Source organism: Cynocephalus volans, chromosome 11 (assembly GCF_027409185.1).
Source record: "Cynocephalus volans isolate mCynVol1 chromosome 11, mCynVol1.pri, whole genome shotgun sequence".
NCBI classification, from domain to species: domain Eukaryota; kingdom Metazoa; phylum Chordata; class Mammalia; order Dermoptera; family Cynocephalidae; genus Cynocephalus; species Cynocephalus volans.
The window spans coordinates 53,449,983-53,510,930 of record NC_084470.1 but is presented as its reverse complement, the minus strand read 5'-3'; the positions used below and the strand labels follow the sequence as shown (position 1 = coordinate 53,510,930).

Sequence of the window (60,948 nt, the reverse complement as noted above, 5' to 3'; positions counted from 1 at the left end):
CCCACGTCCTCCCAGCTCTCCTGCTTGCATAGAAACGCTCCAGGCAGGTGCGCGGGCTGCGTTCTCGATGAGTGTCCGGACAGTGGCCTGGGAGCCCGGGCAGCCTCCCAGCCCAGGGCTGGGGCTGGCCGCGCCCGGGTAGGCTTCTGCCGCCGGTACTGGCCGGGGTGGGTGGAAGGGGGTGGGAGGGGCCCCCTTCTGCCTCTGAGCACCTGGCGGTCAGACCAGGGAGACTTCGGCCTGGAAGCTGGAGGAGCGGCGCGCACCCGGGCTGACGCGAGTCAGCATGGAGACCTGCGTGCTGCACGTGGCGCTGTTGCTGACTCCCGACGGGTGCTGGTATTTGGGGTTCCAGCCCAGGATGCCCTGCAGGTGCCAGCGCCGCCACTTCCGCCGCAGCTCCGCCTGCACCTAGGAGAGGGGAGGGTGGTCAGAAGCCTCCTCCACTGCGGATTGAGCTGCTGTCCAAGCAGAGACTAAGACAGCCAATCATATCCTCTTGCGGAAGTCTAACTTGAGAGACCCAGATGCTGCCCTGGGCAGTGGAGAATTGGGACCTTGTTGGGGCCGGGTTCAAATCAAGACCTTGGAGGTGGGGATGAGGTGGGGGGGCGCGGAAAGATGGGAGGCAGAGAGGAGCAGAGAATGAAGTCCAGGGAGGATGAAGGATGCTGCCTGGGAATGACTGTACCCCGATTCTTCCTCTCCTGGCCCTCCAGCTCACTTGAGCTCATCCAGGTGGACTTTTGTGCTTTTTAACCAGGGTTCCACAGCAACTCAGCTTTCACTCGCTTCCCCCACCTCTCCCCTCTCACTCTGCACACAGCAATTTAAGTAGATGCTTCTCAAAGTCTGATGTGCATGCATCCCCCTCCCTCTAGGGTTTTGTTAAAATGCAGATTCTAGGTCAGCATGTCTGGGGTGGTCCCAGAGATCTGCATTTTTAACAAAGTCCTAGGTGACACCATTGCTGCTAGTCTGAGGACCATACTTGGAGTAGCGAGGTTTAACCTATCCTTGCTCTGCACATATCCCATCAGTGTTTCAGGACTCTGGGCCTGGGGGTTCTGTTTCCTGACCCCCAAGGTCTGGGAGGGGCTTACCTCACCATTGAGGAAGCAGTAGAGGATGGCCACCACAAATCCCTGGGGAGGAAGGGGACAGGAGAGGTGAGGTAGACAGACCCCAGAAGCTCCCAGCTCCACCCCACCCCTGGCCCCAGCCCCTGTGCTCCCCTGGTTAAAGAAAGGGCTAAGCATGAAGTAGGTGCTTAACCAATACTTAACAATATCAATGAAAAGATTAGAATCCAGTGGCAAATGGCCAGGGTCCCAGGCTGAATTATCTTAAAGACCAGAGAAGAATGTAGCTTTAACTCAACAGTTTATACCTGGAAAGAGCCCACGACGAGCTCAAAGATCATTTTCACTTCAGTTTTAAAGTTGTCAGGGAAGAAGGCGAACATGATGTAGTGCACTCCAAACAGAGGGATCAGCAGGAGCGTGGACTTGGCCAGCCTCCTGGGGACAGGGGAGGGGCATCCCATGAGTATGTGTGTTCACAAGTGTGGATACAATAGGCCTGGCATGGGGGCAGCTGGGGGCACAGAAGACGGAGACAATGACCAGGATGTGTGAAGATGGACTGTTGGCTCCCCTAAATATTGTGCCGATATCTGCAGGGTTTCTGCCCTCATGCCCCCAGCCCTCCTAGCCTAGAGGGAAGCCCAAGAGAGAAAGAAACCCCCTCCAATTTCACCCTTCTGTGGAAGAGAGTACAAAGGAGAGGCCAGTGAGGATGATGGGTAATAGTGGGATTTCAGCTAATGGGGAGGCAACAAGAGAGCCTGGTTCCCTTTCTCCTTGTCTCAGTTTCCCCAGTCTGTATAATGGGGTAAATATATGTTCAACATAGTCAAATTATAGAAATGGGGACCCACTGCAAACTTGGAAGTGGCTTTGGGTGCTATAAAGTTTAGTGCATCCATGACAGACCAATTTCCTACTGGGAATGAGGACCCTGGGAAGGAAATCCTTTTAACTGGGATTCTGATCACATATGCCCAAGGCCACTTGGGAGGACGGTGGGTGCCCATTTGTGCTTGGTCACCAGGGAAGACCCAGGGTTAATCAGTAGAGCCCTGTGTCTTTGGCTTTTCTACTGTATCCACTTCTCCAGGAGCTGCCATCTTCTCTGAGATTGCATCCTTCTGCTGCCAATGCGCACACTCTCAGAATGCTCTCAAGGACCAGCCCTTCCTCCACCAGCCTTGTGCTCTGAGTAGGATCAGCATTTACTCTAAATGCTTGCCTCTCTCCTGTGGCACAGGGCTCAACCTTGTTCAGGCCTCCCAGCCACCTGACCTCATAGCTGGTCCAGGCAGTGTGAGCCCATGGTTCCCTGGCTGAGAGAGGTGGTCGTGGTGGGGACGGGGGGCGGGGGAGGGGTGTTCCTGCCCCAATTTCTCCTGCTTTGGCAGTCAGTTCAGGGAGGCCTAGCCTGGGGCCTGAGACCCCACAGTAAGCTGGGGGCAGAGGAGCTGGTCTTGCCTCTCCCACTTCCTTCCTGGACCTGGTTCCTAGACATGCCAGGATCCTGAGCACTGCCCACCCCTCCTTGGCTGCAAACTTATCCCACATGCCTGAGGCTGACAGATGGAAGCTTTCTTTAAACTGAAGACTTATGGGGAGGTGAAGAGTGGGAGCTGACAGCCCCTCTATGGGGAGCTCCATCTCCAACTCCCCCCACCCCTCTGCCTGCTGCCAGCTGTTCCCTTTCCATCTCACCCACACAGACCTGGCCATGACCAGCTATCCTTGCCACAGCTTCAAGCTCTTTGGAGCCATTATATACTGGGGGAAATAAGGCCCCTCAGGTAAAGAAGAGGATGAGGGTGCATAGGCCCAAAGTGCTGCCCCTCAACAGACTGCAGACTCCCCAGGGCCTTCCTTTCTCAAACAGCAAGGGAAGCTCCACCTACACACCCAGCAGGAGAGAATGCTGTCACACCAGGAATGCAAGTCAGTCTCATCAGAGAGAATCACAGGGTTCCAGAATAGAATCGTAAATCCAGCAGCTCGTGACATTCTAGTCGGGAATCTTAGAACCACAGCACAGACTTCCCAAGGAGAAGCCAGGCAAAGAACACTCTACAATCCCAGGACTGGAAAGGCCCTTGTGGGACATCCCAGGTTTGTCTTGTCTGCACAGCACTGATGTTCAATCTCTTGTTTCCATCTGCAGACATGCAGACCCTACTCCCCTTCTCACAGCATCCCTTTCCACAATTTCAGGTTTCTTTAGTTCTTCCTTCAAGCCTTTTTGCTTGTGTGAAATCTGCCTCTTTCTCCAGTCCTCCCAGGCACAGGAATCAGCCCTCATATCTTTCTAAGCAAGGGGCACGACCACTGTCCCCTTCTCCCCACTCACCATGTGGCAATATGTTCCCAAACCCTTGAGAGGGGAGGGTGTGTCAGTTTCCTCTCTGTAAAATGGGGACAATTTAAAAGGGAACTGTGTGGATAAAATGGAAACCCCTTAGCACATGCCTGGTATGTAAACTGCAGGTGTCATTATTATTGGGAATACTGAGTCCTGAACGTGGCTGTCTCACTGGCAGAGTGGGGCTGCCCCAGGGCACTCATCTGCTATGCATGTGTTGCACCCCTTTTCTGCCCCAGGCACATACTGCCTCATACACAGTATGAGCAAGACAGAGGTTATCTCTGTCTTCTCAAGCTCCCTGGCTTGGCAGCAGATGTGCACTGCGGAAGGCTGTTAGGTAAGTGAGTGCAGGAGGAGCAGACATGGGACACTGAGGATAGCCCGGTGAGGGTGAGGCTGGGGCAGGGGACTGAGCTGGGGCATGGGGTAGAGGTGGGCAAGAGCAATGTGGTTTTCTGGTGACTCCAGAAGTTCAGGATGGGGGGACTTCAAGGGGAGGTGGGATGATTTGGGGAGAGGAGATGGAGGTACTGGGGGACCATAGCACCGGGCCCACACTCACGAGTATGGGCTGCTGTCACTTTTCCCGATATCTGGGGGCCGCAGTTTCTGAACCAGGATTCGGATAATGCAAATAAACAGGATGAAGTTCACCTAGGGGGAGGGGGCCCGAGGTCAGGCAGTCAGAGAAGGGAGGCTGGGTGTCCAGTCCCCTGGGCTAATGGCCTGTCTTCTTCCCCACGGTCCTGCTGCCCCTCCATCTTATCTCTTTCCCAGCTCCTCCCCCTTTGGGCAGGTCAACCAGGAACTCTACTTCACATCCCTAAGGACCGAGTCTCCCAATGCATTTACTCTAGAGGAGGACTGGTGGGATGGGAGGGGGGACGGTCCTGCACTAGGCATTGGGAAGCCTGGGTTTCAGTTCTGACCTAGACACTAATTTCCTGAGTGACCTGAGGCAAATTGCCTACACAATCTGGGCTTCAGTTTCCCCATCTTCAAGAGGTGGGAGGAGGCCTTACCAAGATGGAGGTGAGGATGGGGGCCTTTATGATCCACCACAATGGGGAGTTGATGGTGTCCCAGCATCTGAGCAGAGTATGGTGGAGAAAAATGAGAGAAGTTGTCCTCAGCCAAAGTGAGAGTCAGCAGTCCTCTCAGTTGTCCCCAGCTCTGCCCCCGAGATCTTTAGAGACCAAGGGCCCAGAGTCACTTGCTGCCCAGGTCCCCTCCCATCCTCCCCCTCTGGACCACATGCTGTGGTTTGTCCCCCTGTCAAGTCTGGATGGCATCATCATCCCACCCAGGGGACCTGCCCCAAGTGATGGAAGCCAGGGGGAGGGGGTGGGTGACAGCTCACCCATAGTCCTCAAAATGGATCCTGATGATGGTCCATACCATGGTGAATGTGCTGGGCACCCCTGTCAGGACAAAGGAAGAGCAAAAGAGAGGAGAGGCAGAGGGAGCAGGGGTAGAGAGCATGAGGGAGAGATTTAGGAGAAAGAATCAGAAAGAGGGAGGAAGAAAAAAAAGGGTAGGTTTCCAGGGCTGCTTTCTATGCTTCCACAGGTTGTTCACTGTGCAAAGATGCTCCACTGAGGGTGTGAGGCTGTATGCCTGAGGGGTTGTGTCCACCTAGAGGGACAGTCTTTTTCAAATTTTGATAGAGGCACCCTATAGATTAGCAGTGGCCCTGTGTGTATCAGGGATACAGGGGAAAAGGAAGGACATTCACAGAATCTTTCCAACAGATCAGTCCTAGGTGCAGCTGCCATCCCAGGGTCAGACGTTTGGGAGACTTTTACCAACGCTTGACTGAGATCCTGGCAAGGAGGACCTGCAGCCTTGCAACAAGACCTAATACAGCATTCTGGATTGGCACCCTCCCCCTAGTGAGCTCCCCAGGCCCTGTCCCCTCTGTTCCCAGCCTGGCAGCCCTCCCTGGTACCATACCCCAGCCGATGAGTATGTACCCCCAGAAGTACTTCCGCTCAGAGAAGAAGGAGACGGCAAGCAGGGTGTGCAGGTAGAGGCCTTCTACCAGTAGCCAGAAGAAGTTGGCCATGACACAGTACTGGAATAAGACCACAGCTGCCTTACAGCCCACCTGCAGGGGGAGGAGCAAAGAAGGGGCTCAATGGGACTAGCACACCTCTCTCTGGGAGGACAAACACACTTGCAGTACATCCAACTTAATTTCTTTGTTGTTTTGCATTATCCCCTTAAAAACATACTCAGTGGTTTCCACATTTTTCCTTATTTTAGATCATCTGATGCATTAGGGATAAGCTGGTGACGTTAATTATCCACTGATCAACTCATCATCTATCCATCTTCCCATCTACATCCACCCACCACCTATCCATTCATCCATTTATTTACCCACCCACCCATTAGACATCCACTACCCACTCACCCATCTATCCATCTAACATCCACGCATCCATTCTTCATCTTTTCATCTTCCCATCTATTGATCCATCTTCCCACTCACCTATCTATCTCTCCGTTCACATACCAGCCTGCCCACCTAGCCATCTATCCATTTATCTATCCACCCCCCCAAAACCACTCATGAGTCCATCCACCTGTCTACCTTCCTATCCCTCTACCCATCATCTGTCCAATCTTCCTTACTTTATCCATCTATCCTTTTGCCTACTTAGCCATCCATGCACCTGTTTACTCTGCCACCCACCAAGCTGCTCATCCACTTAAACCCGTCCCCATCTACTCATTCATCTTGTTCCAATTAGGATGGAAGGTAGCTGGAGGAGGTAGGAGGGAGAATTCCTGCTTGAGTTGGCAGGAGTCTGCTGAATGTGTGGAGGAGTGGGCTGGGGACTGTGGAGTGGGGCCCAGATGGAAGTGAGGGAGAGAAACTGGGCTAGGAAGAGGGTAGAGGAAGGGGAAGTAGAAATGAAGAAAAGGAAAAGAGGAGAGGAGTCACCATTCCTCCTGGGGGCCAGAGGAGCTAGTGGAAGAATGGGTTCCCCAAGCAGGTGAGGACAACGGAGGAGTCGGGGAGACCCCTGAGTAGAAACCGAGAGGCTCTGGGTGGCCCACCCGGCATAGTTGGAAGGTCTTCTGGGTCCTCTGTCCCCTGCCAGAAATGGTCTCCCATTTCAGATCAAGCCTGGATGCCTGTGAGCCAGAGTTTACAGCCACCCTCCTCCAGGAAGCCTTCTAGCTTCCACTTCCCCCGGGACCCAGAATACAGATTCCCACCATTCCTTCCTTTGCCCTTGGCTTTGAGACATTCGCAGAGAGTGGCCTCCCCTCCGTGGTTGGAAAGTCCTTCCTCAAGTTGCTCTTCAGTCCCTCCAGCTGCAGGTGTGTTTGCTTCCACCACCTTACCCCATTTGCTTTACAACAAGAATAACTCAGCTCTTTAACAGGACAGTTATCTGTGTTTTCTCCTTGCCTTAGTATAGCTTCACAGAGCTGCTAATGGATCAGGAAGCCAGTCTCCACAGTTGTCCTTAACAAGGGCCCCAGAGGCTGCAGGCTGCTCCCCAGGCTCTGTGGCTCATACTGCAAGGGTCAGACTTGGCCCCCACCTCCTGGGATGGATTCTCTGAAGAACTCTGAGAAAGGCCATGGTGGGTTCCCTGGGTTTTCTCTCCCCCTTGTTGAGATGCCTGAGATTCCACCATCATAGGTTCATTCTTTGGGGAGAAGATACTGCTGACCCCTGCTGTAATGCACTGTCACTCATGAAGCAAGAAGCCACTGACCATAAGGAATGAGCTGGAGCCAGGGCTAGTCTCAATCTCTCTGTCCTAGCTGGAGGGCACTCAGTGAGGGGGCCCTAGCTCAGGATTACTTGGAAATGGACTCCATAGTGAATGGTGACAAATTCCTTAGACACTGCCTTAACTTCTCTTTTCTAGGAAGGCCCAGAACCAGTCTGGTGGCAGGGGAAGAACAGCAGAGGAAGGCTGCATGTGTTTGGACCAACTCCAGCTGTCAAGGGAAGGGGGTGGGGAGTAGGATGGGTAGCATGGTGAGCAGAGCCCTGGGTATACAGATGGCAGAGGGCAGAGTTAGAAGGAAACTTGGAAGTCCCTGCACAGATGGGGAAACTGGGGCAGGGAGTTTCCCCAAGCTCACATAGGAAGTTAGCAACAGAGGTGGGACAGGGGTTCTGGGCTGTGGTCATGAAATGTCCCATTTCCACCTGTATTTCTCATTGGTGGGGCAGATCTGTGAGCTCCCAGATGGCCAAGCAACATCTCCTGTTGCTGGAAGGGGAGTGAGATTTGAGGAGCTGCCAGGTAGGCTCAGGTGGGGGTTTGGCCATCCTTGGACTGAGAGAGAGAGAGAGAGAGAGAGAGAGGAGGGGAAGGGGGAGGCAGGAGGAGGAGGAGCAAGAGGGAGAGAAGGGGAAAAGAGGAGATTCAGGTGATTAAAGATGAAGGTGAGACTGAGGTCCTCACCGAGCCCTCGGAGCATTGGTCCAACTCCCTGCTGTCGAAGAGGGCCAGGTCTTTGATGAAGACAGCGGCAGCCCTCAGGATGAAGGATATGAAGAGGTGCATGTGGATGTAGTTCCGCGTGCAGTGGAGCTTCCTGCATTGGGGGTGCAGATCTGGGAGGCTGAAGGGGCCTTGGACCCGCACCCCAGCCAATACTGTTCTGTGCTCTAAGCAAGAGGGGATGAGGGAGCACATGGCCTCCAGAGTGCAGGCCCCTCATCGAGGGGGGTCCCATCCCAAAGTGTGGGTCCCACCCCAGCTACCGCATCCTCCTGTGTGGCTAGGCATCCACGTGGCTCTGCCCAGCCCCAGGTGCCTCATTCCAGGATGCAGGCCCCACCCTCTGCTGCTCTGTCCCCACGTGCAGGACCATCCTCTGGGCGACTAGACTGCAACTGATGGCACACCTTGGCTACCTGCCATCTCCAGGGGAGGCTGGCCTGGCTGAGGGGCTGGGTGGGGACAGTGTGCTGCCTGGGGGGCAACCATGGAAGGGGGCAGGGATGCCTGGGCCAGGCTGGGTTCGACCATGGGCATGGCACTTGCCAGGTCTGCTTTGAGGCCTGTTGCCCGGGCTGGGCCTCACCTGAACAGGCTCAAGATAGCCGTGGCGACCAGAAGGGTGGCGAGGGACAGGCTGTAGCCGATGGTGTAGCCGGTCTTCACAGAATTGTAGAACATTGTCTGCTGCTGCTAGAGGGAGGTGGGCAAGGATCTTGGGTGGGGATGGCGTGCGCTCACCTGGCGGGTATTGGTGGGGGCGGGGTGCCCTATGCACTCTGCCTGACCATCCCTGCCTTGGCAGATGAGGAGGCTGAGGTCCAGCCTTCCAAGAGCAGCTGAGCAGCGCCCTTCAATTCCCTGACCCACAAGTACACCAGTTTCCATGGACAGCACAGGACTGTGTCCCAGGGTGGGGGCAGTGTTGAATTCACTCCCTCTCTGCTGCTTCATGATGGACACGTCAGTGAGGGAAAAATTGGGACCTCACACATTCCAGTGGTTCATATGTTCATTCTTCAGCCATGTGTCCAGCACCCCTTCTGTGCTTCTAGACTTAGCCCGCTAGGGGACTGAGACTGCTTGCCCTTCAGACTCACCCCGCACCATGAATGAGGCCCTCTCTCTGTGTGGAGAGGGGAGGCCCATGGGCAATGCAGAATGTTAAAGAAGACACTGGGCTACCTTCCCTTTTTGGGCTGTCCTAGGCTGGGGCCGGCAGGATGAGGGCACTCTGGCCTTTCTGGGGAGCTAGGACAAAACTGGGTGCCAAGGGCTTCTTGCTTGGCCCCCTCTCCCAATGGACACACATGCAGAGTGACAGTCACTGGGCAAGTCCCTCCTTCCTCTCCACTGTCTGCACCCTACCCGAGTAGGGACAAGTCGTTAAGAGGGATTTAGGGCAACTAGGGCCTGAGGCTCTAGTGGGCTTTGAAGGCCTCTGAGGGAATTGCTACCCCCTTGGAGGAGTGAAAGCCCTGTCTGAGAAGGGTGTTTGGAGGCAGGTGTCATCACAGACAGACACACACACGTGTCTGTACTCCAAAGCAGTGAGGGGCCCTAGTGGAGGACTCCAGTTATACTCCAGCCTCCCCATAAATGTCCCTACCTGGATCCCCAAATCCTTATAGAGACGACCTATGCTTTACCCGCTCCGTGGGCAGATCCCTGTCCTGGGACTGAGAACAACATGTCCTGTTCTTGTCCCTGTCCCTGACTGGCTGTTGGGTATCTGAGACAGGATGCTTCCAGGAGCCGCACCTCAGTTTTCACTCTGGATGTGACAGGGCCACCTCCAGGCCTGGAGCAAGGCTCCCATGAAGCAGTAGGGAGGCCCAGCCTTGGGGTGCTGCTTCAACTTTTGCTGCTCTGGGGACCCCCTCCTGTGTGTCATCCTCATGAAAGCCCCCTCCTGCACCTTGTCAGGGGGAGTCAGGGGATGAGTCCCCAGAAATGCAGGCCTGGAGAGGGAGGCTTGGGGAGGGCAGACCCCAGTAGTCCTGGCCTCTACACAGATGGCAACCTCCCCACTTGGTGGAAGAGGGTGAACAGAGCCTAGGTAGGCCCAGGGGCTCTGCGGGTGGGGTGGGGGTACATTGAGGCCCACCTCATCCAAACTCGATTCCTTGTCATCCAAGCCACAGGCAACAGGGTAGGGGCCAGGCTCCAGGTGTGTCCAGCCCTCGTCGGTGCAGCTGCGGCTCACGTTGCGGCCTGGGTGGAGGGCAGGGGCAGGGAGGAGAGAGGCTGAGGCTGGGAGCAGAGCTGGCCTGAGTAGGCCATGGGGGCGTGGCTGTCTCTGTGCTTGGTACAGGGCAGAGAACTCAGCCCTATTCCCACCAACCCCTGATGCTCTCAGGCTCCAGCTGCCCTGACCCAGACACCTAGAGCACCATGGGGGCACCTGGGGTAGGGAAAGCCCCTTCAAGGTGCAGGGGAAACTCCTGTACAGGTGGCAGAATCAGAGCAGACATTCCTGTGCTCAGCCCTATCCCTGGTCACGAACCTGACCTCAGGTACAATGTAAACTCTGATCCTTGTCACAGACTCAGCCTGGATCCTTGTATCAGAAGGATCTCTGACCCTTGCCATGAGCTGAGTGCTAACCTTTGTCATGAGGCCACAGCTGGGGCAGGGGCCCTACCTGCCCAGTCCTCCTCGGTCAGCCTGCTTGGGCAGGTGGGGCTGGGTTTCCTCCCACACCTGGTGGGGCTCAGGTGTGTTGCTGGAGAGGGGCCAAAGGTGTGAGGGTGGGGGTGGGGTGGGGGTTGGAGGACACTTGATAAGAGCTTAGATCTGAGATGCTCATAAATGGAGAAGCAGGGAGTTCCCAGCAGGGGAACCTGCCTGGGCAAAGGCGTGGGAGAGGGGAATGAAGTAGCGCAGCACTGTGGGATGGGGGTGCTGGAGCGAGGTGAGGCTGCGGCTCCAGGGCAGCTGTATTCTCCACTGTCCTGGGAGGCTCAAGGTTGCAGCAAAGGGACAGGACTGCTAAGGGGGCATGTGAAGTGAGGGTACCACCAAGGCTTCCCACTCTCCAGTCCTTGGGGAGGTAGCCTCTCCCCCAAGAGGGAGGGGAGGGGATGAATGGACAATGGGTCCCCCACATTCCAGGACACATTCATCACTAGTACCGTCACTACCATCATCAGCTTCATCACAATGACAAGTTCTGAGAATGTACCATGGGTTGGTGCTGTGCACAAATCATCCGATGAGGAAAGTAACCCCATTTCAAAGCTGAGAAGTGGAGGCCCCAAGAGATTGTCCACTTGCCCACAAACACACAGAGAGGACAGGGTAGAGCTGGTCTGGTCTGCAGAGTCTTCCCAGGTAAGCTTTGCCCTCATCTGCACTGAGGTGACTCGGGGCCTTGTTTTGGTGTCCAGGTGCAGAGCTGCAAGAGGGGTCAAGCTGTCCTGTGAGCTCAGAGAGGGTCACTGTGCATGTGTGTTTAATATTTCCAAATGTCGCTGTATGCCCGGAATATACCAGGTGATTCCGTATTCACTGTTTCTGTAAATCCTCCTGGCAACCCTTTGAAAGAGGTCTTATCACCCTACTTTATGGATAAGGAGCTGAGGGACAGCTGGGGTGGGGGAGAGACAGCCAGGATGGAGCGGCCGTGGGCTGGGTCTATATCTACTGTGAGGCCTGGAGAGGACAGGAAGGACTTTGCTGAGGAAGGCGCATTGGGCTAGGCCAGTTTCCTGCCTTGGCAGCCACTTTCCTGCCCAGGCCTTCCAACTCCACTGTTGCAAGAAGCTCCTAGTACAAGAGGAAAGTCTTGTACTGCCCCTATTCAACCCTCTCAGCTTTCCACCATTGCAGCCAGAGGTCGGCCTGGCCAGAAGGAGCCTTCAACCCCACCCCTCGTCAAACTACAGGGCCTGCCTCAGCCCTAGTTCTAAAGAGCTCACTGCGGACCCTGGGGCTGGGCCTTCCACCCACAATCTAATTCTTTTGGGGATTTCCTCCCACCAGGCTTGGGCAAGTAGAAAAGAGGGATAAGGCCAAAATCAACCAGCCTTGAAGCTGGGACACTAAAGCTTTGGGCTCCCTATTGCCAGAGGGACCAGGACTAGATAAGGCTAGGCCCAGTGACAAAGTGGACACCTGGTATCATCACGAATTATGCTCGCAAGCTGGGTGACTCATCGGCATCTACACAGCAGCTCATGCGTGTGTGAGTGTGTGGTGGGGGGGCAAACATTCATGTGTTAAGGCTAGGGTTCAGGAGTTATCATTAGTCCCACTAGAAGACGGGGATCCCCAGACTCAGAGAGTTTAAGTGACTTGCCCGTGGTCACACAGCAAGGAAGCTGCAGGCCTGGGATGCACACCAGATCAACCTGACTCCAGATCTTTCTGGGCTCCCACCAGTGGCTAAAGGGCACCCTGTCCCCCAGAGCCCTGCCTGCCCTAGATGGTGAGGGGGAAGAGGGGATAGTGGGTCATCTTCAAGGCTCGGCGGCCTCTTTGAAAGCCCTGGGACTGTGGCCCAGACCTCAAAGAGAGCTGCTCTTGAGGAGATCCCAAAGGCAGTCACCATGGGACCCCAGGAAGCAGCCAAGAGTCTGGGCCTGGGAACCAGCAGGCTCTGTGTCTGTAGATGGGTATATGAAGGGCAGGAGGGAGGGGCAAGGGACTTTAACCCTGTGCTGGGAGGGACACCTTATATTCTCCCTATCTCCTCCCACTCCCCACATCTTAAAAAGCAGTCACAGCCCCTGCTCCCCACCGGGGTTCTCCATCTTCTGAAAAGCACCACTCAGTGACTGGAGCCAGAAACTGGGGAATCATTCTCTCCCCACTCTCCTCTCTCCTCTCCCCCATCAGTCACCAGTCCTTTCCCAGCCTCTCTTTCCTCAACACCACCACCATCTTATCTCCCCTGGGTCAGGGAGGAGACTCCTGATGGGTGTCCCTGCTTTCCTGCCCCCTCCAACTGGCTTCCCGCACTGAGACAGCTGGAGGTATTGTTCTAACACCCAGCCTGTCCATGGCTCTCTCCTGATGAAATCCCTTCCATGGAGCCCTATCCCAGCCAGCAAGGGCAAATGTTTTAGGTTGGCACCAAGACTTTCTTATTTGTGTAGTCATGCTGCAGGTGTTGGGGGAGAGGGGCTATCCCACTGATCCCACAGACACAGTTAATACAGGCTGTATGTGGAGTTCTCGCAACGAAAATAACTATCCCATTTTTTATTCTAAAAAACTGTCTTCAAATATTTGAAGATAAAACACCACAGGTGAAAGATATGAATTAAAGAAATAGGCCACCGTGTACTTTTGGTACCTTAATGAACATTCCCTTTCCTGGCCGACCCTCCTCTTCCACGTATTTTAACCAGCCAGGGTAGATGACTTTTTTCTACTCCTCCACAATTTGTATCTTCTACAAGTTTTCTTCAGCTTTCTCTGTAGAACCAGGGTCCTTCCTGGGAGACACTCCTTCCCCAGTCCTGTTACCCAAAGGGGCAGGAGTGGGGTGGCATCATCTCTACCCTGCACTTGCAAACTTCCGTCTTTGGAATTTAAGGTCAGTTGCTCACACCTACTTCAACCAGTGCTCAGGAAAACACCCTCTTTCCATGTTTCAGCCCCTAACCACAGTCTTCTATTTCTCTCCATCATTTTTAGAGACTAGGCCCGCTGAGTGAGTATAGCTGTGCGGGTCGTTCACTGCACAAGGGCCTCTGCTGATGGATGATGAGGGCTCCAGCTGACCATTTTCAGCTTGCCTCTAGGAGGGGGATCTGGTGAGAGGTCCGCTCCGCCTGAGGAAGGGCTGCCTTTTTCTCACCTGCACAGAGGCACCCTATGGGCCCCATTGAGGCCAGCAGCCTCAGTGTTAGCCAGATGGTGGGCCGAAGTCCAGGTTCTCAAGTGAAGGGGTTGCCTTGACACATTCCAACAGGCACAGAAGGAAGAGCCATGGGGAAGAATGCAATTAGCAGAGTACCAGGCAGGAAGGCAATTAGCAGGCTTGTCCAGGGATCTGAGGGGAGGCTGGCTGCCAGCTCTGCTGAGGGAAGGTGCTGAGACCTTGGGAGGAGCGTGTCTCCAACCTGCCGGGGCGCTGGGGGGTGGGGAGGGGGTGGGTGAGGTGGGCGCGGGCAGGCTAACTGCTCCCACATTCCTCAGGAGGGCTTCAAGGGCAGTCCTTCACCACTGAGGTCACAACCCTGAGCACTGGGGGCAAAGCTGGCCCACCCCGAAGAGACCATTTGGTCTACCTCCCACTCCCACTTAACAAACAGGGAAAGTGGGGTCCAGGGAGGGAAAAGTCACCTGGAGTGGGGACGGCCAAGTGTCTTTCTGTTCACCTCTGAATACTTATCTAGGTCCTGCTTCTGCCTTGATCCTCCTACTCCAGCCCAGCTCTTTTCTCTCCCCAGCTCATTAAGCCTCCAGCTGGGGGAACATGCTTGATTCCCCCCTCCCACTCCCTCCATAAACAAGTCCCCCACTTCCTCCTCCACCACTCTGTCTACCTGAATTCAAGCCACCATCGTCTCTCACCTGCCTTGTGACTAAGTCTTCCCATGTATGCTTCTAGAATCCTTCCTTCTCACAGGAACAGAGTTATCCGTTAAAAACCTAAATCGGACTGTGTCAGTCCCCTGCTTAAACCCCCAATGGCTTCTCACTGGACTTGGGAAAAACCCAAGTTCTCACCTCAGTCCTGCACACACCCGTCTCTTTCCTCATCACCCTCCCCGCGCTTTCTCTGCTCCAGCCACACGGGCCCTCACTGAGTTTCCTTATGCTTATTCCACGGGCTGTTGATTTTCTCCCTCAATTATCCCCTGACTCAGGATCTCCTCCCAGTGGCTCCTTCTCACCTCCCAGTTCTCAGAGCGTGGTAAGTACCACCTCTTCAGGGGGACATTTGTGAGCACCTGCGTTATTCTCTCTCCCAGCGCTTCTTATCACTAACGATGCATGTGTTTGTTTCCTTACTAAATGTCTCTCCATCTGGAACGCTAGCTTCCGGGAGCAGACAGGGTGGCTCTTTTGTCCCCCTCCCTGCAATGCTCATCTGGCCTGGTGCCTGGCATACTAGTAGGTGCTTCATTCACTGAGAGAATGACCAAGTATACCTCGTAAGCCTTTTTAATGACTCAATAACAAGAAAGCCCCCTTCCTAAAGGGGCTCCCCCTTTTCTTTTCTACCTCATATGTGCACACTCATTTAAGCAGAACATGTCAAGTGTGTAAGCAAAGCCGTGTGGTGATTTCGCGAAGCCCGAAAGGTCATTGGCACCAGGCAGCAAAGGACTGAATCACGACCAGCCCATGACAACAGGAACACGGGAGTCATAATTTAATCAGGCACCTGTCAGTCAATCGGTTATCAATTGTTGAGCTAATATTTAGTGAGCCCTTCCCACATGCTTATCTTATGTGAAGAGCTAATCAAATCCCACGAGTCTTTCAAAGACCCAGCGCCATCGCCTCCTCTGCCGGGGAACCCCCAGATTGCTCCAGCCCCTCTGACCACCTTCCTCTGTCTTCTCACTTCCTTGAGAGGTGAGTCCCCACTCTAGCCAGCCCCATGCACACCACCCCAGCTCCCTCTGTTCAACCCAGAGCTCTTACCTTGAATGGGGGAGAAGAGCTTAAAGATGAGGGGGCATGCCAAGACGACCACCTGGCCCCGAGGGGTGGCTGGCCAGCAGGTGAGGTTGTCCCACATCTTGCTGCAGCCTGTCCGGTGAAGACAGAGGACACATGGTCAGCATGGTAACCAGGCGCCTCCAGCGTGGGGCTGGACCTTACAGGCACCCACTCTCTTTCTCCTCCTGCCAGGCTCCCACCTAGAGGAGCCTCCAGTCTGAGAGGGGAGGCACAGCCCTGCCCAGGCTGTAGGGGTCCTGTCCTGACAGGGAGGGGGAAGAAGGCATGAGTATAGCTCCATAGTCCTCAGTGAGGGATGGAGCTCCCCCTGGAGGTGTTTCAAGCACGGGTAGGGGTTTTGTTTATTATTGTGATTGGGGGACCTCACGTGGCATTTGATGGGCAGGCACTAGGGATGCCAGGCAGGCCACCTGGATGGTCCTGTACACTTATGATTGTCTCACGTTCCGCATGGTTTTCAGATGAGCCACTGGGCATTTGTGTAGATGAAACCTTTTGTAATGACCAGAGCCTAGACTCTTACACCAGTTTACATATATTCACAAGGTACTTATTGAGCAGGTTTAACGTACATGGAATTTCCCAGGAATGCAACCACTGAGTAAGGAAGAGAGAAGACTGTACTTTGTTTTGTTCTGAACTTTACTAAGAGTTGTTCAACGTTTTGGAAAATCATATTACCTACAGAAATGCTGCCCGTGATGTTTGAGTCATGGATACAACCACCCGTATATAACAATCTGCATTTATAACTCTCACATTCCCAGAATTTATATTTATAGGTGCAACCTTCAGACTACATCTTATCTTTCAGTGTGATCATGACTGAACATGTACACAGTATTTTATTATAAATTACTTTCTTTTTTATTTTCCTTTTACATTACAGCAAGAACGTCATTTTTTACAAAAATGAATACATGTGTGTCCTGAATTTCATTTTATGATAGTAAAGGAGGCAATAGGAAATGTTTGTTATAAAAAGGAGGTATTGGGTACAATGGGATGGTGAGCATATTAGGGTACAGTTGGTTCTTGAGGAGTCTTTACAAAATTAACAAAAAAACACAAATACCCCCAACTCAGTCAAATTGTGAATTGTGATGGGAGTGTGTGTATCAGGGAGTGATTTCAGAGAAAATCCTGCATTACAGACTGTGTGCCCCACCATATAGCCCTAGCTTTGCAGGGCCTGCTGGTGAAGGGTGCACAGTGCTCTCTAGGGGTCTGCTTTAACAGGCAGATTCAAATTCCATGGTTTTGCCTGTTCAGGAGCTGTGCGCTCCTGAAGGACTAGGACTACTCTGGACCCCCTCCCCCGAGGGAGGCTTAATTGTCTCTTTGCAATCCTGCCAGTCTCATAGATTTGTTCAGGAAACCCAACCCCTGAGCCAAAGTCAACGCCAGCTGGGCCAAGCCCAGCCCAGCCCAGGTCCGAAGGTTCATGAGTTCCCAAGAAGGGGGCCTGGGAAGAGGAGGTGGAGGAATGTCCCCACCTGGAGAAGAGCCTTGGGACTCTGCTGGTGTGGGTGGCAGCAGGTGTAGAGGTACTGCTGGGGCTGTAGCAGTCAGGTGGCACCTGCTGCTGAAGGCCAAGGAGGACACCTGAATCCACAGGGCGTGGCCAGAGAGTACAGCCTCCCTTTCTCAGGGACCCCAACCGCTTTCACCCCAATTTATCCTGGGGGCTCCTGTGGCCTCACTCTGGCTGTTGATCCTTCTTCTATTCCTGTACCAGCCTCTCTGGAGGCCACATAGAAGCCCTTCAGGCCAGTCAAATCCTGCTTGTGGTTTAAGACTTGGTTAATAATATCAGCAAACACTTAGTAGCCTTCGTATGTGCCAGACACTGTTCTAACCTCTTTAAATGAATAACTTATTTAATCCTTCCATTTCACAGATGAGGACACTGAGGCACAGAGTCACTCGGCAGCTAGCCCAAGGTCACATTGCTGGTGAGTGGTGCAGTCTAGTCATTTCTCCTCGTGCTCTCCTCGTGATCTGATGGGCTCGATGTTGATTCTCTGGGAATTTTGCTGGTGCTGGACTTTGTTTACTCCTCTCTGACAGAGCTAGACACTACCTGTTTTGTAGGCCAACTATTGTGTCTGGGTCCCTGCCAGACTTTGGGCTCTCCGAATCTCTAGCTGCCAGCACAGGTCAGGGAGTAGATTTGGAGCTGGGTCTCTATACCTGAGTTCAGCCTCACCAGAGGTGGGACAGGAGAGGGAGAATGGCCCTGCCCTTGAGGAGGCCACACTTGGCCTCAAGGAATCTCAGCACAGCCAAGGCTGGGCTGTGAACTGGTGATGGGCCAGAGGGCAGGGGAGCCAGGGAAGAGAGGCCAGTCTGGGGAACATGGTCAGGGAAGCTTCCTGCAGGAGGCAGGATAGAGCTGGTTTGCTGAGGCAGCAGGGTTGGGGAAGCAGTGGAGGGGGTGGCAGCCATGAAAATACTTGGTACCTGGAATGGCTTGTTGTCCTGGAACAGCTTGTTGTCCTGGGCTGGGCCCTGGGAGATTCTCTGTGTGCCTGCCCCAGGGAGGCCCCATAGGCCCCATTGCATGTGTCGCCAGGCCCATAGAGACACAGGGCCCAGTCTGGCTGTGTGTGCCCATCAGGGGCTGTGACCTCAAAAAGGAAGCCCAACTCAGCCTGGGATGAGGGATGGTGAAGCAGGGTGGGTGGGACCCCTGCCATATCATTTTATAGAACTTGTTTGCACACAGAGACACATACACTGACATGAACTCCCAGGCACACGGAACACCAGACACACATGCAAACATACATACGGGTATTTACATGGAAGCAGAAAGACCACAGACACAGCAAACACAGGCACAGAGAGACACACAATTCACAGAGACATATGTGCATAGAGACAGAAATGTCTGGGCATACCATAGACATTCACACTGATAGACACTCTTACAAAGTGACACACACAGAGACACAGAACACCTGGAACACTATGTGTGTCCAGGCTTAAATAGACATGTGCCCCTGGCTCACAAAGACACTCAGAGTCAGACACAGACTTACAGACCCCAGAAGCTCAGACATAGACATGGGCCAGGAGCGCACACCTGGATGTGCACAAACACGCACAGAGCCCCACACAAGGTCATGGGCAGACCCATGGCCCACGATCCATGCCCGTCCTCCTCTGGATCCCAGGCCAGCTACCTGGTGACAGGGCATTGGCACCCAACAGACACCCTGTGCCAGCAATGAGCTCATCTGGATCACGAGGGTGGCCTGCCCCTGGGGCCTAGGAGGCGCTGCAGTGAGTCCTCTGGGACTCTTGGGGCTGCCCATGATCCTGCCGTTGGGGCCTGCCAAGGCCTGTCTGCAGCCTGGTCCTGCCTCTCTGCCCTGGCAGGGTGGGGTAGGACACATAGGTAGTGGGCAAGTCCAGCCATCCCTTGACCCAGACTCAGTCTCGGGGCCCTAGGAGACAGGGGGCTGTCCTGCCTTGAGATCCAGGGGAGGCCTAGCCCATGCTGAGGCTACACATTTTCACTCATGGTTCTGCAGGGGGCAGAACACCTGGCCACCAGGGCCAAGAAGGAAAGACCCAGGATGGATTACATAACTGCAGCCTCAGAGAGGAGGCAGGGGAGCCAGGGAGCCAGGAAGATGTGAAGATGCTCCCTGCTCCCAAGCAAGGCTGTTACATAACCGTAAGCTCAGCCTGGGGAGATGACCTCGGATGGCGGCCAGAGCAGGCACAGCAACCTCACTACCTCCAGCCCTGACGTGCCCACCCTCCATACCCCTCCATGAGCCTTGAGCCTGACACTACCTCCAACTCCCTGCAGGCAATCTGCCTCAGTGCCTCCCACCTTCCCAGCCTCTCTGCTTCTCCAAACCCGCACACCCAAGTCTAGCTCAAGTGGCAGCTTTCCAAGGAATTTCTCCCATTCTCACCCTGGGCTGCTGAGCCAAGTAGAGGGTGCTCTTATCCTGAGGGCCTGCCATCAGGTCTGGGCCACTGGGTTTCACCCTTTGCACTGCCAGGCTGGAGTCCTCCCAGACCCCCCGAGGAGGAGCAGGGGGTCCCCCAATGTGCTCAGCCTCTGGGGCTGCCCTTTACTTGTCTAATCAGCTGGAAATGAGCTGACGGTTCCTCTGGTCTGCTAAGGGTGGGTTGGGGTGGGGAGGCCAGTGTGTGTACCCATGTGTGCCTAGGGGCCTGTCTGGGGGGGGGTTACTATCGGTCCACTAGGTGTCATGGTGGCAGAGCCTAGCGTTGGGAAGAAGGAGCTTGGCCTCAGTTTCTTCCTCCCATCCTGGGAGCCATGGACATCATCTCCACTTTTCCTGGAGAAGAAGGATAGGGACCCCCAAAGGCAGAGTTGGCTCCGCAGGTGTCTGCAACACCTCTCTTCCCAGGGAAGCCTCACCTGTGGTCTCATTCTCCAGCTGGGCCTCCTCCAGGCACTGCTGGTGCTGCACCTCAATCATCTGCAGATAGTCACACTCCTGCTGCAGCTGGGCTGCTCGGCCACCCTGTGTGACAGAGACAGAAAGGGGCCCATTAGCCTCGTCCACAACCCGCCTCTCATCCACTGACTCCAGGAGCATGGGGCCAAGCAGGGCCCAGTCCCTGGGCTGAACCTGCTTTCACCCTGGAGGAGATCCAAGTTCCACACTGATCAGCAATCCCAAGCACAGACTGAATCCCAATCCTAGCCCCAGGCTGAGCCCTGTCCCTGACCTAGATCTGATCCCAAACTGTTGTCCATTGTCCCCAAAGCTGGGTCTGTCTTAAGGACCCTGCAATGGCTTCTTGGTGGCTCCTCCAATGGTGCTGCAGCTGTAATAACTTTGTTTCTTTATAGACAGAGGTGAGAGGGCCTCTCTTTAGAGCCCTGAGCTGGCTCACTGGACTCTACCACTCTGCAGTGTGGCTTGGGAGTCCTCTGTCCCTGCCTCAGTCTCCCTGGATGAGTGGGGACCAGCTAGTGCTACCTTGTCATGGGGCATTAGATTCTGGCCTCTGGTTCCTGGGGGCAGTCCTGGAAGGAATCCAGGAGTCTGGCTGCATTTTCCAGCCTCTGTCTGCATCCCAGATAGCAGTGAGCACTCCACTGCTGTGGAAGGAGAGGCATCTGAGCTGAGGCTGGACAACTCAGTGACTAATAGGACACACAGTTGAGTCCCTTCCATTCAACAGCTCTTTCATTCTTTGTTGAAGTCTTGGTGGAGCTTCACTGTTTCAGAGGTCACATGTAGTCCTACTTTCCCATATGCAGCTAGCACCATGGCTGACCTAGCCCAAGTCCAAGGGAAGGCCTCCTTGTCTAGAACACCTCTCAGACCTCCCTGGCTTCCAGACCCTACCTGTCCATGTGCCATTATCCTGGAAGCCGCACAGTGAACATGGGTTCCATCTTGGACCTTTAACTTTACCAGCCAATTGTAGTAAAGACATTAGCTGGTAAGTCATTTAAAACTTGGCATATTGGGCCAGCCCGTGGCTCACTCGGTAGAGTGCGGTGCTGATAACACCAAGGCCACGGGTTCGGATCCTATATAGGGATGGCCGGTTTGCTCACTGGCTGAGCGTGGTGCTGACAACACCAAGCCAAGGGTTGAGATCCCCTTACCGGTCATCTTTTAAAAAAAAAAAAAAAAAAAAAAAAAAAACTTTGGCATATTGAAAGTAACAGAGATCCATTATGGAACAGGATGTAGTTATTTGTATAACTGTTAAAAGAAAAGATATGAGATCTCAAAGGAAACTTTGTGCTTGTGCTTCCTTTCTGGGGTCATGTGCTTCCCCTTTTTCACATAAGGGTTACTCAAGCTGAAACGCTCAAGACACTCTGTCTTAAGGGATATGTGTCTGGCTCATCCTCAGGTATGGAGGGAAGGGTGGCCAGATGGATCTCAGAGGTGACCTCTGAAAGAGGAACCTAGGGACTGGACAACCCAACTTGTGTCCTGCCACTGTTCTATCTTGCTTCTCGCCAAGGTACCTTTCCAGCTTTGTTGTCCCAGCAACAGGGTTCTTTCTGCTTTCTGTACCCTTCCCAGCCTCTCCTGATTCTCCTGCCCATTTTCAACTCCCATCACAACATGAAATCAGGATGCATGGTAGTAGACATCTGTTGTTTCTGCCTTCCAACCGTCCTTTACTCTCCCCTGGTGCCTTGTCCTCATCTCTGTCTGGGACACCATCTTCTTTCCTACTCCTAGTTCATAGGGTTCTGATGAATCCTCTTCCAGAGGATTGACATGTGACCAAGACTTAAGTCATTCAGAGCATTCCTGGCCACAGTGCCTGGCACATGGCCCAGGTCAGGATACTCAGAGCCAGGAGGCTCACTCCTGGGACTTTTGATTAAGCTATTAGGCAAGTGGATTTGCTTTTTTCCACTGGACTGGAAAGCTCAAAGGATGCAGGGGTTGGAGCCTTTGCTGTCTTCTTGTTGATAACTGGAACACAATGATGAAGTCCACACAGCTGAAGCCAGAATGGAGAGATGGAGAAAAACCAGGTCCTCTTATCATTGAGCCCCTGAATGCAGCCATGCCTGAAACCAGCCCTGCTTCCAGCTCCAGGAGCCAAGACCTTTCTTTACGACTTGAGCCTGTTGAGTTTTCTGTTCCTGTGACCAAAAGTGTCCAGCCTTGTGGTCTGAGGACAGGACAATGTATGAACTCACTTTCTGGGCTCTCTTAAGCCAGGGCTATGGCCATGCAGTTTGCCAAGAGATATTTCTTTTCCAATCACCATGGGCACCTAGGGTTCCTGGCAGCTTCTGCCTGCCACTCTCCGAGGTAGAAGTATGTTGGGTCACTTATCTAGCCATCCCTGCTCTTCCAGCAGCATAGCCACAGAGCCCTTCCTGAAAGACAGTTTTGAGAGGAGGGATGGGTGGGTACAGGAGCCTCCGGGGTAACCCAGGATCCTGGGGTTATCTCTGAATAAAGTGGGGGTAGTCTGAAAGATGAGCTCCATCTCTGTCACAATTTAATTTGACGCTGGGCCCCATCTGGAAAGGAATAAAGGAAATAGAGATCCAAAGAGGGACCTGAGGTCACCCAGCAAATGCACATTCCCAGATGGGACCTAAGTCTCTGACCACTGGTCTGGACTGCATCAATCTTTTTCCTCAGTCTTGCCCTGGACCATCTGGTCAACCTTGCCCTTTGAGGGCCAGGGCCAGGGCAGCTCCCTCCAGCTCTTATCACTGAGGAATGCAGGAGGACTTTGGACTTCCTCTTCCACTTATTTCCCTATTCTAAACATCCTCAGTGTTCCTCTGGACTCCAGGCACACAGAGAGAGTTGAAAAATTCCCTGGCTAAACACATCCAAGTCTACCAATCCTGGGGAAGGGTTCCAGGGTGGGATATAGCTGGAGTGTGGGCTTTATGTAGAGTGGGTAGTAGATGTAGATCTTGGAGGATGTGTAAGAGTAGGACAATTAGAGGCGGAATGAGAGAGCAGGAGCAGTGTGTGCACAAGCATGGATGCATGAAAATGCCTAACACATTCAGGGTTGTAAGAAGCCTGGTATGACTACAGCAAGGAGTTCTGGGGCATCAGGAGATGAGTTGGGAGATGTAGGCAGAAGTAGGATTGAGAAGGGCCTTGAATGACAGTTTTGAAGTGCGAGTTTTGACGCCTAGGCCATGGGGGGCCATCAAAGACTTGAAGCAGGAGAGAGAGGATGGAGGAATACACATTTTACAAAGATCCCTCTGGTTGCAGTTGGCGGGGCTGAAAGCTGCTGCACCAGTCCTGGCAGGAACTGATTGAGGCCTGGGTTAGGGGCAGTGAGCATAGACAGGAGGGAGGCCAACTGAGCAGGTGGAATTAACAAGACTTGGTTAATCCCTGTCCCCAACCATACCAGGGATTCCCCTGCTAACTCCCTGTCAGTCACCTCCCACATTCATCAAACACCATGGCAGGGGACAAAACAAGACCAGAATTGAGGAGATGCTATAGACTTCCTCACTCTTGCCTGGGTCCCTTCTTCTGGGCTCAGAAACTCCTGTCCTACAGAAGGGGTTAGGGGCCAAGTCTGGCCCTAAACTCTCTAGTTAGCTCAACTGCAGGATCAGGCTGACTTTAAGCTCACTTCTTGGAGCTCATCCCAGCATGGGAATTGGCGAGGTGCTTGGGCGAAAGTCCTGCTTTCTCTTCTCCATGTGAAGCTCCCTGAAATCTGGGGCAAAGCCTGGGGGTGGTGTCCGGGGTAGGGGTGAAGATGCTGGAAGTTGTAACTGTTAGATGCTAGGGGCTCTGAAAGACAGGGTAGGCCCAGCTTAGGTTTGCAGGCCATAAACATCCAATCCCCTCAACAGAAGCCTGAGACCAAAGCCTCTTACCTAAAATCAGAACCCCCAGCCTCATCCGGGTTCAGAGACTTATGGCAGGAGGAGCCCAGGCAGGCAGAAGCAGCATAGCAGGGGAACATGAGTCCTCTGAGGAGCAGCTGGTCTCCTGGATGAGTATGAAATGCAGCAGGCTGGATTCAGTGAGACAGGAGAAAGAATTTCCTGCCTGCAAATTGCCAAGCACTGGGAGCCACCATGGATGACTGGCGCTTCTGAGGTTTATCAAGGAGGGCTCTTTTTTCCTGCCTCGGGCTGTTAGAGGAGGCAGGGGAATGGGGATTTAGGGGGCAGGGGACCAATTACCACCTCCCCCGTGACTCCAGCTCTTTACAGAAACCATCGCACATCTCACTGTTTATTTAACTACCCCCCAACCCCCCTGCCTCACCAAACTGAAATCATGGGGTAACAGAGACACAGGGGCCCATGTTTGAATCAGTAAGGAGATGGAGACCTTGTAGTCAGCAAGGGGGAGAGGTGAGGGGAAGCGAGAGGAGAAAGGGCAGGAAGGGAGGGGCGAAGGACACAGCAAGGTGAGAGATATCTTGGAATGCTCCAGTCATAGAAGAGAGGAGAAACATGCCCCAGCTTTGTAGAGGGCACTAAAGGAAGTTGAAATAAGACCTCATCTTATTGTGAAGGGAGCCTGCTGAGGTGATGGGAATGTGTAAATGCTTGACCTGGGCAGTTGCTACACAGGTGTACCCGTGTGTGACAATTCACTGAGCTGTGAGATGTACTTCAGAATTGAGCATTTTACTAATTGAAAAGTATCTTTAAAGTCCCAGGGCAGCATGTGGCATGCCATAGCCCCTCTGGAAGAAGTCACTCCTTTTAGTGAGGCTGTACAGTAGAACCTAGTTAAGACCACAGGTTCCAGAATCAGACTGTCAGTTCCTGACTGGGTGACCTTGGGCAATTTAACCTCATCTGTAAAATGGGGACAATCACAGCATCACCTATTCTAGGGTTGTGTAGAGGGTCACATGGAAAGCACACCAGCCTGGCACTAGGTGACTGCCAACAAGTTATTGCCAAAGCCTCAGTCCAGCCCCAGCCTAGCCCCTGCCTAATGCCTTGTGGAACCCCAGGCAGCCTGAACGTCCTGCTCAGTGACAAGTGGCAGCCATACCCACCCGAGGAATGGCCTCAAATCAGCCAGTTCCCCTCGCCCCTACTGCAGTCTGATTTCTCTCCCCTTCCCGTATTTTTATATCCCTTTACCATTAGCCCAAAGCCTCCCCTCTCTGCATATCCAAATTTTGCCAACCATACCTCCTCCTGGGGAAGGCTGAGCTCGGGGTGGTAGAAGATGAGAATGAGAACTGATGTGTGTGTGTGTGTGTGGTGGGAGGTGGGGAGAGGTGAGAGAGAGGGGGAGACATAGGGACACAGGTTTGGGCTTGGGGCAAGGAAGAACTTTCCCTAGCTTTTTTCCTGTACCAAGACAAGAGCTTTTATAATTAGCAGAGTCCAAGCAGAGACGTTCAACCTGTTCCTGTCTAAGGGTTCTTCTTGGAAGGTTTCCTTCAGAGCAGGAAGTGTTTCAGGGTTTCTTTGTAGAGGATCACTGTGGTGATGGACAGTGGGGTAGAGGTCACAGGGACCCAGGCTAAGCATTCAGTTTAAATCCTCAGCCCCCTGAAAGTCATCCCAGGCACCTCTGTTTGCAAACACAGTGTCTGTGGGTGATGCTGGTTTTGGGGCCACCTACAGAGGGTTGGGCACCAGCACAGGGAGCCACAAGGCTTCGAGTCCTTCATTATACAGTCAGTTGGTGACCTGTTCCTCTCTTCTGGTGACTGTGTGGAAAGAATTTGTTTTTAAGTTAGATAGTAGGAGGCACTTCCTGAGAGATATGGATCCTCCTGTCATGAGGCACATGAGAGGGAATGCTTGTGAACACGGGACCCTGCTCAGTGGAGCCCACTCAAGGCTCCATGCCAAGGCCCCCTGCTCTCTCCTCACCCGCCCTGCCAGCTCGACATACAGTCCCCTCAGACAGGGACTTGAAAGCTCCTGCAAGAAGATCAAACCCCCAGCATGTCACCACTCATCTTGTGGTGCTAGAGCAAATGCTGGTTGGAGATATTTGAATATTAGCTATTAAGGAATCCCTGTTAATTTTGTCAAGTGTGATGATGGTGTATCATAGTTAAATAGTAAAATGTCCACTGGTTTTAGAGATGCATCTTGAAATGATTTGGAGTAAAAGGTCAGGATGTCTATAATTTACTTTAAAATACTTGCGTCCAAAAAGGACATGATGAAAATATTAATTGTTAAAGGTTAACAACGGGCAAACCTAGGAATTGGGTATTTGCATGTTCATCATACTATTCACTCTACTTGTTTATATGTTTGAAAATTTTCACAATAGAAGTAAAAAGAAGAAACATACTTGTGGTGGAGAGATTAAATTGTTTCTTTTTCTTCTTTAGAAATATTTCTAAGGTATGAGAGAGATTGTACATGTTATAATTTTCCTGGGTGCAGTGAGAACTGTTTTGTGTTGGAAAGTCAAACACAAAAGGTGTTTGGAGGGTGGAGTCTGGGAGGTTGAGCAGAAGGGGCCCGGTCGCCAGGCCCCATTCCTCATCCATAGCCAGAGGGGCTGCTGTGAGGGGTCCAGCAATAGCAGGAGGGTGGCAGGTGAGGGGCTCTACCCTGCCGTCGTGGCCTGGATTGGATTTCCACTGAGGCTGCCTGTAGGGTTAGAAGGCCCACACTCACCACCCAGCCCTGTCTGAGAGGACCCATCGCCTACCTGGGCCTGGAGCCTCACCCCCAAACTGGCCACCTCATGAGAACACCTCCCCCACCCCCAGGACTCCTGCCTGCCATGGGGACCCCTGGGCTAGTGGAGGCAAGAGATGGCTGTATAGGGGCCCACAGGGCTCCCACGCTGGGGACCAAGGGGAAGAACGACCTGTCACACAGTTCACACAGCACTTTCACCGCCTTTACCTCCTTGAGAGCTCACAGAAGACCTGCCTGGAAGACCAAGCCCGTCACAGAAAGGATTATAACAGTCAAGAGGTGGAGCTGGCTCCCGCCCAGCACTCTCTTCCCATTTCTCCTGTACACTGGGCCAAAGACTCTCACCCTCCCTTCTGTGATGAGGTAACTAAGGCCCTTCTACAGAGATTAAAGGTGTTCCCTGGTCAACTGGCCATGCCATGGAGTGGTGTGAGGACCAGTTCTCCTACCCCCAGATTGGACTCCCCTTGGAAGCTCCAGAAACTTCAGGGAAGGCTGAGTCTCTGGACCCCAGAATAGAAGGGTGGAAACTTCCAAAGGGAGCTCCCCTTTTCAACTCATTCCCTCAGGAGCCCTAGCTAGGCCTAACTGAGGTTGTCACTTCACTTGAGGAGAACCCGGATGCAGCCATGCTTCCTAAAGCCCACAGCGTGGCCTACTGGGGGCTAAGAAGGCCTAGGCAGCTGTGAACAGCCTTCAGAGAGGCTGGGAGCAGGTGGCAATGTCAGGGTGCCCACGGCAAGGTAAGGCCTTCAGGAACAGGTGGCCAGTAACCTGCCTCAGAGAGGATCTGGAGAAGCCAAGCCTCCCCCAACCCCTGGGCCATACCAGAGTCTGCGGGGAGCTGGGAGCTTCCTCCTCTTTCTGGGGTCAGGCCCATTGGTCCTGCCAACAGAGGCTATTTTGTGGCCTGGGATGGAAGGTTGGCCCATTTGGCAAAACTCTATGGCACTCTCCTGCCTCCTCCAGGAAGCCTTCCCTGACTATTCCTCTAAGCATCCCCTGTCCTCAGTTCTGGGAGGTGTACCCAACACTCACCTAGGCTCTTCCTCCTGGGTCATTGGGTCTGGTCTCCCCCACCAGCCTGAGAATCTTCCCAGGGCAGAGCCTGGGTCTGCTCCTCCTCTGTGCCTCCTCCCCTGGTCTTGTGCTAGGTAGGCATTGCCCCCGAGCAGCTCTGCTACCCTGTCCAGGAGGCAGGGACTCTGGAAGGCCCAACAGGTGGCCTTGGGGCAGACTTCCTCCTCTGAGACACTGGAGGTTTTCTTTCCTTTTTTTGCTTCCCTGTTCAGAGATTTCCCCTTCCCAGGCTGAGGTCAGGGCACCATAAACAGGAGTGACAAGGCCTTGGGCCTTCAACCTGAACTTTGCAGCTGCCATTTTATGACTCTGATAACATTCCCCCCCCACCCCCCCAGTCCTGCTGGAGCAGGATTGCCTGGTATCCATTCCAAGGAGCAAGTGGTAGTTGGTGGGGAGGAGGGAGAAGCACAGAGGGAAATGGGGGCCCCTCACTCAGTCCCTTCTTACCCCATGGGCCCAGCCCCACATTAGGCTGTGAGGAACGGGAGGGTTAGAGACCTCAGCCCCTGACCACATGGGATGGCCAGAACAGCCCAGGCTGGGAGGTAAGTAGGGCCAGAGGGTGGGGCCAGAGGGTGGGGAGAGGGCTGGGTGTCCCGGAGCAATCATGGAAGGCTGCCTGGAGGAGGAGATAGAATTGGGCACTAAATGAATAAGATGTAGAAAGGCAAGGGAGGGTAGGCACTGCAGAAGCCAGGCTTGGGCTGACTCAGGAGGTGGGAGGCAGAAGTGGCCTGGTATGAGAGGATACCCCACTGAAACCACTCTGCTCCTGGGCTCAGAAGCCTCCAGGGATGGGGGAATGGAGTGCCAGCAGTGGTCCCAAGATCCTTGATTCACCCAAGAAGAGTTTGAATGGCTGGGGCCTGGGTTGGGAAGAGCAAGAGGGTTGTCAGTGAGGTCTGGAGGCTCCAAGACACTGAGGGGCTTCAGGTAGTGCCAGAGCTGTGGCCTCAAGGCCAGAGGTTGGTGAGGCTTTGAGTGCTCAGGAGGTGGGTTTCACGGCTATCAATGGGACAGTTGGCTCCTGCCAATTGTTAAGAGGTCTGCTCCTAGGACAGGTAATGAGCCTTCTGTCCCCAGGGTGAGCAAGACATAAACTAGATGGAAACAGAGACATTCCTGACCTCGTGAAGATGATGGTAAGGGAGGTGACAATGGGATAAAAAGAACTAGATGATCAAGATCCCCACCTCCCCCAGCCAACCTGGAGCTGGTTCCAGACCTGGAACCTGCTTGCGTTTTAGGCCCTGCCCAAGCAGCTACTCTTTGAAGCCTGGGGTAGAGGTAAGAAGTTCAGGTCTGACTGGTGGGGGACAGGTGTGGTTCTGGTGTCGCTGGGCCTCGTCTTGCCCATCTGTAAAATGGGCTTGTGTAGACTCAGTGGGTCTTGAGGTCTTCCCTGCTCTTAGGGGAAGATGACCCATGCATCTCCTGCCTCAAACAGGGTCTGCACTGCAGCCCAGGTGAGCCATCCACAGACACACAGGAGGCGACCCAGGACACACAGGTACACACATTGGGGGCATACACAGACCCATGGGGAGAAAGAGGGAGGCCACTACTTGTTGGCTGTTGGCTCCCTGCTCAGCTTTCTCCAGGCACCTGCCTGGCCCCTCCTGTTAAACACCGCCCCAGCCCCTCACTTCCCACCCCGTTCCACCTTGGGCTCCAGTACCTTTCTGTCCCGCTCAGTGGGAGGGCACAGGACAGGGTCTGCCAGTCACCCACCTGATCTCATGAGCCCTTTCCCAGGTCCGGGGCACCAACGCTGGGTCTGCTGCTGAGATCTCACTTCCATACGTACACTCAACGCCCCACAGACACCTCTAAATGAGCACAGCACACAACGACCACTCTCGCAGCCTCCCTTCCACCCACGGTCTACCAGACCTTCCATCTCAATCGAACCACTGGCACCCCACGCACACCCACAGCCACTACACAGAGGCAAGCCTGGAGCCCGCTCTTTCCCCCCATCCCTCCACCGATGCCCCCCATCTCCTCACTGTGCTGTGCCGGCTCCGGGCTGCGCCGGGAGGTACTGGGAGCGATCTAGACCCCACCCCTCAGGTCTAGATCCGGTCCGGGAGGAGGAAAGAGGCGAGACCCGGTGCTCGGTATCCCTTATTTTCCTCACACAGACGCGCACAGACGGCTGGGCTCCCGCCGCTCCCAACCCACCCCCAGCTGCCGGGACTCTGGGCGGCCGGGCGGACACTCACTGCGGGGCCGAGGGCGCAGGCGAGGGCGCCTGCCAGCACGCACAGCCAGCGGACGGGCGGAGGGCTGGGCGGGCGCATGGTCCGCCCTGAGCCCGCGGCGGGAGGCCCCACGCGGGTAACGGGCTGACGAGCGGCGCACAGCGCGGGCGATGGCCGGGAGCCTGGCAGAGTGGCGCGGGCGCCGCGGCCCCAGCGCTGAGACGCGCCGCTCCGGGCTGGGGGCGGGCCCCGGGGGCTCGTCTGACGGGCGGCGGGTCTAGCCAATGGATCGGTGGAGGCGGGGCCGCCGCGCAGGTGTGGGGCGGGACTGGGGCGCCCCCGCGAGCGAGGAGCCCAGCGCTCCCGCTGCCAGCCCCACTCGTCAGTCTTCCGTCGTGAGACATTCGCAGGCCTTCGGCCCTCGGGGCTCATTTCCGAGGACTCTCGAGTCCGCAACACGCCGGTCCTTGGCTCACGACGTTGCCAAGCGCCTGGCTGCGGACTCCCCCTGCGCACGCCCCTCGGCCCCACCCCAGGGCGCTCTTCCCGTCTTCTTGCGGAGCCCTCTCCTCCAGGAGGCCGCCCCGCCAGCCTCCCGATTTCCCGCTTCTGCGTCTCGGAGGGCTCGTGCGCGCGGACCCGGTTAGGAGACGGGAAGAGCCATTTAGCCCCCTGGGCTGCGGTCCGCTAGGGGCCCCGGGCTGGCAGCGACCGGGAGTGGGTGGGGAGCGTTGTTTGAGCCATTTTCAACGGCCCCGACTCATCCGTCGCGTGGGAAGCGAAGGCGCGGTGAGGCCCGACTCTGGGTTCTTCGGGGCCGCCTCTGCTCCCGGGCGGCCTGACGGGGCGCGCTCGGCACCGGCTGAATCCCCGGCCTTCATGCCCCGGGGCCCGCGTCCGCGCCCTGGCGCGCCTGGGCCCGGGCACCTCGCGAGGGAGGCTGGGCCGACGCTGCAGCGCCCCCGCACGGGGAGGGAAGGTCTGTTCCCGGCGCGCGGGCCCAGACTCCGCAGCGGACCTCCTTATCCCGCCTTCCCTATTTGACAGCCGGGAGACTGAGGTCCACAGAGGGGCCCAGACCCGGGCCTCTAGTGCTGCGCTTCCGCGGCTCGTCAGGTCGGCTGCCAGGTGACATCGGGCCAGCCTGCCTCCACCGCCCGTCCATGGGGTTCGGTTTATTCGTCCCGAGAATGGGGCGCAGGTTCAGGGGCTCTGCGCCCCCAAAGCGCGTGCTCCTGTGGACCAAACGCAGGCAGCTTCCTCGGCCTCTTTCCGAGATCCCGAGCCGGCACAATCGAGGCTGCTGGTGGCGGTGGCCGTGGCGGTGGCGGCGGCGGGGCCAGGGTGGGTGGTGGATCAATGTGATAGGAGAGGTGGCGGTGTTCAGTGGAGGGGCAGAGAGGGCTGCGCGTCCCCGCGCGCGTAGCTGGACGCGCGGCCGCTCGCGGGAAGTCCAATTCCAGGCGCCGGCCGAGCACCCACCCCAGCTCCGCTCCTTACAGAGCGGGGATCTCGGGCCGCTGACTGCGGTGGAGCGGGCTTGAGGGGAGTCAGGGAAACGTCGGGAAACGGTGAGGGCCCTGTCCCCCTCCACTCCGGCTTATTTGGGGTGACTACGCTTGCTTTCTACTCTCTCTCCGTCCTCCCCTTCCTTCTTCCCTTTCACCATTTCATCCCCCTCCCTTCCTCCTTCCCTCCTCTCTCCCTCTCTTCCCTCCTTTCTTCCCTCCTTCCTCCCACGCACGTTTATGAATCGCTTGCTGTGTGCCAGAACCTTTGCTGTTCACTGAGGACACAGAGGTCGATAAGCCAGAGGAGGACGTGGGGAGCTATTCTGTTCTCCACGATTTCCGCCTCCTTCACATATATCAGTGAGCCTGAACACAGACGCTTCCCCAGGTGTGGGAACTGTGGAGATGCCTCCGCCCTGGCCTTTCTGGGGTTTGGACCCAACTCTCCAGTGGTGGGAGTGTTTCAGTGATAGCCTCTCCTCAGCTATTCACACTCCTGGAGGCCGATTAGCTCAGGAATCAGGGTTCCTCACCTCTCCTTGTGACCCAGTGTGTCCCCTCTCAGGCCTCATTTCCCCAGCAGGGCAGTGGAATCATATCCTTATACCCGAGAGTCACCTCTGCTGGCGTGTTGTCCTAGGAGCCCTAGATGTGAACAGCAAATCTGTGGGCTTTGTCTCTCATAAATCCTCCCCCACCCCCCAGACACACTTCCAGCTAGCTGCAGAATGCTGAAATCCCACCGTTAATGCTTCATCCTCCAGCCTGTTGAAGTCCTGCTGTCTTTGAAGACAGGGCTCCTGCATACTTGAGAGCGCATGGAGGGTGGCGAGGACTGGGAATAGGAGGGAGCCAGATCCCACTTTGCCCTACCACCCCAAACAGGTGGCTGGTGGGCAGGGTGAGGAGGGAGGGAGAGGGAATTTTAAGGCTGCCAGTGGGGATGGGCTGCTCTGGAGGGTGGTACCCAGTGAACCCCCTCCTTGGCTGGAGTGTTGGCTGGCCAGGCTGGAGGCAGTGAGGGTGACTGGGAGAGCCTCCAGATGCCCTGGCAGTCCCTGCTCCAGGGAGAGAGAAGGTAACTCAGGGAGAAGAGTTTCCCTGCAGACTCTGTAATGAAAGTCACATTGTTCTTTCAGAATTGTTCCCTGGGGGACCCACCTTTACCTTTCAAAGGGCACAAAACACATTCAGAAGTGAAAGGAGCAGAAAAAAGAAAATAGTGAAAACAAACAAAAACCTAATGAATTGAACCACGGCTAAATTTTGACCATGTTTCAACTCATTGTTCCTGAATGTCCTGTCCTGTGTTCTGAGGCACTGGGGGGATCAACCACCAGCCTGCTCTGGGAGAGTCCTGTGGAATCTGATGAGGAAGCCAGGCTTTTGCCCGCCCAGGTGATCTGGGAAGGTTTCTGGGAGGGGAGGGATGTCAGGAGCAGAGGTGGGGCAGACAGGCTACCTGAGGGAGTGGGAAGCAGTTACTCAGACTCTCTGTTTCCCCTACTCCCACCCAGTCCAAAGCCTGAGCCCCTTGAGAATTTGCCTTTGTTCAGCAGTCCAGGCTTGGGCAGGAGGGCCACAGCCACCTCCTGCTCTCTGTTCCCATGCCCTTCTTGCAAGGATTCCTCCCTGGAGTGTTCTATTCTGAGGCCTCCCCTCCTGAATCCCTGGAACCTGTCCCCAATCTCTAGCCCAAATCTCCATCTCCCTTTTGGATGTCACAATCGAAGGGATGCACAAGGCGAGTGGAAAGAAAGAGGCAGGAGAGGCAGAGTCACTTGCCGTCCCCGTGACAACAGGCATGGTGGGAAGAGAATCTGCAGTTACTCATTCAGAGCCTGACTGGCTTCCTGCCTGCCTCTTCTCTGCAGTGTGTGCTGCCGTTGCCTCCTCCAGTCCTTCAGCCACCTCTCAGAATCACGCACTTACTTTCTTCAAGGCTGCCACCCCAGGAGCTCAATGGTGGAGATTGAGTGGGAAGGGTGGCTGGGGATCGGAGAGTGGCCTTGACATGCATGATGGGGGCCAGGCCACCATGAGGTGAGAAAATGACCTGGCCTGGGGAGTCACTGCTCCAGGATTCCCCTGCCAGAACCACCCACATTGCTTTGCCTTCTCTAGGTTTCTGAGTTGAAGGGATCTACACCTTTATGTCTTTATCCACCTGGGCTGGTAGCTCCAAGGATATAAAGTGCTCACCACCTCCCCGGGCTGCCCCTTCTTTCGGGGCCAGTGTTTCCTGTGAGAAGATGCATCTTAACTTCATGCTGTGGTTGCTGGAAGGCAGGAGAGGCCTGAGCAGGTATTTAAAGAAGAAATATTTCCTTCATCTCTTCTGTAACAGCATTCAGTGAATATCATTCATTCCTCCCTCATGTATTACCATCTACACTGGCCTGGCCGTGTAGTCTGGGGATGTGACTGTGACTTAGACATGGGCTGTCCCCTCCAGGGGAGCTTAGCACTCCTTGGGTGGTAGATTGGGGGGACTTCCTGGTGATGCTTCAGCTGCACCTAGAAAGAAAACCAAGTTCACGGAAAGTAATGAAAGAAGAATTGTCCTGACTTGACAGATGTGGAAATGAAGCCCAGAAACCAGCCCTGAAATAGCCATCCCTTAGTCCTGGAGTCTGAGGCTTAGAGCTCTGTGGGGTGAGGGATGGTGCCAACTATAGACGTGTTCTCCAGTTGGCAGGTGCTAACATGGAGTTGGGAGTGTGGAAGTTTATTGGATCTCAGAGGAACGCTGTGAAAGATAAAGGACTAGAAAGCAGGATTGGGCAGAGAGAATCTCGGACTGCAATGCAGATCTGAAAGCGTCTCTGCCAACCCACCAGTGAGTTCCAGAGCAAAGATTGCACACAGAAGCCTTAGTAACCCTACTGTGCTCAGTCTATGGCTGAGTCTGTCTGGGAAGAGCATGGCCTCAGCTCAAATGCTGTGGTAGAGCCTGAAGGTGCTGCAGCTAGTGGCTGTCAGCTCACTGCTCTTCTCACAGCTGAATGGTAAATTCTTTCCTGAGGGAGATGTGAGTGATGCACCTCTACCACTGTCACAGAGGGGAAACTGAGGCATGGAATATGGAGGGGGTGGGAGAGCCCCTGCTCCAGGGGATAGAGGAAGAGGAGACCTAAGTCTTACCCTTGGGAAGATCCTATTCTGGGCACAAAGAGGGGTGGCCTGAGAAGAACTTCTTTCCTCAAAATCCCAGGGCTCAGTTTTGTCCAGGGGGTCAGCAGTCTGTCGTTAGGCAGCTTAGCATGGTGGTTGTAATGCAATGAGTCTGGGAGACCCTAGAGGACAGGACTACTCCACCCTGTTTACTCTCCAACAGCAGCCACAGTCTTTGATCAAATGCTTACTGAAGCTTGTGTGTACGTGATTGTTTGTGTGTATGTGTGTGCATGCATCTGTGTGTATCCATGTATAAGAGCATGTGAGTGTGTGTCCTTGTGTATGGGCATGAGTCTGTATAGACACATCTGCTCCCAACTGGGGGTCTTGGTCTTGGCCAGTGTGTATTGGGAATAGGTAGAGTTAGTGGCAGAGAGGGAATGTCTCAGAGAGGGTGCTCAGAACAACAGATAGGCAGCACCAGGTCATCTCTCAGAGCTCATTTCTGGGGCAGTGGATTCCTGTGGGTATTGTGGGGGCACTTCCCACCCCAGGGAGAGTTCACACTAACTCCTCATGAGATCTCAAAGTTCTCACAGTCACCTCCCTTTCTCCCAGCCCTGCGTTCCTGTGAATTGGTGTGTAGCTGACCTTGGCCAGAGATTCTAGAAAAGAGAGACAATGTGGGCGGGACAAACAAGACATGGAGCTTAAGTAACACAATCGATGACCCAGAGATTAGTGTGTGTGTTGGGAGTATAATGGTATCTACTGAAAAAAAAAATGGAAGTCACTATGTAACTCCCAATCAACCAGAAGAAGGAAAAAAACCAAGAAAATGCCACCAATCCAATAAAAGATTGTATGTATGGGAAGATTAAAAACAAGAATACATGATAAACAGAAGCATAAAATCAGATATCAGGAATAATTACAAACATTAATCATCATAGTCAATGTGACTGAGTGAGAATTTAAGATGGGGAACAATAAAAGTCACAGAGAGGATAGTTCATATAGTGAGAACATTCAATCTGTCAGGAAGACTTAATAACCCCAAACTTCTATGCATCTAATGATTTAGCCCAAAGATGTATGAGAAAAAAGAGCAATTGTCAAATCTACAGTCATGGTGGAAGACTTGAACACCCTTGTCTCAGGAATTCCATTCAGCTGTCAAAATAAATGAACTAGAGCCACATCTCTCAATAGGGGTTTATATATGTAACTAAAAATACGGTGTTGAGCTACTGAAGCAGGTTACAGAATATGTGTGATATAATGCTACTTATATAGAGTTTAAAATCTGCAAACAATACTATGTAACTTTTATGAATATGTAAATATGTATCAAAGTATTATCCAGGAATAATACACACCCTAGTCATAACAACACTCACTTATTGTGTCTCACATTTTCTATAGTCAGAAGTACAGATACGGGTTAGCTGGGTCCTCTGCTGAAATCAAGGTGTCAGCCAGGACGGTGATCTTATATGGAACTTAGGGTCCTCTTCCAAGTTCATTGGGGTTGTTGACAGAATTAAACTCCTTGTGGCTGTAAGACTCCCTACTTTTTTGCTGGCCATTGGCTGGGGGGTCATTCTCAGCTCCTACAGACTGACCTCAGGTCCTAGCCACCTGACCCTCTCCATAGGCAATTCTCGACATAGATGTTTGCTTTTTTTTTTCAACCAGGCCAGCAAGAGAGCATCTGCAGCCGTCTTGAAACTCTCTGACTTCTTCTGTTTCCAAACTCTAGGGCATCTTTTAAAAGGGCTCACCTGATTAGGCCACACCCACCCACACTCAAGAGAGGGGAATACACAGGGTGTGCACATGAAGGGGCAGGAATCTTGGGTGTCATCTTAGACTTCTGCCAACAACAGGAAGTATACACAGGGGGCCCTCAATTGCACTGAATATTTTATTTCTTTAAAACATGTTTACAGCAAATATGGTATGATGTTAAAGTCTAGAAAAACTGGGTGATGGATACATCAGGTTTGATTTTCTTATTCTTTTCTCCTACATGTTTGGACATATTTCACACACATACACAATTAATAAATTTTAAAATACCAAAAATCAGTCTTCTAAGTAACTCTTGTATTCAACAAGTAAAAATTGAAATTTCAAATTATTTAGAAATAAATAACAATGAATATTAAGACCTGAGAGATATGGACATTATAGTAATTAGAAAATAATTTGTAGCCTTAATTACATATATTACTAACAAGAAAGACTGAAAAGTAGTGAAATAAGTTTACAACTAAATACGATAGAAAAGAAACAACAGATTAAATCCAAAAAAAAAAAAAAGGAGGAATTAGCAAATATAAAAACAGAAAATAATGAAATTAAAATAAAATATTGAATTAATGAATGAAATAAATAAACTTTCCCCTGGAACATACCAGTAAATAGACAAAGGTTTAGCAAATCTAATCAAGAACAAAAGTGGAAACATACAAGAAAAGGGATATAGTTCCAGAAATAGAGACTATTTAAGAACTCTAAGAGAATACCATCTTTACACCAAAATTTTGAACATGTAGGTTAAATGGGTGCTTTTCTAGAGAAATATAAATTATTAAGTTTGCCCCTAAAAAAGATACCAGGCTCAGGCAGTTTTATAGGAGAATTCTATAAACCTTAAAGTAACAGGTAATTCCTATGTAATCAAATTGCCCAAGAGCAATGCAGAAAATGGAATATTTTCCAATATATTCTATGAGGTATCATATTGCTAATATTAAAACAAGGCAAGAGTAGGGCCAGTAAAGAAAACTGTAATTCCACATTATAATTTAATAGATATTAATGAATAAGTAAATTTATGAATTAATTTAATACATAATTTAATTTTATATTTAATGTTTATTTCATGTTCATACATAAATGCAGAAGCAAAGGCTATTTTAGGGTCCCAAGACCCTCTTAAGAGTGGTATAGTCCCTGATGGCCACCCACATGTGGCAAGGTGGGCTGCTGAACCACCCCTGGACAGGGGAGTATGGTTTGCAATCTGAGGTCTGCAGCAGCCAACCTCAGGCCTCACTGGAGCCAAAAGCCCTCAGTCTCCCTCTCGGCCTTTCCTTCATTTAGAATCTCAGGCCACAGAGTTGGGTTCGAGAAATATGGCTTGCTTTTATTTTCTAGAATTTAAATTAATTTTGACTTTACAACGTCATTACACCAGATTGGCAGAGAACAGAACTTCAGCCTTTCTTGGGATCCTGAGTGGTCCGTGCTGGGGAAGTATTAGGGAGCCCCTTCCTTCTATCCTCCCCTTGGTTGCTGCGCTACACTGGTTGGTGCTAAGACCCTCATTAGACAAGTTAGACTAGCCTGCTGGTCCTGGCAAGTCCAGGAGCTGAGGCTTTGGGGCCTGAGAATTTTGGTGGGGCTGGGGGTCTTATGTCCAGGTTTCAGCCTCTTGTGTACTCTGCAGCCCCTTCCTGAGGTGGAGGGCAGGCAGTGATTTAGATGTTCAAGGGAGATAGGCCGGGGGAATCCCACAGAAATCTTCCTCTTCTTCTCCTCGGTTCCCAGGCGTGGACGGGAAATGTCTTGAGGCCACTTCCACTTTCCTCCCAACCTCAACTCTCCTCTGTGGTGAGAGATCATCTGCCCCAAAGAGGGATCTTTTCCTGGGAGAAGAACAGCAAAGATCATTCATGCTCTCGTTGCAAAAGTGGACCCTATGAACCATCCCATGTTCCCACCTCTGTCCCCACTTCCCCACCTCCACCCCTATGTCCACACCTCCACCCCTATGTCTCCACCTCCATGCCACATCCCCACCTCCTCCCTCACGTTCCCACCTCCATCCCTATGTCTCCACACCCGCCCCTATATCCCCACCTCCACCCCCTCCAAAGTTGTGCCAGAACTGCCCTAGGTTGTGGTGGTGCCTGCTCTGAGGAGGGAGGGGTAGCCCTCAGCAAGGAGAGAGCAGCCCCAGGAGGTTGGGGGCGATGGTGACCAGGGGAATGAAGCTGGAGCTGCCGAGCAACCTAGATGTGGAGAAAACCCAGCTAGGTGGGAGCACCCACGCGGGGCTGGGAAACAGGCCAGGGGATGCTTGAAGACGAGAGGTGGGAGGAAGGAGATTAGGAGAGAGATGGGAGAGGAGGGATGGGGAAGGAAGGGAGGTGGAGGGTGGAGGAAGGAAAATTGGGAAAGAAGAAAGAAATGCTTAGGAGAGGAGGGAGGGGGAAGAGGAAGCCAAATGCTGGAGCAAGGGGAGGAAATGGAAGCCTTTTGCAAGCCCATCCCTGTCCCCTCCCTCCCACACTTTGCTTCCCATCTCAGGTCATCTCCATCTCATCGCTTACCCATCTACCTGCTCACCTGTTCCCCTGCTCACCTGCTCACTACAGTAGCTTCCTCAGAATCTCAGGCTTCTCCCTGGTGCCTCACTTTCAAAGCTCAACATCCAGGTTGAGTATTGTGATTTTTTTTTTTTTTAATTTACTAAGAAGAGCTTCAAAATATATGAAGTGTGTAAGATAATAAAATGATCTCTCATGCACCCATCACCTAGTTGGTTTCCTCTGTGCCTCCATTTCAACCATGATCATTTTGAATCAGATCACAGATCCATCATTTTATCTGTAAATATCTCTAAAGGATAAGAACTCTTTAAAAAATAATCATGATACCATTAGACACAAAACCATTTCACACCTGCAAAATACCAAAATTGCTTAATGGTGTTAAATGTCATCATTTATTCATTCCTTGCCTTATAAGTGTTTTTATTTTTTACCAGTTGTTCATTTAAATCAGACTAACACATTAGAATTTAACACTGAGGCTCCTCTGTCTCTGCTGACCTCTCCTGAGCTTGCAGGTTCTCCTCTGAAGAGCCTGGGTGTAGGTCTACACTAGCATTTCACCTCTGGAGTCTGCTGATTGCGTCCCAGTGGTGGTGTTTAACCTATTTCTCTCCAACTGATTATTTTGAAACACATTTTAAAACATCAGTGAAATCCAGTTGCTTAGTTCACAGTGCTTCCCAGACCCCATGCTGTCATCTCCTTTACCTCTCCTCCAGCCACACTGGCCTCCCTGCTATTCCCAGAACTTATTCCTAGATCTCCTCTTGCTTTCTGGCTGCTCCCTCTGCTTGGAATGCTCTTCCCCTGGGTATCCCCACAGCCCCATACCTCTCTTCTCGATGCCGACCCCCCTCCTTAGTACTGCTAATTGCTCCCCCCAACTATAACCCCCTTACTCAGTCTACTTTTTTTTCGTAGCACTTAGCACCATTCAAAGCACCATGTCATTCAATTTGCAAATTTACTTTATTACATTCATTATCTATCTCCCCCTGCTAGAACATAAGCTCTATGAGGGCAGGGATTTTCAGGTGTGTTGTTGGACGATGTATCTAAAGTCCCTAGACCAGTACTCAGCACAAAATAGGTCCTCTATTCGTGTTTATTGAATGAATGAATGAATCTTCCTAAAACCCAGAGCTGCCCTCCCTCTGTCCCGAGGTTTCTAATGCTGCCCTCTCACCCACCTTTAAGGGAAACCCCTCCAGGCCCTTCCTTGCCTGGCCTTGGAAGCTCTTTACCACCTGGGGCCTGCAGCCTCCCTCATCCCTCCCTCCCCGCCCACCACACAGGCCTGGGCCCCTTTCATGTCTCTCATGATCCTTCCACCAGTAAGGCCTTCCTCCACACATCTCTCAGTGGAGACTTTGTCTGGCCTCAGGGTTTGAATCCGTGTCAGTCACCCCATCTGGGAAGACTTTGGGGGCCTCTGTTGGGGATAACATCAGAGTGGTTGTCAGTAAAGGTTGGATAAGCAAGAGAAATGGAGCTCCTCCAGAAGACCTTTCCTGCTTCGATCGCCCTCTGAATGTAAGCCTTGGCCAAGCCTGACCCGTGACTACAGGCTGACCCCTGACTCTGATCCTGGTCCTCCACCCAGGTGATCCATGACTCTAGGCTTATCCTCGACTCCAGCCTTACCCCTAACCCTGATCACAGGCTTTGATCCAAACTGACCCCTGGTCCTGATCATGGGCATTAGCCCAGAATAACCCATGACCCTAGCATGATACCTGACTCTGATCATGGGCCTCAGTCTAGCCTGACTTCTGACCCCAAGATGACCCCTGGCCCTGATCCCATTCCCAGCTCAAACTGCCTGACTTGGAAAGTGAGGGAGAATATGGCTAGATCCCAGCAGGCAGTCCCTGAGTCTCTGAGTCCACAGCCCCTGGAGAGAGCCAGGGCCTCCAGGCTGGGAGTCTCTGGAGCAATGTGGGGGGGAGGGGAATTCTTATGTCTGCTCTTTCTCTACCCATCTCTCCCCACTGGCTCTCAGCACAGTGGGCACTGTCTACCCATTAAGGGACTTCCAGGCCACGTGCCAGGGGAGAAGAGGAACTGGCTGGACCAGCCCACACCTCTGTTTGCACGGGTCTGAGTAAAAATAGCCTCAGTTACACAAGCTCCTCTCACTTCCTCCCTATCCTGGACCCTGCCCAGGCCCGAGTCACTTGCCAGCTGTTCCTGCTCCTAGGCTTCTTCTTGCCTGGGATGGGACAGGGCCCAGAAGGATGGGGGTAGGGGTCCTGACAGCTCCAGTGGCTCTGCTGTAGCCCAAGTGAACCTTGACACCTGCCACCGCCTCTGGAAAGCCACCCTGGAAGGCCGTTGGCTTCTTTTGCCTCATGGTGGCCCCCAATATGAGATTATTTATCCCCTCCTTGGGTGTAGACCTGTCTATCCTCTGCCTGCAGAGGGAAGCATCTAAGGTGGGGAGGGAGCAAGGAGGAAGCCCAGACCCTGCCCTGGGATCCCCCAGGCTAATTGGGGAGACCAAAACCCCTGTAGAGGCTGCAGGCTGGGCTTAGCCTCTTTGGATGGTACAGGTCAGAGAAGAGGCTCAGTGGGAACTGTGCTTTGAAGAGAATGGAGGATCAGGGAAGGGAGGTATTAGACGGGTGGTGGAAGAACGTAGGGGTGTGTGTGTGTGTGTGTGTGTAACCTACAGTGGGGGAGCAGGGAGGGGGTAGAAGACAGAGGCCTTGCTGGAGCCAAAACCACATTTGAAGGTAACTGGGTACCAGCAGAAGACCATGAGGAGGGGTTCTGCCCCAGGAAAATATAGAACTGTGTGTATTAAAGAAATGCCCCACTGCTGGTCTAGAGAAAGCACCAATTCATGGGGAAGCTTGGGCCTGAGGATCCCTTAATCTGGGGCCAGACTAGGGTTGGTGTCTTGCCCTCCCCTCCACATGGATGGGCTAAACACATTTTACCATAGCCAGGTGCTCTAGCCTGGAATATGCTGGCCATTCAGCTGTTGAAGTCACTTCCTTAGTCCTAATGACATTTGTGTGAAAACACTCACATAGAATATGTCCACCATTCCGTGCCCTTCTGGTGGGGTGGAAACTGCTGCTCCCCTGCCCTTTGCCCATGTGGGTCTTTGGTTGGCTCATCTTCTACTATGGCTCCAACAGTGAGTACTTGCCCCAGGCCTGGCCAATGAGAGTCATGCTAATGGCCACATACCCCAAGTTGGGCTAATGAATACCAGCCCTGGAACTTTTGCTGGAACCATGGGAAAGAAGCACACTGCTCTGCTATTGTGCTGGGAAAATGTAAACCTGCTGCTGTTGTGGTCATATTTACTAGCCTGAGATTTGAGTCAACTCATGGGAAATCAGATCCAAGAGATGGTGAGAGACAGATTTCTGATAACATTGTTTGAATTCCTGAATCCAGTTGCAGCTAAATCCCATCTACCTGTGGACTTTTCAGTTTCTGAGATATAAATTCTTTTTTTGCTTAAGCCCTTGTATGCTGGCTTTTTGTCACATGAAACATAAAGAGTTCTAATACTGAAAGTTCCCCACCTCATCCCCTTGCCAGTCCCCAAGTTGTTCAGGAGCGGGAGTGGAAGAGTCCACCTTGGGGAAGAGTGGGGAAGTACCTATGGCTAGTTTCAGCTCTCAGACAGAGTTGACCTCCCTTCCTGTCCTGTGGAGTCTCCTGGATCTGGTGCCCTCTTTTTCCTTGGGAGATGCTTTGTTCCATTACTGTAGAGTGAGCAGAGTCACTGGGGTCCCCCAGGCCTCCCTTCAGTCCTTCCGGGAGGTTCTGCTCTTTCACGGTGACGACAGTCTTGAGCTGGCTTTCTGCATCCCCTCTAACCTAACCCCATCTGCTTGCCACATGGAAGAAGTGCTAAGTGTCTGTGCATGAAAGGAAGGCAGTCTTCATGGTATTGATGATACCATAGGTCTCCACTAATTTTTTTATTTGGGGGGACTCATTTCCACGTGGAATCTGTCAGGACAGTACATGTTGGGAGGAGGCTTGGGATGCCATATTAGTTAGGATATAGCTGCAGCTACGTGTGACAGAGAACAAAAAGAACAGTGGCTTAAACGAGACAGAGTTTGTCTCTTTTTCACATAGAAACCAGGGCTGGTGTGGAGGCTGTTGCTGTGATGTTGAGGGCCCAGGACCCTTCTGTCTTGCTGCTCTGCTCTCCCTCAGATGTTGCCTGTATCAGTTACTGTATTGGTTTGCTGGAGCTGCTGTAACAAAATACCACAGCTCGGTGGCTTACACAACAGAAACTTACTTTCTCACAGTTCTGCAGGCTAGAAATCTGAGATCAAGGTGTCAGCAGGGTTGCTTTCTTCTGAAGGCGGAGAGGCCCCTGCCTCTCCCTTAGCTTCTGGTGGTTTGCCGGCCTGGCAACCTTTGTCGTTCCTTGGCTTGTGGAAGTCTTACCCCAATTTCTGTCTTTATCTTCATATAGCATTCTCCCTGTGTGCATGTCTGTCTCCAAATTTCCCTCTTTTGTAAGTTATATTGCATTAGGGCCCACCCTAACAACCTTGTTTTATCTTCATTACCTCTGTGAAGACCCTTCCTCCAAGTGATGTTACATTCTGGGGTACTGGGGGTTAGGTTAGATTTTAAGATATGAATTTTGGGGGAAAACAATTCAACCCATGACAATTATCCAATGTTATATAACAAATTACCGTAAAACTTAATGGCTTAAAGAAATCATTTATTATCTCTCATGGTTTCTGTGGGTCAGGAATTTGGAAGCAACTTGGCTGGACAGTTTTGGTTTGAGAACTCTCGAGTTTGCAGTTAGATGTCAGCCAGGGCTGCAGTCATCTCAATTCTCAACTAGAGCTGGAGGATCCTCTTCCAAGGTGACTCACTCACATGGCTGCTGGCATGAGGTCTCAGCTTCTTCCTACCTAGAAGAAGGGCTGCCTGAGTGTCCTTATGGTGTCGTGGCTGGCCCTCCACAGGGCTGCCTGAGTGTCCTGTGGTGTCGCGGCTGACTTGCCCCAGAGTGAGGGATCCAAGAGAGCAGGATGGAAGCTATAGTGCCTTTTGTGACTAGCCTTGGGAGTCAAACACTGTCACTCCTGCCATACTCTAGTGGTTACAGAGGCCACTCCTGATTCAGTGTGGGAGGAGACTACACAAGGGTGTGAATACCAGGGGTGGAGGTCCTTGTCCACATGCCCCACCTTGGCTCACCACTACTTCTGCTTTTTGGTCAGTAGGAAGAGGTAAAGGGGCAGAGGGCAGCATGCTCCTTCCTATTAACTGAGTGACAGTCACCTCTTTTCATATCCCACTTGCCAAAACTTAGTCACATGGCCACACATGGCTAAAATACACAGGTGGAAAATGTAGCCTTTATCAGGGGCAATCAGGTGCCCAGCTTAAAGATTCTATTACTATGTGTTTTAGTTTGGCTCTCCCTGAAAGCAGCACTTGGGACAAGGGACTTCGGTGAGGGTAGTTTATTTGGGAGGTGACCCTAGGGGGCTGGAGGAAGGAAGCAGGAAGTGTGCTATCAAGGTGTAGGCTGTACGGGATGGGGGCTCAACTCAGCAAGGATTTCGGAAGCCTCCAGAGTGGGAGAAAAGCTGGGGCATTTATCTAAGGGTCTCACCCTGGGAAACTGACTCCCCTGCACTTCCTGGCTGCAGCCCCTCCCCCATCCCCCAGCTGACTCGTGGCTTCAGAAATAGCCCTGAGACAGGCAGAGGGAGAGACCTATGTGCTGTGGAGGTGAGATGCTGAGAGCCTGTACAGAGCTGTCCACTGCAGCTGCAGCCGTAATCAGACGAGGGGCCCTAAAGCATCTGCTCTGCTGTGGAAGGAGCAAAGGTCAGAGTGGGGAACCACCCTAGCATCTCTGACATAGAGAATTTGCCCATTTTGCACCCCCCCACACCTGAAGTGCATGAGGACAGGGGTCCAGGCTGTGAAGTTAGGAAACTCCCACCAGACCCAGGGCAGGTGCTGTGGGCTCACTCCAGTTCACTTCTCCACCCTGTCTCACCAGCCCTGAGTGACAGCCAACACAGCCCATCTCTGGGGAAACCCTGGAACTTGAGCTCTATCACTCTTAGATGCTCAACTGGGAAGCTGAGGGCTGCCTGTGGGTCCCTGGCCACCACCACAAACCCCAATCTAAGGGGCCACAGACTGATTGTGCCAAGCTTGCCTTTTTTGTCAAGCTCCGTGCTGGGCACAGTGGAAAAGTTCAGAAGTTGAAACAGTAAATACGAGTTCAAAAAAAAAAAAAAAAAAAAAAAAAGGAGAAAAGAAGACAAGGTGGAATCAAGGCTATCCGGCCCCTGCCCCAGAACACTCATTTCTAAGATTTCCTGCCTCACCTCTGCAAGGATTGAATGAGGACCCCCTACTGACTGGAGAACCCCTGCTTCCCTTGTTCCTGGGAGTCTCCTCATAACAGAGTTTGGATCTTTTTACTGCCACGGACCTTCTTCTGAAGACTATGGACTCCCATTAGGATAATGTTTTTAAATGCATAAAAACTGAAACAAAGGATTACAAAGGAAAGCAATTAAAATACAGCAATAAGAACAATAAAAACAAAATTGGATCACAGGGATACATGTGTTTCTTTGCTCATGTTTCAAATAACAAGATCTAGTGGCAGGCTGAGTAACCAAAGTGATTTTAAAGTAATGATGAGAATAAATGACATTTTGAGACATCTCCTCCAATGGTAATGTGAGATGAAAATATCTGAGATTTCTGTTAGTGACAAAAGTCACATCTCCTGCTGATACCACTGGGTTTTGTTGTCCACTTTCATAATGGAAGAAAATGCTAAAATTCAGTTAAAGTGAAATAAAGTTGCCATTTTTCCCACCCAAATATATGAACCCCCTAAATTTCTATTCATGTATTTCGTGGGGGTCAGTGCACATAGGGCTAAGATCCCCGGTTCTTTGTGGAGGCTTAACCATGGATCTGTCACTTTCTCAGGATGTAGGTCCCAGTGGATGTTCTCTCCCTGTCTGAGCTGGTTGCTGTCAAGCCAGCGAGGTCTAGGGACTGGCCGTCCTCTGTAGCCTGTGCATACGTTCTGCATCCACACCCCAGGGAACAAGAGGGGACTCCAGCCTCAAGACATGGTCAGCATGGCTTCCAGATGAGGGTGGAGTGGGGGCAGGAAGGAGGCTGGGAGGTACTGGCCATCTCCTGAGGAGGGACTGGGGAGCCCCCCTCCCCACTCTGCCCTCCACAAAGGCTTTTTTCCTGATGGATGGAGAAAATTAGCCTCTGGCTGCTTCCTGGCAGGACCAGCCTTGGATGGCTTCGGCATGGTGCTAGGGAAGCTCTGAGCCCTAGGAGATCCCAAAGGGAGAGGAGAGATGTGGAAAGTGCCTCGCTGAACTCCAGAGCTTTCCCCATGGATTTGGGGTAGGGTCTTCCTGGAAGGGGATCCTGGGGATATGGCATGGCTCTGTTTCCAAGACTGACCCTGCAGTATCCTGAGTGGTCCCAGACAGCCTGGTGAGGACCTGGAAGAGGAAAAGAGAAAAGGATTCTAGTTCAGCAGCTACTATGGGTCCTTAAACCCAAGTGTATAGGAAACTATTTCTGATTCTGGGACCCTGCCCTGTTGCAACGGCAGAAAACAAGATCCCAGTGATTTCCTAGTTTTACAGCCTTTTAGGGGTTGAATCAAAGCTCTGGGGGCTGATATAATCCAGGTATTGAAGGGCTCCTATGGTGGTCCAGTTCTGGGGGTTCTTTGCTGCTCCCTTGCTGTGCCTGGGGAGCAGAAACCTGTCTGAAGCTTCTGGCTCTGCCCAGGGAACTGGATTTCCAGGGGACCAGAAGAGTCTCTTCGGCAGGGGCACTCCACATGTCTATTCCCTCTGTGGGCTCCTTCTGCCTTCTGGGGCTCTATCTGGGGAGGCCAGGCCACTTGTCTCTCGAGATTCATGAACTCTTTCTGTGGCCAACACTTCCACATTGGTCTTGATACTTTCTTCGGAGGCATCTGGCATCATCCACAAGCCAGGGGAACTCACACGTGTTTTTCTGCTTTCTATTCTGTTGCCTCTTGTTAGATTCCCCTAGGAAACAGACCCTGAGACCAGAATTTGAGCACGACAATTTATTTGGGTGGTGATCCTAGAAAGCACTAAAAGGGGAGAGGGGGAGTGAGAGAGAAAAGGGCAGGCAGCCAATGCAAGGTACTCAGGGGCAGGTACCACTGTGGGTGGCTCGATCCCACTGTGGTCCTCCAGAGACTGTGCAGAAGCACCTCAGAGTCATCCCCTCTGTATCAAGGAAGCTGGGCTATGTCCCTTTCCATTCCCATCTGTCATGGGTTGAAGGCCAGTCCCAGGGGGGAAACTCCCAAGCACTTCTAGCTGGGTCCCACACATTGCCTTTGCCTGTCCTGTGGCCAAAAAAGCCCTCTGGCAGGGAACTGCAGGTGCCTGCAGTAAAAAGTTACAGGTATGTTGCCAGGGGCAGTGAGTGTGCAAAGGGGCAGTGAGTGCAAAGGGGACCCTCTGCTCCAAACCCTCTGTCCTGAATGATGGATCCCAGATGAGGAAGGGGAGAAAACCTCTGCTAATTTGTTAAACATAGCCTCCTGTGCACTGGCTTCCTGCAGGGCTGCTGCCCCCACCAGTAGTGCTCTCATGCCTGTGCCCATGCATGAATGGAGCTCCACAGGCTGGACGGGGGACAATGAGAAGATAAACCAGACTTAGCCCCAGCCGCCTGTGGCTCAGTCAAGGAAGAAAGCAAACACTCATATAATACTAGTAGGTGAGGCAAAATGTTGTCAGGGCCACAAGCGGGGGATGAGAGTGCTGGGGAGCCTTAGAGAAGGAAGACAGCATCTCTGTTGGGATTTGGGTAGAGTCAGGAAGATGCTGGCCTGTGAAAGTCAGGTGGGATTTGCAGGGTGGTGGGGGAAAGTGGGGACATCCCCAGCAGGAGGCGCAGGAAGAGTAGAGGAGCTGTGGATGGAGAGTCCAGATAGGACAGGACTGGAGGGGATAGGCACAGCCAGGGCATAGGAGATAAGTCTAGGCAGGCAGGCAGGTTAGACTGCTCCACTTCCAGCTCCACTCACAGCTGAGCCTGTGGCCATTTCCTCCTGTGGAGGCCACTGGGAGAGCCAGTCCAGCCACCAGTGCATGTCTGGCTTGGGACAGCTAGAGCCAGAAGAGCCAGCTGCCAGGCACTCCAGTTAGAAGCCACTACCCTCGTTAGCTGGCGTGGGATCAGCTGCTTTGAGGCTCAGCGCCCTGGATTTCTTAGAGGTTTGTAAATCACCACATTAAAAACTAATCGTAGCTTTTGCCCTGCACCCAGCTCCTCCCTGTCAATGCCTGGTCTTGTTTAATTTCTGGTGGGATCTGTGGAAGCTGCAGAGATGGGCTCGGTGGGACCCTGGGCAAGCCTGAGCCTCAAGGCATGGTGGGTGCTCCGCCCTGGGAGAGCAGGGATCTGACTTCTATGGTGGCTTTGGCTATGCCCTCCTGGCCTGTGTGTAGGGCAGTAACATTCACCCTTGAGTGCACTTCCCAGGAGACTTTGGAGGAGGAGGGAAGAGCATTTGAAGGCATTGCCAACTGCCCAGGGACTGGCTGGGGCCTGTGGATAGGGACTCAGCCTCCCTCCGTCCCACCGTACCCTGGGAGAAGGAAGAACAGCTATAGGTCTGCAGGGCAGAAGAGGAGAGGTAGCAAGATTCAGAGGACAGCAGCTCACTTTAATCCAGCCCTGACCCCAGAGATGCTTGCTGACCTAGGTGGTCAGCATCTCTGCTCTGCCCCTTGGTCCTCCACTACCTCCAGCCCACCCCAGGAGCCTGGGTCTCTTCTCCCACTCCTCCATTCTCCACAAGCTCTCACAGCCTCCAAGTCTCCCTCCAGCCTGGTTGCCCACCCTCCTTACTGCCCGGCCAGAGAGGGTTTGCTAAAATCCACAATGGACTGTGCCACTCTCCTACCCACCTTATAGGGCTCCCATTGTCTCAAAAACACAGTTCCTCAGACTGACATCCCAGCTCCCCCACTCTTGAAGGGGTATGACAAAGCACTTTCAAATGGGGGCAATGCACTCAGCCTTTTTGGTTTGAGTTCCAGCTCTACCACTTATCAGCTGTGACCTTCAGCAAGGTGCTCAACTTCCTGCACCTCAATTTCCTTGTCTGTAAAATGAAGATAATAATAGTTCCCACATCCTTGTTTTTGTAAGGATTAAATGAGTTAGCTCATGGAAAGCCCTTAGCACAGGCTTAGCACATCGTAACTGCTCAGTAAGATGTAGCCACTATCATCTACTTCAGGATACCGCCCCCCTACCCATGGCTGCCCAATATTTTGACACCTGACAGCCACCCTCAACTATCTCAATGACCTGAAGTTCTGTCAAGACTTCCCAGAACAGCTCTGTCTTGGTTACCTATCGTGTAGCAAATGTCTACAAACTTAGCAGCTTAAGACAACAAATATTTATTATCTCTGTTTCTGTGGATCAGGAGTCTGAGCATGGTTCAGCTGGATCCTCTACTTCAGGGTCTCACAAGCCTGCAGTCAAGGTGATAGTCAAGGCTGTGGTCTCATCTGAGGCTTGACTGGGAAGGGATCTGCTTCCAAGCTCATGAAGAGTTGACAGAACAAAGATCCTTGTGTCTAGAGGATGAGGGCCTCATTTTCTTGCTAGCTGCTGGAGGTCCTTGCAAGCTGTTAGCTGGAGGCTGTCCTCAGCTCCTAGAGGCTACTTGAGCTCCTTGCTCTGTGGGGCTCCCCAACATAGCTGCTCGCCTCCTCAAAGTCAGGGAGCGAGAAGGACTCCAGCGAGATAGGCACTGCAACTTTATATAAGCGTGTAACCATGTATACATAATCACATACCTCTGTCACCTCTCCTGTATTCATTTGTTGGAAGCAAGTCACAGGTACTGCCCACACTCAAGGGTGTCAACACCAGGAAGGAGGGACCATGGGGTCCCCTGTCTGCCACAGGCCCCAACTCCATTTCTGCCCATGTTGTTCTTTCTCTCTATATTTCAAGGCCCACATGCTCCCTCCCTCCCAATGCTTCCTGAGCACTACCGCATGCCAGCCCCTGGGATGGAATCTGGGGGCACCAAAATGAATAAGACAATGCAGCTTATCGAGTCTTCCCTTCCAAGAAACTCCCTCTCATCACCCTAATTCTCAACTCAGATGTATAATATGAAGCTTGTTCCATTGTCCCCGCAACAGCTTTATTTGTGTAAACACTCCTGTCTCATGGGTTCAGATTTCTTTTGGGGTCCCAGCCTCTATGAAGTCAGAGCTGAGTCTGGATGAAAGTTAGGAGTTTGTCTCAGGCCATGCATGAGAATAGAGCTCTGAGGCCATGCTAGAAAGGAACTGGGCTTTTTTTAGATCGATCAATGAAAACTGATCAATTTGTTTTCAGATACTAGCACAGGTCTTTGCAGAAACCGTAGTAAGTCCAAAGCTATAAAAACCCTGGTTCTCTTCATGAAATAAGGAGGTTGTGCTGGGGGCTGGAGGTAACAGCTGATGGCAGGGGCTTATTTTTCACACTCAGCAGATCCCCTCTGTTTATCTGGGATAAAGGCAGGAATCGCTAGTTATTCAGACATTGATCAATCCCACTCCTTCTTTTTGCTCAAAAAAAGGAGGAATGCAGAAAGAGGTTTCCTGCTGGACTGGGCCTGCTTAGGTGAGGGCTGGGTCTGGGCTCTATCATCACCCCTTAATGAAGGATTGCAGGATTTCCCCATGAGAAGGGGACGGCTGGCCCAGTTTAGCTGTGGCATGAGGATAAGCACAGTGTGGGAAGAGCAGTGGCCTGCCAGGCAAGGAGCAGGACTGAATAGGTGTTAGGAAGAGTCTGCACCGAGCCCCACATTCTCTGTTGAGTGCATGTGTGTGTCCATTATACTGATGGAGAAATTGAGGCTGGGAGAGGTGAAGGGACCTGAGGAAGGTCACATGGTGAATCAGGCAGACTGCTCCCACAGCTGCTGCCTCCGCTCCTGTGCTGCTTTTGCCTTCTTGCACAATCCATGGGAAGTAAGGTTTGGCTGAGAGATCTGGATGGCTGCAGGACTGAGGAGCACAGTCCCATTCCAGAATTGCAAAGTGTTCTACACTTGGGGGAGGGCTGGGGGCTCAGGCACCTGATGGTTTGGAGGAGGGTTTAACCCCCAATCCACACTCTATGGAGACAGAGGACAGATTAGGTGATGCTTGGGGAGCTAGCAAGCAGATGACATACCTGATAGAAACAAGAGAAAGTCCCCAAGCTGGGGATTCTCTGCCCACTCTGAGGAAGCTGAAAACCAGAGAAGATCCCAAACCACATAGTACCCAGAGGGCTAGAGCTTGGGGTGCTTTTCCCCCTTCCAATCCTCAATCTGGAGGTACAGGTGCCTAGGACACACACAAGCCCCTGACTCCCAAGAAGGCTCTCCTTGCTGGCTGCTGAAGCCAGGGCAGTGTGTGTTCTGGATAATCCAGTGTTCTGGCTAACAGAGAACTATTGCTTTTGCCATAGATGGATTCAGAGCCCCACAACACCTTGCTGCCCTGGAGGATGGCTAAACTCTTTCTGTGGAGGTGGCGAGGGTCCCCTCAGCAACTGGAATACCACCTTCTCTGTCCTGCTGAGGCATAACAAGACAGTGACCTGTGGAAGAGTAGCCAGCTCCTGTCCTCCTCAGGGCTGTGGGCCGAGGCCTGGATTATTGCACTGGACAGTGGCACATGTTCCGCCCCAGGGCAAGTGTCCTTCCCAGCCCCACCCACTCCACACACACACAAAGCCAGGTTGCATAACTGCTCTTCCAGGGAGCCAGACAGATCCGGCTTGAAGCAGTAGCAGTGATTTAGGTGTGTCCCAGGAAGGGATGAGAGTCCAAGGTACCCTCCCAGGAGCCTAGTTCCAAGGTCTGGGTGCTCCTTGCTGCCAGGGAGGAGTCAACAGCCTGTTTGTATTCCAGAATGGCTGAGGGAAGGCTGCTGGGAGGAATGGGCTGCCTCTTAGATCCCTCTAATAGGCTCCTGGAGGAAACAGGATGAAACTGGATTCCAGGAACAGGGAGGGAAGAAGATTTGCTTTGAGAGTTGGGATGGGGGTTGCTAACCAGTCCCTAGGGAATTGTTGAATTCTGGCATCTAAGCAGAAGAGGGTGGGGGTTTCCAGGAGGTCGGGGTACCTGAACCTAGGGTGGCGGCTGGGCCCCAGGCGGGCAAGGCCAGTGGGTCTGTGTGAAGACCAGAAATGAGTGCCTTCAGGCTTAAACTTTTCCTTCATCCATGGGACTCAGAGATTCCAGGAATTCGATGGTCCAAGGGGTGGGGACCTTGAACATCAAACTGCAGTGGACAATGTGGTGCCCCACCCAGATCCCCTTCACCAGGTAGAACGCCCATCTCAGTGGCTGCAAATGTGATGCTAATCGCTCTTAGCTCCCCCTTCTCTGGAGAGCTGTCTCCCCCCAGGGGGAGCCACATCACTCAGGGAGTTACATGCTCCCACCTCAAGGGCAACCCAGGAGCAAAGACCAAACAACCTATTAGGTCGTATGAAAACCCGCGCCCCATCATGGCGCTGGCTACCCTTCTCTTCCGCCTTCTCCTTCCCGCCGGCGCCACAATACCTTCCCGCCGGTGCAAATCGCACGCCAATCAGCACGGGCTCCCTGCTCCTGGCCCCTTAGCAACACAATCCATCCAATCCCCGAACGCCCCGTGTCCTCAGCAAACCTATCAGCTCTCTTCTAACCCTATAAAAGCAGATGTGCCCGCTGAATAAAAACCTTCTCCGGCGAGCTGCCTTGCGTTTGTGTCTCATCCTTTAGCTGGTGCTGAATTTTATTCCTTTCTCAACCCAGGGGTAATAAATTCTGGCTCTTTGTCTCAAAGTGGGACTGCATCTGGGAGACTAGGCTGAAGCTGAGTCTGGACGAAATCATCCTTGCTCAGCTCCTTCCCCAGCCCCAAACTGCTCCCCCACCCCCGCTGAGTCCCTTTCTCAATAAACCCTGTCTCAGGCTCGGCTTTGGGGAATCTGACCCAAGACATTGATTAATATAAAACTTCTTACCTATCTTAGTGGGTGAGTTTTTGTCCGATTAACAGTGGTTTTAAATTTTTAAAAAATGAATTAATAAAAAATAAATAAATGAATTCACTATCATTCAGCATGTCACGGAGCAATTTATGGCTGTATCAGACTATAGGAGGAAAGACAGAAGGAATTTTCAACCCTAGGGGAGTCTGGTTGATCATAGAGATGGTGCGTGTTTCTTGCTGTGAGCGAGTTGAAATCTTACAAAGGAGGGTGTAGCTTAAATCGTGTCCCCCAAGTTTTACGTATTAGAAACTTGGCCCCTCCTGTGACTGTTAAGAGAGTGGGAAATCCTATTATGGTCATTGAAAGCTGGAGCTTTGAGGAAGTGATTAGATTGTAGGACCATGCCATACTGAATGGATTAAAAATGGTGATCGGGGCGTGGTTCTGAGGGCTTTAAAAGAAGAGCACAGGAGAGTCTCTCTTGCTCTCTCTGTTCTCTGTGCTCCACCATTTTGCAATGTGATACTCTGCTGTCACTGACACTACCACCAAGACCCTCACTAGATGTGCTTCTAAATTACCCTGTTCCATAGATTTTGTTATAAGCAACAGAAATGGACTAATACAGAGGGTTTCCATTGTTTGAGAGCACTTCACCCCTGGGCACAGAGTGGTGTGCAGGAGGCTACAGGGAGCAGAGACCCACAGGCCATACCCCACAGCCTGCCCTGGGGGCCCAGTCTGGCTGCATGGATTGGTGTCCTGATGGCCACAGTGGCTCTCTCCAAGCTGGAGGCCAGGGCAGGTGAATTCTGAGCCTAAGATTCCTGCCTCCTACCTCAGTGCAGGGCTCTCTGAAACCAGAAGGATGGGTTGAGTCGTGGCTCCATGGCAATCTGGACCACGCCATTGGCTCAGCCTCTGCCCCTTTTGGACCTCAGTGTCCTCACCTTCGAAATGAGGGCATTTAGGGGAGGAGGAGGGAGGATGGGGGAAGAGAGGAGAGTGATGGGTCTGCTCAGAAGAACTCAAATCCCTGCAGCTATCTATTGGCCCAGCTATTTGTCTTTGACCTCTTGTCAATTTGGGGTAGGAGGGCACACCCTTGCTTGTTAATGGGTTATACCTAGTTTGGGGTTCAGAGGTCTCATGCTGAGCACGTGGGGGTAGGGGTGGTGAATGGAAGGTGGCTGGAGGAGGGGCTGAAGGCTCCTCTGGAGCCATCCCTACCATTTCTGCCTGACTGACTTCAACTATCTCAAGGATGATTTTGCCTTAATTCTCAGGCACGTGGGCTAAAGGGTCGACTAAAGTGTCCAAACTGGGACACTTTAAGAGAGTGACAAGAAATGCTTTAACTTATGTTATACTTTAAAAATATTTGTGTATTAATCAACAAACTGATTTTATTTTATTGGTGGACCTATTAAAGCATTTTCATTCAAGAATTCATTCCAAATATAACATTCTTTCTAAAACATAAAAGTAACATATATGCACATGTATTAAAACAAAAAACTTCTTCATCTGGACATTAAAAATTGCATGAGGAGGAACACCTGGCGCTGCCACCGCCTCCCCCACGGCTGTGGGGTTGGAGTGAGTGTCCACCAGGTGAAAGATGCTCTTTCTTGATGAACATTCCCTTGGAAAAGCAACCATCTTTCCAGCCCACCATGGAAGATGAAATGGATTACACCGCTGGACATGCTAGGGTTCCCAGCACTTACCCCATGCAGTGTTCAGCCCTGTGCAAACAGCCTCCTGATGCTCAAAGAGGACCATGTGAAAAAATAGTGGAGATGTTAACTTCCAAAACTGGAAAGCGGTCATGCCGAGGTTCACTTTGTTAGAATTGACATTTTAACAGGCAGAAACATGAAGATATTTGCCTTTCTATTCACAACGTGGATATTCCAAATATCAAGAGAAATGATTGCCAAACATTTTAGAAACCCCCCACAAATCACAAAGGGAAAAAATGTACCTTCAGAGTGAAAAAATCTGGCAGCTATACTATCTTAGCCAAGTAATCAAAGTTAACATCACCAGTAATGGGAAAAATTGACATCATTTGCCTCCGAATGTGATACTTGGAGATACGTCATTTTACAGTATTTCTGCCAATAAATGTGACAGGGATTGTATCCCCCAAGTTTTCTGTATTAGTAGCTTGATCCCCACTGTGAATGTTAAGAGGGTGGGAAATCCTATTATGGTAATTGAAAGGTGGGGCCTTGAAGAGGTGATTAGATTGTAGGACCAAGCCTAGTGAATGGATTAATAATGGTTGGTGGTCAGGGGCGTGGGTTGGAGGCCTTTAAAAGGGGAGCCCATGAGAGTCTCTTTCTCCCTGCTGGGTCATTTTCTGCCATGTGAGATCCCTGCATTGCTGTAAAGCCATTACCAAGAAGACCCTCACCAAATGTGTTCCCCGGACTACGGACTTCCAGCCTCTGAAACTACAGACAATAAATTTTATTTGCTTACAAAATACCCAGTTCCATATATTTTGTTATAAGCAACAGAAACGGACCAATACAAAACGCATTATTTGAATCATGAGCAAACAACCAGACAAACCTAAGCTGGGAAACATGCTGCAAAGCAATGGGCCTGTGCTCTTTAAAAATGCCAGTATCGTGAAAAACCCAGGGTGAGGACTGTTCCAAAAGAAAGCAAGCTAATTAGACATGGCAGCCAAATAAATGTAGGTAGGATCCTGAATTGAATCCTAGAGTTGGGCAATAAATTGCTGTGAAGGGTAGTATTGGACAATTTTGTAGACAAAGATGAATCTATGTGGCACTTGTGGAAAGAAGCAATATTAGGGCAAAGAAGTTCAATATCAGGTATTCTTCTCTGAAGTAACGTTGCTTTTTAGAATAATTAGAGACAAACTGTGAACAAAAACACTCAGAAACACATTTTGTTTTCAACTCTACCTGCTTGTGACATAGACAAAGTAAAATAAATCAAAGTGCATTTGATACATTTTCTGTTTTATACATTGTTGTTGTTTCTATTTCTGGACTATGAGTTGGGACATTTTTAATTTTATTTTATTGTTTTATTATTTTTTCCTTTTTTGGCAGCTGGGCAATATGGGGATCTGACCCTTTCTATTTTAATCAAAGCACATTTGAGAAAACAAACAGTGTAAAGTGAAAATAAGCTCAGTCTCAGAAATTCTTCTAAAATAACTACTTATTATTTGTTAAAATACAGATATGAACATAAGGCTTATCTGAATAATAAAGCTGAGAAACAAACATCGTTAACTGACTTTTTTTTTTGCTATTAGTTAGAGCAAATTAAGATGAATGTCTGCAGCAATTTTTTGTATTTGAAAAAATGTTTAATTGAATGTTTTATTATGAGATAATTATAGATCTGCATATAGTTGTAAGAGTAATTCAAAGAGATCCAATGTACCCTTCAGGCAGTTTCCCCCAATGGTAACATTTTGCAGCACTATAGTGCAATATCACAATAAGGATGCTGACATTGATACAGTCAAGGTACACAAGGGTTCCATCACCACAAGGATCCTTCCTGTTGCCCTTTTATAGCCATGCCTACCTTCCTTCCCTGCCCCCTCCTATCACTGATCCCTGCTAACCATTAATCTCTTCTCTATAATTTTGTCGTTTCACAAATGTTACATACATGGAGTTTTACGGTGTGTAACCTTTTGGGATTAGCTTTTTTCACTCAGCATAACTTCCCAGAGATTCATCCAAGTTGTTATTATCAAAAATTCATACATTTAAAAAAATGCTGATTAGCATTTGAAGGTATGTGTGTACCACAGTTTATTTATTTTCCTGTTAAAGGATATTCGGGTTATTTCCAGTTTGGGGCAATTACGAATAAAACTGTTATAAACATTTGAGTACACATTTTTGGTCTGTGGGTTGTCTTCTCGTTTTCTTCACATTGATTTTCAGAGAGCAGAAGTTTTTAATTTTTTTAATTTATTTTTTATTTTTAAATATATATATATTTATATATATATAATATATAATTTATTTTTATATATATATTTATTTTTATATATATATTTATTCTAAATATATATATATATATTTGTGTGTGTGTGTGACCGGTAAGGGGATTGTAACCCTGGGCTTGGTGTCGCCCACACCCCACTCAGCCAGTGAACGCACCAGCCATCCCTATATAGGATCTGAACCCGCGGTGGGAGCGCTGCTGCACTCCCAGCACTGCACTCTCCTGAGTGAGTTACGGGGTCGGCCCTATTTTTAAGTATTTTAACATTTGTACATATTTGTGGGGTACAGTGCATTGTTTCAATACATGTGTATGCTGCACAGTGATTCACTTAGGGTAGATAGCAAGTTTTGTACCCTTTAGTCCACCATTTCACCATTTTTTCTCCTTCCCCCAAACCATTACTCTACTTTACTTCTATGAGAACCACTTCTGTATTTTTTATTTGCATATTCATTATTACAAATCATACTTATTCTTTATGCCCCTTATCCAGTCTCTCCCCATCCCTCTCCCTCTTCTAATAACCATAGATTTGTTCTCTCCTTCTGATAGATTAACTGTTCCTCTGTTGATTTGCTGCCTAGATGATCCATCCAGTACTGAGAGAGCTGTGTTTAGGTCCCCCACTATTATAGTACAGCAGGTGCTGCTTCTATTAGTCTGGAGTGTGCATTGTGGATGTGGAGAGAGAGGACCTCTTCTTTTTTTGGTCTCCACTGGTGACTCTCCTTGTGTCAATGCAGTTGAGTGTCTGGCATGCCATCTGCACAGTGGCTGTGACTGCTGCTGTAGCAACTAGCTGCTTTTGGGGTAGCCATGGCAATTGCGGTGGCTATGGTGGGCTACCCATGTGGAAACAGTGTTTTTGATGTGCTCTTTACCTGGTTGCAGCTGGATTCAGCTTCTCCCAGCTCTGTACCTCAGGACCCCGGTGGGGCTTTGGGGCAGCGGAGGCAGCATGCCTGGCTGTGGCTGGGGTCAGCTTTCCTGGCTCCATGCCTCCAACTTTTATATTTTTCGTATTCCACATATGAGTGATATCATGTGGTATTTATCTTTTGGGGCCTGACTTACTTGATTTAACATGATGGTTTTCAGTTCCATCCAAGTTGCTGCAAATGATATCTTTATTTATTTATATATTTATTTTATTTTATTTATTTATTTATTTATTTTTTTAAAAAGATCTTCACCCTTGGCTTGGTGTTGTCAGCACCACGCTCAGCCAGTGAGCTAACCGGCCATCCCTATATGGGATCCGAACCTGAGGCCTTGGTGTTATCAGCACTGCACTCTCCCGAGTGAGCCACGGGCCAGCCCAAATGATATCTTTTTTTTAAAAAAATAGTTGAATAATATTCCACTGTGTATATAATACAACAGTTTTGTTGTTGTTGTTGTTGTTATTGTTGTTGTTTGGGGGTTTTCTGTTTTGTTTTTTTTTACCCGTTCATACGTTGATAGGCATTCAGATTGATTCCATCTCTTGGCTATTGTGAATAGTGCTGCAAAATAACATGGGCAAACAGGTGTCGTTTTGATATATTGATTTCATTTCTTTTGGGTATATACCCACTAGTGAGATAGCTGGGTTGTAGGTTCGATCTACCTTTAGTTCTCTGAGGAACCACAATACTGTTTTCCACAGTGGCCATACCAATTTACACTCCCACTAGCAATGTAGATTTCCTTTTTCTCTACATCTATTCTAAATGGAGTAAGATGATGTCTCATTGTGGTTTTAATTTGCATTTCCCTGATGATTAGTGATATTAAGCATTTTCTCATGTGCCTGTTAGCCATTTGTATGTCTTCCTTTGAGAAACATCTGTCCTTTGCCCATTTTTAAATTGGGTTAATAGATTTTTTGCTTTTGAGTTGCTTAAGTTCCTTACATATTCTGGATATTAGCCCCTTGTCTGATGTGTGGTTGGCAAACACTCCTGCTCTGTAGGTTGTCTCTTCACTTTATTGACAATGTCTCTTGCTGTGCAGAAGTTTTTAGTTTGATGTAGTCCTATTTATGTATTTTGGGTTTGGTTGCCTGTGCCTTTGTAGTCTCACTTTTAAAACGCTGCCCATTCCCATTTAGTATAGCATTTCCCCTATGTTTTCTTCTAGTAGTTTCATAGTTTTGGGTCTTAAGTTTAGGTTTTTAACCTACTTTGAATTGATTTTTTGTGTATGATGAGGGGGGTCTACTTTCAGTCTTCTGTATGTGGATATCCAGTTTTTCCCAGCATCATTTGTTGAACAGTCTATCCTTTCCCCATTGTATGATTTTGGCACCTTTGTTGAAAATCAGTTGGCTATAAGTGTGTGGGTTTATTTCTGGGTTCTCTATTAATTCCATTAGTCAATTTGTCTATTTTTATGCCAGTACCATGCCATTTTGGTTACTATAGCTTTATAGTATATTTTGAAGTCAGAAAGTGTGATGCCTCCTACTTTGTTCTTTTTGTTCAAGATTGCTTTCACTTTATGGGGTCTATTGTGCTTACATACAAATTTTAAGATCTTTTTTTCATTTCTGTGAAGAATGACAATGGTATTTTGATAGGGATTGTGTTGAATGTGTGGATTGCTTTGGGTAATAGGGACATTTTAATGATGTTAATTCTTCCAACCCATGAACATGGGATATCTTTCCACTTATTTGTGTCTTCTTCAATTTTTTTCACCGATGTTTTATAGATTTTATTGTAGAGGTCTTTCACCTCCTTCGTTAAATTTACTCCTTGGTATTTCATTTTGGGGGGAGCTATTATGAATGTTTTTTTTTTTTTAATTTCTTCTTAGGCTATTCTGTTGTTGGCATATAGGAAAGGCTATTGATTTTTGTGTGTTGTCTTTGTATCCTGCCACTTTAGTGCATTCATTTATTAGTTCTAGTAATTTTTTGGTGGAATCTTTAGGGTTTTCTATGTATATAGAATCATCTGCAAATAGGAATAGTTTGACTTCCTCCTTGTTGATCTGGATACCTTTTATTCCTTTCTCTTGCCTTATTGCACAAGGTTGGACTTCTAGTACTATGTGGAATAAAAGTGGGGAATGTGGGCATCCTTGTGCTGTTCCAGATCTTAGAGGAAAAGCCTCAAATTTTTGTCCATTCAGTATGATATTATCTGTAAGTTTGTCATATAAGGCATGTATTTTATCATCAAGGGGTGTTGGGTTTTACCAAGTGCTTTTTCTGCATCTATTGAAATTATCATATCATTTTTTCCCATTCATTCTGTTGATGTGATGTATCAGATTTACAGATTTGCATATGTTGAACTGTCCTTGTGTCCCTGGAATGAATCCCACTTACTCATGATATATGATCTTATTAATGTGTTGCCGGATTCTGCTTGCTAGTATTTTAATGAGGATCTTTGCATCTGTGTTCATTAGGGATATGGGTCTGCAGTTCTCTTTTTTTGCTGTTTTTTTTTTTTTCCAGTTTTGGTATGAGGGTAAAGCTGGCCTCATGGAATGAACTTGGGAGTATTCTCTCCTCTTCAATATTTTTGGAAGAGTTTGAGAAGAATTGGTGTTAGTTCTTCTTCAAACTGTTGGTAGAATTCAGCAGGGAAGCCATCTGGTTCTGGGGCTTTCTTTGTTGGAAGACTTTTTATTACTGCTTCAGTCTCATTACTTCTTATTGATCTGTTTAGGCTTCCTAGTTTTTCATGATTCAACTTTGGTGAGTTGTATGTGTCCAGGAACTTACCCATTTCTTCTAGGTTTTCCAATTTGTTTGCATATAGCTGTTCATAGTAGTCTCTTATGATCCTTTGTATTTTTGTCATATCAGTCATAATGACCCTTTTTCATTTCTGATTTTGAGTCTTCTCTCTTTTTTCTTCATTACTCTAATTAAAGGTTTACTGATTTTTTTTTATCTTTTCAGAAAACCAACTCTTTATTTCATTGACCTTT

General features: G+C 50.9%; 1 protein-coding gene across 1 annotated transcript; it reads right to left on the bottom strand.

The window, feature by feature from the left end:
• Positions 1-219: 219 nt before the first annotated feature.
• Positions 220-30,071, bottom strand: VIPR1 (vasoactive intestinal peptide receptor 1). Its single transcript, XM_063114850.1, has 13 exons — positions 29,994-30,071; positions 19,975-20,080; positions 15,528-15,635; positions 10,030-10,136; positions 8,509-8,612; positions 7,884-8,016; positions 5,398-5,551; positions 4,805-4,865; positions 4,467-4,533; positions 4,007-4,098; positions 1,391-1,520; positions 1,104-1,145; positions 220-411 (listed from the first exon to the last, which is right to left on the bottom strand). Exons 1-13 carry the CDS (start codon positions 30,069-30,071, stop codon positions 220-222), a joined length of 1,374 nt encoding a protein of 457 aa, XP_062970920.1.
• Between the last annotated feature and the right edge of the window lie 30,877 nt (positions 30,072-60,948).

Bases quoted from the DNA above. Each gene is read 5' to 3' on its own strand.
- VIPR1 (XM_063114850.1), bottom strand. From the start codon at position 30,071: ATGCGCCCGCCCAGCCCTCCGCCCGTCCGCTGGCTGTGCGTGCTGGCA. The intron at 10,137-15,527 runs GTAAGAGCTCTG...CCCTCCACCCAG, and splicing joins GCTCTTCTCCCCCATTCAAG to GCCGCAACGTGAGCCGCAGC. The intron at 8,613-10,029 runs GTGGGCCTCAAT...TCCCTCTAGCAG, and splicing joins AGGAATCGAGTTTGGATGAG to CAGCAGACAATGTTCTACAA.